The sequence below is a fragment of the Diadema antillarum genome, unplaced genomic scaffold (assembly GCF_040938485.1).
Source record: "Diadema antillarum isolate AM-2024a unplaced genomic scaffold, OU_Dant_1.0 seq00000039_RagTag, whole genome shotgun sequence".
Taxonomy (NCBI): Eukaryota; Metazoa; Echinodermata; class Echinoidea; order Diadematoida; family Diadematidae; genus Diadema; species Diadema antillarum.
The window spans coordinates 138,204-210,292 of record NW_027271151.1 but is presented as its reverse complement, the minus strand read 5'-3'; the positions used below and the strand labels follow the sequence as shown (position 1 = coordinate 210,292).

The 72,089-nt window shown below is 37.7% G+C and overlaps 1 protein-coding gene across 1 annotated transcript; it reads right to left on the bottom strand.

The window, feature by feature from the left end:
* Positions 1–12,849: 12,849 nt before the first annotated feature.
* Positions 12,850–65,220, bottom strand: LOC139725402 (ATPase family AAA domain-containing protein 2-like). Its single transcript, XM_071636479.1, has 23 exons — positions 65,090–65,220; positions 56,265–56,383; positions 46,180–46,496; positions 42,352–42,494; positions 40,117–40,297; positions 39,433–39,513; positions 35,306–35,429; positions 33,976–34,083; positions 32,083–32,194; positions 31,252–31,542; positions 30,647–30,895; positions 30,360–30,450; positions 29,260–29,583; positions 27,035–27,179; positions 26,152–26,338; positions 25,153–25,338; positions 23,896–24,031; positions 21,401–21,597; positions 19,450–19,609; positions 17,710–18,687; positions 16,137–16,261; positions 15,083–15,211; positions 12,850–13,714 (listed from the first exon to the last, which is right to left on the bottom strand). Exons 1-23 carry the CDS (start codon positions 65,192–65,194, stop codon positions 13,667–13,669), a joined length of 4,536 nt encoding a protein of 1,511 aa, XP_071492580.1. The 5' UTR covers positions 65,195–65,220; the 3' UTR covers positions 12,850–13,666.
* Positions 65,221–72,089: the final 6,869 nt, after the last annotated feature.

Below are 72,089 nucleotides of genomic sequence, written 5' to 3'. Positions count from 1 at the left end.
TCCTCATGAAACTTTGTACATGCAATTGCCATGCGTCATTTTGTTTGGGGGCGTAAGTTCAAGGGTGAGTGTCAAAGGTGAGAACTATAAATTCAGTTTTCTAATTGCCTCATATCTGTGAAATTGCTCAAGCTTTTGGAGATGTAGCATGGCGTATCAGCTAATGGCTCCTGTGATGAAAATGGTCATGTAGTTATGAGGTGAAATGTCAACAAAATTGGACCTTAACATTGCACAGCAAGTTCAATCTTGGAACTTGCTCAAATTCCCAAATAATTACTCCCTGAAACAATTTTGACATCCAAAATAAATTTGTTTCTTGCAATTTATTTGAAACTGTCATCTCACATTATGAAGATGTTTGTAGGGGGCCTACTCTAGACCTACTGGGAGAATAATGTGACATAGCCAAGGCATACCAGTCGCCATAGCGACATTACTAGTTCTTGTTAAAGGGAGATACTGTCTGTGATTTCATAATCAATGGCTTCTGCTAACAAAACAGTCCCAAATCTTCTTTGGCAATATTAATTATGTCAGTACATGTATTGTAATAAAGATGATAAGAACTTTTTAGTTTTGATTGTGGGTACACTGGAACCTCATATACCAAGGATGGATATAGCAAGATACTAAGTACCTGATATAATGAGGTCATTTTGCAGAACCCACTCCCTTTTTACCCTTGTTTTTATCCCTGATAAAACAAGATACATGTATCTGATATCACAAGGAAATTTTAATTGTCCAAAGCAGCTTGTTTAAATGAGATTGCCCTGTATATGAGACATATGAGTTTTGCCCTGGCCAAAAATGAGTATTCCTGTGATCTGATTGACTTGGAGTTCTAAGCCATTGGCCTTTTATTAAGTATATGGAGAGTGGAAGGTTTTTGTGTGGGGATGTGCAGGCTATGTCCTACTTATCATGTCAGGAAAAAGGACATGTATATACTTTTACATGTTTATTGACTAATTGTCTTACAGCAAAATGTATTCACTTTCATATGAACCACCATGTATTGTGTTTTCCACCCACCAAAAATATTACATGTCAGTGCATACGACTTTTCATTTTCATTGGTTTGTATGTTGTTTTTTTCAGAACTTTTTTTTCCCCCTGTGATGTTAATGTTTTCCTATTTTTATTGCAAACTATCGCAGAGTTAATTTGACTGACTGAAGATACTTTGTATTCTTCAATTTTGTGCTGCACCTGTAGTACAAATGTGCTACTCAATAAACATGGTTTGCCAAGCAGAATATGACATTCAAAAGGGCTCCAATTCCTGTCTAACATTGAGTGTGTGTTTCCATGTTATAATCAACACCCTTTCCCATTCCAAAATGCGTTTCTGTCACAGGTGAGAGACTATGAATCAAACCACACACACTCTCTCTCAATACTGTATTTCAATGATGTATAACAGTCAACTGACCCACACAAAATATGCACATACACTACATCACATTTGTAAGGCAAAACATTTTATTCACTTGTCAAAAAGTTTGTATCACACATACTATACTTTTGTACAGAATTCAAAATAAAATGCAAACAAGATCAAGAGAAACTAACAGAAATAAAATAAAGGTAATGATGCATATAAAGGAAAATGCAATTGGTCTTCATTTCAATTTTACAGGACAAAGTGTTTCACGTCTTGTTTCCACAAAATATCACAGATTAAATTCACATATTTCCCAACATACTTCATACACATACTGCATACGCCATATATTTAGGGGTCTAATCGTGAATTGGGACTTCCCGACGATGTAGCGAATGATTAAATTCACAATTATGGAGTACAGTACTGAATGGAGGAATCCATATTCATATCATTCATATCAGGATCAGAGTAAATATTTTTGCCTGTCTTTAAATTCACTAATAGCACCCAACTCGCCAAATTCGTGAAAATAAATACCTCGCATAATATTCAGCATATACAGTAACAAAACTGTGTTCACAAAATTCCAGTGCTAGTCACTCTCCAAACACAGTCTATTCATCATGTACTCTGATGCCTTTGGAGAAAAGGAGAAGAGAGAGAGGGAGAAAGAAAAAACTTTCGAAATACATGTAACACAAAACCAATGCAGTTACAACGCAGTAGCATACTAGATAAACCCAGAGAAAATCTATTGCTGTTGATCATTGCAAAACTCAAGCACTGCAACTTTTTTCTAATTATCCTAAATTAATTTCCCCCTAAACCCAGCTAATCTATCATCCAACAACCCCCCCTCCCCCCACAAACACACACTGTAAACCACAGCTTAGGTCAGAAGTAAACCACATAAAACTACATAATGAGAAACATGAATATTTTGGGTGGATCTGTCAATTTGGAATTGTTGCTTATGCAAATTCTCATTTACATGCAGTACCAGTATGGATGACACTGATGATCGATGATCAAGAATTGAAAAACACATTCACTACCAACATAACACACTGTGTCCCGGGGCACACATATACATGTACACACATAGTCAAACAAGCAGACCACAACACGGACCATAATCTACAAGCCTGTATACTACAGGCATACAGAGTGCTCAGCTGTTACAACAAACACACTTGTAAAAAATTCTTATTATTCTTCTTCTAAAAATTCAGGTTCCAATGTTATTAACCATTTAAGTCTAAGGGGCAAAAACCCCTTTACAATGAACAAGTTACAGCGAAATTCTTGCGATGACGAAATTATTTCTGAGTGCCACTGATAAAGAAAAACACAAGAAGAAATGTGCTTTAGTATAACAAAATGTGGATTACCCATAAAAATTATATAGCAAAACAAACATTTGCTGAGCATCTCTGCATGGGCAAATGTTTTACATTTCAGTATGCTCAATTCATTCCCTGTGCCACACAACGTTTCAAAGAACTCGTTATAATGCGAGTATAGGGTGTACCGTAAATGTAGCATGTGCAATACATGCAGTGTGTGCAGTCTATAATCTAATCCTGAAGAGCCGAGAGTCTGGGGAAAGACAAGTGGAATGGTGACAGCATGCATGCGTTGGTAGCATAGTGCCTGAGATTGGGAATATTAAGTGCACCCAAAATAGTGTCATGATTCACTTGCCTTTCAAAATCATCATCAATGAAATTCATTTTTGTCCACACTCTTTTTCATATCTTTTCCTACATGCTTTTTCAATTTTTTGCCCACCAGTGATAGAGCGCATAACTTCTCAGCGGCACGGAGCATGGGTACAAAGGAGAGATTCTTGTTTCTTCTTCTCTTATACCTCCCTGTTTTCACTAAACATTTCATTTGTTTAGATGTAATGAAATTTCAATCTAAGGAAGGAAAACTGCTGGTCCTGAAGACTTCATTATAATGAGAGTCAACTGTAAAGTACCTTTGATTGCCTCAATCAGTAAAATATCACATTGTGTTTCGATCATTATCAAATGATCCAAGCTCCTACTTGATAAAACAAATAATGCAAATCATACAATGATGCTTTCTAGTATTCATTAACTTTGGTACCTTTTCTATGGTCTGAAACACAAGTTGTAATACAACATTTTACAAACTTCCTTTCTGGATAACCCTACGAACACCCCGAACTGCCAAGACTTAAGTACATACATGTATGTCTTGGATGCCATCAAACAGAAAATTTTACAAGTTAAACCACAGTACAAAAATTATAAGAGGACAAAACAGCACATAAATATAAAGGGCCTATCTCACTGGAGGAGACGTTACTGTGCTGTGTATGACAATAAGAAAAAAAAAAAATGGGTTGTGCTCTCATAGAGAAAGTGAGCAACTCCAGAGACATCTCTTAACAAGGTGACAACTCATATTCGCCCAAAAGTCACAGGGATATTGTCACATTTTCTCAACTACGCAGATATTTTTTTTGGTGACTCTGTATCATCGCCAGTAGGTCACCATTGGTCTCCGCAAGGTCGTACATACGTTGCAGACAAAATAAGTCTCGAAGTACTCTCTGTTACATGGCTGCAACTAAGGAGACGTTGTGGAGACATCTCTGACTCCGAGACCAGCTGGGGACAAAAAGGTCTGAAAAAATTTAGCATGTTTGATTTTCTCGCAACTAACCGAAAACCTGCCTAGGTTCCAGATGTCATCGAGATGTCACAGAGACATCTCTGTGACCAGCTAGACTCACTTAAGTCACATGTACGAAACATTCTTCGCATAAAAACACATTCTATGAACGCTTAAAGATCTTTATCATGCAAAGCACAATTAAGGAATGTTTTTACAAACCACACTTAACATTCTTGGCATGGCTACAGTACACTGGGAATGAAGGTGCTCCAGGGGAAGGGGGTTCTAGATACACCAGTATTACCATATCCAAGGAACCCCACACATCATAAAATGCACTGAATTATATATGTCAAATCAGTTTGCATATTTCATCGCAGCAAATATGACAATTCTGTTGTTTCAAATTGCATAAATTGCAGCATTATATTTGTTTTCATGTGCCCTCCAACTGCATTCCACGTACTCCATGAAAATGTGATGCATAGAGAGAAAAAGAAACCCTTCAGTTACAGTACGAATGCTACGTTAATACAATGTTCCCGGAAGCCATGTCAGTCCCGTTGCCCAGAATGTAGCTCTTTGTGGGTAGGTGGGATATTCTCCTTTTTCCCTCCCAATCTGTATTCTAGTCTTATTCATTCCTGTCCACGCTCCAGTGAACAGACAGCCTTTAGACACCATTCTCACGACATCTGGTCAGGCTAAACTACACATATTTCACATCACATCCAACTTACAGACCACCTCCAAGTTTTGTTACGGCATTTTACATGCTGTCACGTTTGTTGTATTCACCCCCATTTTACTACGGTCCAATAAGTTTCTCATCAGCACTGGGACTACCGTGGCAAATCTTTTTGATGGTTTAAAAATCTGACAAGGCGTCCATTGCAATCACAGCCTGTCACTTTTGCCCATTCCGTCCCCCCATTATCCCAAACCCATCCCGTTTTGTCCACCGTGGCCACTGGCAACATGGTGTAAACTCAGCAAAACTGGTTTTCAGCAGAGTATGCCCTAGTTACAGTAGTTTTCAGGTAAACCATCACAAAGATTGTTTTTGTTTGGATAGCGTGGGAATTGTGGAACTTCTCAAAGAATAAACAGTCCAGGGCTCTGTTGCATGGAAGTTGAGATCAAACATAAGCTTAATAAGTTGAAAAATCAAACATTAAGTCACTAAATACTCAATTGTGATTGGCTGATGCCCAACTCATGTTTGATTTTCTGACTTAGGTTGGATTTAATCTTTTTATGAAACAGGTCCCAAGAATCATTGATTTGCATAAAATATCCAGTACCCATTGCTATGAAGGATAAAAACCATCAGTAGTCAAGTGGATATGATGTCTGTCTAGTAATGATATTGTGGGACTCAGGTCCTATCCAAGTATGTATGCCTAGGATTCTCATCATAGCTTTACCCAAAACCCTCAATGCTTACTTAGGTCAATGAAGGGCAATTTGTCATTCATTTGCATAAAACACCAGAACTAAAAAATGCCATGAATTTTACCTTTATCATTTTTTACCGATTTGTATTTGGTGATTAAATTTGATGTACAGTTTTCAAGAGTTCTACCATTCCCCCACCCCTTGCAAAAAGTATGGCAAGGCAACCCAAGGCAAGGCTAGTTTGAGATGCTGCCTCTCATTTCAGCTTTCCAGATGACAATTAGCAATCACACGACTTCTGCATGCAATGTAATACATGGGATCGAGTTCTGTTACAGCCAGGTTGGATACAATTCACTTTTGATTCAAAAGGTAAATTATCACGCCCCAACTAACCTTTACATAAACCTATACGAAATCAAAGTTTCTTTTATTGTGAGATAAATTTTGTAAATAAAAGAAACTTCAAATTCTCAGTCTGTTAGTTTGTCTATCTCTCTCTCATATACCGGTGTTGTATAGTATGATCCAAACACTCTTGATAGTTATTGTACGTTCTGACAGGCCTCTTCAACAAGATTAATTTGACCACTTTAATTTTGCAGCTTGTTAAACAAGGTAACATAATACATTGGAAGACATAGGGTCTAACCATTTGCCCCCCCCCCCTTTTTTTTAACCCTGGAAGTGGCACCAGAAAAATGTGGTTATTAGCTTTTGCTGGTTTTGTTTTCAAGCCATCAACTGTGAAAGTTGTACCAGAAAACTGCTGCTGAAGCCCTTTTTTTCTTTTTTGCTTGTCAGGTGATGAAACCCAAAAGTAGTATAAAAAAAGTGCAGGTAAGGTCGTTTTTTTTTTTGTTGCTTGTCAGCTGATGAAACCCGGAAATGGCACCAGAAATATAAACATATATATATATAATGAAGAATCAAACTGGTAATGCATTTTTGGCCAATAAAGAATGAGTTTGACTCGAATTTTCGGCGTCTTACGCCTTTTTCAGAACGCTGCAAATTTGAGTCGAATAAACTCATTCCTTATTGGCCAAAATGAATTACCAGTTTGTTTCTTCATTTATTTGTGGAGCCATTACATGGAATCTCAACAAATATATATATATATATATATATATATATATATATATATATATATATATATATATATATATATATATGTGTGTCCAGCATCTTGTCAACAATTCTTAAAGCCAAAACATAGCTTGTTCGCCTGAAGAACTGTCGATTATTGCTCCCAAATGTACACACACGCATAAAAAATGAGTGAAATAACTCCGTAATAACACAAGTTGTGTAACGAAGAAAATGTGAAATATCAGACAAAAGGGTCCACCAGAATTCCACAATTTTAGAGCTTACTCGATCATGGCTGCTACATAATTTTTAATATTCGATTGTATATCAACAAATCAGGCCACAGCAATATTCATCTATCTTCTGCGCTAGAGAGAATCACGTGCAGATTATGATAACAAGGACACCATCGATCACAATATTCTAACCCCCCCCCCTCAAAAAAAAAAAAAAAAAAAAAAATGCTGTACGGGGAGGGTGATTCTCTAATAGTAGTCGGTATACCAACTTTTTGATTTCATACTGAAAATACTGTACCTAAATATAAAAAAAAACAAGCCCAAAACAGCCTGGCAAATCGCGTCAGCCAGAGAAGTTTTTAGGTAGAGCTTTCTGAAATATTGCAAACACATTTGAAATGGCTACTTTTTAGCCCCTTCGAGTACTATGTTTCAGCTTTAAGAACAAACCCAGCAAAGAACAATCTCGTAAACATCTCTGCAATACAGCTGTAGAGGATGTTGAAAAGGCACTCGAGATGTGGTTCAGTGATGTTTGCTGAAGGAAAAATAGAAAAACTTCACTGCCCGCCACATCGGTTATGATGGCTTCCATGCTTCAACAGCATGGCTAACCCACTTTAAAAAGAGAAATCACAAACAGCAACTTGTGCAGTGATAAAGATTACATTAAAGTATTATGAACAATTATTCAAGTACAGTAGTTAGTTTAGACATGGCGTATGATTTTGCATGCTGTTTCATTCAGGACCAGACATTTTCCTTGTTTACCTGCACAAATTGTTCTTTGTTTTTGCTTATTTCCAAAATCTCTATCTCACAATAAAAGAAGCTTCAAATTCCAAAAGGTTAACACATTAAGGTTAGTTGGGACCCGACACTTTTACCTTGTTAAAAGAGGATTCCTGTTGCATTCACACTATGACGGGATTCCCCTGTATGTATAGATGTGTGTTTATTTATATGTATGTATGTACGTACATACGTACGTGCGTACAAACATGTAGGTGTGCATATTCATGTGTATATATGTGTGTGTGTCTGTGTCTGTGGAAGTTGCCATACCTCAATGCATTAAGTTACATACAAGAAACACTATGCAAATGTATAAAGTATCATGTAAACAAACTATTTTCTATTGCAAGAACAAAAATGTGTGCATCATTGTACAACCCAAGTCAATAATGGGCCTTACAATACACTGTACAGTATCACAACTCTGGCAGAATGAGCCGCATCCCACACACTGCCCACTGCCCACTGGTCAGAACACCACTAATCTCTCATTTGACCAGGGGCAATATCTCCATGGTGATTTCTACACTACTCAACATAAATTTGTTGCTTCGGAGACTCGTGTATAAAGAAAGTATTGAAATGGCAGACATGTTATTTGACAAACCATGGCTACAGATCAACATGCCTGCCTGCAGCACCAATGGTTGAGAGGTAAAGCATTGTCATGCAAGCGATTTAAATGATTTTCTGGAAGCTTCCATAACTCCTTGCTAAGCACTGTTTATTGAAATAATAATAATAAAATAAAATGAAATAAATATAAATCTCTTGTGAAAAAGATGACAGACAAGCAAACTAACAAATAAACAGAGGTAGCTTTGTGCATCACTTATCAGCAAGCATCATCTCAAGCAAAGATACATACTGGACAATGGAAAAAGAATTATGATACCATTCAGATTGGTATGAGGTGCTGAAATGGAAAGAAAATGTCTGATAAGACCACAGGAAAGAATATTCTTGTAGGTTAGTAAGCTGTGAAAGTGCAATATTAACCCATATCCGCCAATCTACAGAATATCCCATAGTTCGCGCAAACGCTGTAGCAGAAATGGCTTGGATGATGACGTCATTTACATACAGTAGCTTATTATAGCCTGTGAATTCTAATCTGATATCCCACAATCCTTTGCACCACTTCCTGTTACCAATATTTTCATTTGGATTTGTATTCACTTCCGAGGTTTACAGCAGGCTGCTGACAGAATAGGTCTACATCTATGTGAGATCGAACACTGCGGTGCACGTACATATCGTCGCTGGGGCGACAATACCTTGTATCTGCAATTTTGGTGAAAATGACTTTTTTGGATTAATGGTCAGATAATCAGTTGAGGGATGTCCTGTCCAAATCCTAGCCATCTTACCCCCAAAATGAAGCCACAATGGCATGTCAAAGGGAAGGCTCTCCCATTTGATATAGCGCTCTGGCTGCCATGTTTTTTGGCTCTCCTGAACATTTGACATTTTGTAGATACGAGGTCTTGTCACCCCAGCGACGATATAGACCTACTTTACTGTAGTTCCACCTATAGAGTCTATGAGTTTATAGACCACACTGATCCGCAGAGCACAGACCTTTGAGTTATTATTTGATATTTCTTCATATTTGTAAGCATTATATCGGAAAGCTTACATTGTGAAGATTTCAAACTTGATAAAGTTGTTTTTCTGTATGAAGGCTACGGATATTCATTAGTGGTTTCTTTTGAATAAGCGATGTGATTATTCATAAATGTGTAAATCATACGAAAATACTAAAATCATACGACGTCACATAATTTATGACATGACGATGATTTACATCTTATATAGTTTAGTGAATGTACATGAAACAGCCTCCAGCAGCAACAGCCTTTAAACTGCATTACACGACCGGCGGATATGGGTTAAGCCAATAAATGATTCATCTTCTAGGCCTTTTTTCAGCCCCTAATCCTCTAAAAATTCAAGTATATGTATTCAAATTCATTACCATCCAGTCCTACACACAAACAAACACTTGTGAGAGCCTTGAAGCATAGGCCTGTTCATGTGCAAGTTTATTCCCATTGAACATGTGACCCATGGACTACATTACACAAGAGACCAAAGATCATCTTGAGCATTTTTGCCAACAGCTGTGCTTTCAAACTGCAGGCAATGCTACATCCCTCCAAATACACATCCATCACAAATGAATGTTCATTGCATCAACAGCCTATTACATGTACATGTACCTATGAATTCCGCACATAGACAAACCACTGCAAATGTGTGTGTTTTCATAGTCAGCGTGTACATGTTCCTGGGATGGTCCACATCTGGGGGGCATTTCATGAAGCATTTTGGTCGGATATTTTTCTGACAAACTGTTACAAGCTACTGAAATCCTTGCATGTGATTGGCTGAGAGCAAATTTGTCCAACAACTTTGTCTGACAAAATGCTTCATAACATGCCCCCCTGAAGGCCTTGTCACATGTACCCTACACTCACAGACACACACACATAGAGAAAGGAGTGCAGCAAATACAGGTATGTAAAACTGCTGACAAACTCAGGAAAATCAGGAAGTCCACAGACAAGGCTGTTGGCAGACATGGCTGGTGCACACTACAAAATACCTTGCTATCTAATCACCATGACATTAATGTTCCCCTTTTTCACAACTGAACATATTTATGAACAAGCAAGTAATCAATCAGTTTCACTCTGGTACAGGGACCATGTAACTACAAACTAACTGAGAAGCAAATGTAGTAAAGAGCCTGGAATTTTGAATGCAGCTTGTGAGGTAGATGTTTCAAAGAGTCTGACTTTCATATCTCCCGATCAGCATCTGAGCACTTATTGTGTGTATTAGATTATACGTATCATGTACTAAGTATACATACAAGTATCACAAAGTGTATCTCTTTCAAAATCTAGCACAAGTAGAAATGAGGCTTGATCCATATAGCCTGTACTAATCAGAAATGCCATTGGTACTATCATGTCCGCCAATAGTGATGTGGTATGAAGTACAGTGTATATTAAGAAATCCTTGGTATTCTTGAATGCACCCTCCAAGTGTCCTTACTCTACACTACCTCATGAAAAAGAACAATCAGACTACACAAAACAAACAAACAAAAAATCACATCCACTACAAATAAGCATATCTATATATTCCCACAGTTGCACAGTAGTTTGATATTTTAAATCACCACATTAGCCTGTGCATGTATCCTCAATTAAAAAAAAAAAAAAGATTCTTCTGTCACACATCAAAATGTTGTGTCAGCTGGCATGCTGTGTTATAAATACAAAGTCATGAAGAAATATACTACCCTGTAGCAAATCAATTCACTTCCTTTTCACTAAGCAGACTCAATGAACAATGATTATACAAGGAGCAAGACCACTGTCTCAAATCAATGACAAGTAAGTCATCATCAGGTACTTACATAGGATTACTCTCGCTGAGTGAGTAAACAGCCATGAAACCAATATCTGATATGCTATACATTTGACAGACTGACACATGGGCTGACAGACATTCAGATCATTCCCTTGAGTGACATCTCATCTACCACAGTGGCTTGAGCTATATCATACACAATGTCTCACTGCATACCCATCATACTGCTCATTTCTTCTATGCATCTTGCAGCATTCACATTTCAGAAATGAGCACTAAATATGATGTTTATTGGTTCTAATCTGCAGTATTTGTCATATGTGAAGAATATTTTAACCACCAAAAAAAAAAAAAAAAAAAACCCCAAAAAAACCCCAAAAAAACCCCAAACAAACAGCAATCATGTAGTTGCATACATCCAATTCATTTAGTGGAATCATTTTCAGAACAGAGATACTACTGAATCAGTCCACACCGCTATCAAATGCATCAATATATTTGTACTGCACTTGCTTAAAAACAAAAACAAACTAGAAATGTCGCTTTGGCGACTGGTATGCCTCCGCCATAATGCATGATTTTCCCAATAGGTCTAGATAGTACATGTGGACAATGTGTGATTACATTTTCACAAATTGGCAAAATATTGAAATGACAAGTTTGTCACAAATGTGTTGAATGTTCATCTTCCTTGACCTAGGTTTAATTGGATGAATAGGAGAGCATGTATCTAGGGATTTAAGGACTTTAACTCGACTTTGACCCATTCATACATTTAGGCATTGAGTAATTTTCAAGGTACAGGTGTGGAGAAAAAGTGCAATTTCTGAATTGAATAGTAAATTGTTACCATTTTCATCTGTTCCTTGACCCTAAAATTCATAAGATAATCACTTTCAGGTAGAACATGCATAATATGTACTATGTTTCAAGATAACTTGAGCCACTTCCGAGATATGGAGGAAAAAGTAAGTTCAGCACTTTCACTTGATCTTTGACCTTTTGACCTTTGAGGCAAAAAAAGAAGAAAAAAAAAACTTTCCAGAAAATTTCTATGAGGTTACACATGTATGCATACACCAAGTGTAAAAAAAAAAATAACCCTGCTGGCATTGCATGATAGGAGGGAAATAGTAAAATTTTGAAGTGTTGCACTTGACCTTTGACCCCTGACCTTTGACCCCATGAACCCTACATTCTCTAGATAATCACTTCCAGTCAGTATATGTATATACTATGTTCCATGAAGATACCTTGAACAATTTTCCAAGGTATAGAGAAAAAAAAAGAAGTTTTAATATTTTTACTTGACCTTTTCACCTTTGACCTTTGACCTCATGACCCAAACTTTCACCAGAGAATCTTAATTGGGTAATACATGTATACACTAAGTTTCAAGAAAATATCTTCAGGCATTCAATAGATATGGTGGAAATAGTGAAATTTTATGTATTTGACCCTGACCTTTTGACCTTTGACCTTTGACCTCATGACCCAAACTTTCACCAGAGAATCTTAATTGGGTAATACATGTATACACTAAGTTTCAAGAAAATATCTTCAGGCATTCAATAGATATGGTGGAAATAGTGAAATTTTATGTATTTGACCTTGACCTTTTGACCTTTGACCTTGAGCATGTGCACCCAAAAGTTGATAGGCACAACTTCACCCCCTAATACACATACATGCCAAGTTTCATTAGGATACCTCAACAGGTTTTGATAGTTACCTTGTCCACAAAATTCATTACGGACGGACGGAAGGACGGACGGAAGGACGGACGGAAGGACGGACGGACGGACGGACGGAAGGACGGACGGACGGACGGACAACCCGAAAACATAATGCCTCCGGCACCACTTCGTGGCGGAGGCATAAAAATAGAAGAAACACACACACATACTGATCATGTTGCACTTTTTATGTTCAATTCACAATCAAATGTTGCTACTGACCTTAAAACTTGGGTCATGGCTTTCATGGCAACTGTTCCTGCTCATGAATATATCAGTGACATACAATACAACCGTGACTCAGCAGATATTAAATTCTTGGTAGAAAAAAAAAGCTAGGAAAAAAAAAATACACACACAATTCATCGACAGCACAGCATATTCAACAAAACAAAAACTCATGAATATGAAAGAATGCAATACCTTCACAGAAAACTTGCTTCCACATAAAGCAAGTAAATAAGTTCTTCATGGGAAATACTGTCAATGGTTCTACAAACTGGTAAATTCCTATCACAGAATCACTACTAAATCAATCTACCATTGTCTACACATCATACTTGGCAGTCTTCTTTATTTTTGCAAAATCATTGTATAAAACCTCCAAGGTAGGTAATATCTTACTTTTCTCTAGAAAAGAAATAATAATTCTTTCTTATTCCCATAATGTGGTTCTTGATCACTAAGTCCCATGTTGTGAAATATATGGCAATGTATCTACAATAATTCATGTAGCCACATTATATTGAAGATATTTGTTACGAAATCCTTGCTGAATTTGCAAAGAAATAAATAATTGAAATACATATTGACATTGTGAAATCCATACTATGCTACCAGTTACATATGTATGCCAGCTGTGTTGATGAAGAGGTCTTGATGCATGACTCAAACACAGAATCCAAGAAAAGAAGCAAAGTACCACACAGGGATGCTGAATTCAGGTCATAGAAGAGAACTGTTCCAACTTCCACTTGCTTTCAGACCAGAGAATGTACAGTGATCTTGGCTACTTCTCCCTCCATCTCCTGTAAGAGCATTTAATAATTGCCATAATAAAACCACTGTCACAATCAAAGTAGACTGATTGCGTCAAATCACTTGCTATTCCATAAGAAGATGATGAATTGGCGCTACCAACAAGACATTGCAGAGCGACTAATTTTTGTGTCAGAATTTCTCAAGACACATCGAACAATTTTCTTGCCAAAAAAAAAAAAAAAAAAAATAGCAAAATAAAAAATCATTGCTTTTGTTTTTTGTTTGCTTCATCTTCTTATGTATTTTGTTGCATTTTTAACCTTTTGTACTTTGTTTTTTGCCGAAATTTGTCACAGATACTTTTTCAAGCTTATCTACATCAGAATTAATTAATTCAAATGATTAAAACTTGAAATAATCTAATTTATATCAATTTAACAAAAAAACAAAACAAAACACAATTTGCATTGAATTTGCACGCAATACCACAAATATGAGCTGTTTTCGAGCTGCTACGTATGTACTAAACATTACGTAACTTCAGAACGGCGTATCTGGATGTCGGGTATTTGGTCTCATAATATACAGGAGATTTCAAAGGAAAAAGTGATGAAATGGCACAGCAAAGTTTTTGTGCATTGTGGAATCATCACATGAAATGTTGAGGGGGGTCAATCTGAACCTTTACCCAATCCCCCCCCCCCCAAACCCCAGTTCAGATAGGGTTAATGGACATTTTATTTTGTGTCACATGACAGGCCTGTTTTCCAAGCAAGCAGACTGCCTGAACATCTCTGGCAGGGACCTTGGTGACCTGAACTACTGTAAGGGGAATCAAATTTGGCTTTTTGCTGTTTTTTAACACATTCCTCTCCATCTGACATTTAGAGGGCATATAGTCAACAGTATCAATGGTCTGCCCATGTGGATTTGTTGCAAATCATTCAGGGTCATTTTACATAGTAATTTAAATAGTACATGTTAAGATATACAGTGTTCTTTCCTCAGTGTTTACCACGATGCTAAATTACTTCTGTTAATTTTACAGAAATGGGCAGAGCATAACAGAGAGCCTGTTAATATTTCAAAAGATAAATGCAATTCATTGGCCTACTTCACATATTTTCTGAACTTATTTCTCATGAATACAGACTTGCCCAAAGGTGTGGTTACAGAACTAATGTTGTTAGCAAAAAAAAAAAATTGACAAGGAAATAAACATCTGCATAACTATCGCCTCTGAAACAGTTAAACAGATGAGGCAGAAGATTTTTTCCACGAGAAGAAATGACGCCCTCCAATTCAAAATGAATTCACTACGTCTAGCATTTGTATCATGTCCAGCATTTGTTACTAAGCCATGGCTTGCACAGAATATGCCATACTCATACAATGTTTAATGATCCTATCCTCACCTGAATCAGCTCTGTCTTGTCATAGGCCAGGCGGTGGACATACACACATTGACTTAAAACGCTGTACAGGCGCTCAAGCTTCTCTATAGTAAAGCTTGCTGTTGCTATGGTAACATCCTCCAGCAGACGCTGCAAGATATACAAATATGAGGACATGACCGCATGAGTGAGGGGTACGACAGCTAAGATATGCATAAAGTTGAAGATCAGGGTGCCAATCTTGTGACAAAGATTGCCTGTGCACAGAAGTAGAATCCTCATGAAGCTTACCGGTATGTAATAAAAAATGTTAATAGTTCTACCATATTGCCTGAATACATGTTTTACGTAAAATTTGCTTGCAAATCTCACATACATTTAACATGCTACATCAAATATCAAAGTGTCCAGATTTATGATTGCCCTACATGTGCAGTAAGACACTGACTAGAGCACCAGCATGAGGTGCAAAGGTACAATATAGAACACATGGAATTATGTGTGCATGGCTCTGTTAATCCATGCAGTGTGATTACTACATAAGGGATGCCAAATGCAATATTCTGAAGCTGAAAAGGCATATTTTTGTTAAAAACAGGATTTCTGCATTTCCTGCAATGGACATATAGATATGTAAGTAATACAACTAATAGGGAAAACATTATTTTCTCTAAAACCTGTATTTCATTTTGGTAAGAATAGACAAAATATTGGCAAAGATAACAGTTGGCATCTGTTACTTCCCTTGAGTAATTGTATTATCAAACTTGAAGTCACTTCTCCTTCAACCTATGTGAAACAGACATGTGAGAGGATGGCCAGCAAACAAAGTATTCTTTCCATTTGGCATCAATCATTCTACTATCTTTCCATACTTTTCTGAACATAAATATTGACTTCAACAGCATTTTTTTTTTTTTTTATTTCAGCAACATGATTTATGCTGGGTAGAAATATAAGTGTGGAGAGAGCATCATGGTGTAACTCAAAATCATCAAAGCATAAAAGTTTGATAAATAGTTTGTACTGGTAAGAGTCATTCATACGAGAACTCTTCGCTGACAAAACATCCTACCTCAAGCTTTCCTCTGTCGACAATCATTGGTGGTGTCACTTCTTCCACAGTTTGACCGGTCACCACCGTCACAGGTTTGGTTTGCAGGCCTTTGGCCAACTGTCTACTTGACCGTCTCAGGGATGCTACATGGAGACAGTAATGATAACATGCTTTGTTTCTTAGATATTCTTTAAGCTACTAAGCTTTATAGTCAGAGATTAGTACACAAATAATGTTTATGATTGCAATAGACAGAACATTTCATGAGGTGAAAGATGAAATGACCATTCAACTCAGCTGCAACTGTCAAGTCTGCCATTCAACTACTGACATGACAGGCAACTGTCATGTAGCTACACACAAATTTCATTTTTCATCGAAAGCATAGTTTGAAACACAGACATAAACACACACAAACAAAAGCTCCGAAGATTTTTCCAACACCCCCCCCCCCCCCAAAAAAAAAACAAGCCTAGTAAGTCAGCATCTCAAGACCACCATGTGTATCAAATTTCACTTGAATGTAGCTTACAATATAGCAGTGTTCTCTGCTAAGTTTTACCTGACTTTATTTTTGTCATAATTTGCTCTAACTAAACTGTATAGCATTATTTTCTGCCACTTTTCAAGAAATACATTGTACATCAATACTTCAAAATCCACGTGCCAAAGTTCACCTGAATTTGTAAAATTGGGAAGCTGTTCAATGCAAAGATTTTGACAGTTTACTATAAAACAAAATTACTATGGCAACACACTCCCTGCCGCTTACAATCAATGTGTCTTGCACATTTACATATCAAGGCCAGTATGTGTGCCAAATTTATTTTGATCCTTTATATCTATGGGAGTCTGCCTTGCCGATTCAAATAATGTACACAACCTTTCAAACTTGATTTCAGCAGAGAAGACAGAAAAAAGAAGATAAGCTGGCATATAAACAAGGATAAACCAGCATCCACAAAAAATGGCTTGTCTCACATCACTCACACACTGTAAATGTGGAACATTTTGCAGCGTGGAAATATTTACACGTTATGCAATTTAATAGCAAGAGAGTAATACGTACAACTGTAATTTTATTCATTTTACCTGTCTGCACAAAATCATACTACCACACGCACCATATTGTCAATGAAATCAAAACCATGCAAAATACAAGGCAAAGAATTAAATAAAAGGCATATATTGCAACCCCACCCATAAGTTATAGCAGCTGTACAGCACTTTCCACTGTCAATGTGAAGTATTCACCTGGTCTACCACAGATTTCTAGATACTTATGAGGCCAAAATTATCTGAATCCCACCCCTTCATAGAATTTCATGATGTTAAAATGTCTGTCCTGAATGTTTTCACTTTATATTTTACTATTTTGACTGACATGAAATACATGAAATTCACCTGTGTGTAGTATCTCTCTCATGCACATGACTCCTGCTAAAGTCACACATATTATATACATTCGTGCAAGTTCTCCATACATGAAGCCTACGGCAGAACTGCAAAAAATAATAACAATAATTATGATAATAATGAAAAAAAAAAATAATAGGGTTAATAATAGAAATGGTTATGGAAATATGCTTACCCATTCCATTCATATCTTTGTCTTTGATGGAATCTGCTGAGGTAGGTGTTGGCTCTGTGCCTGATGCAGTACTATTTTTTGCTTTTTCATCACCTCCTGCCAACCTTGACCCTTCATTCTGGATTTGTGAGAATGGTTCAACCTTCTCCAAGGTTGGTGGCTCAACCTCTGAAGATTCTGCACTGCTGAAGCCATTCTGGATCTCACAGTGGTCAACAAGGCGATGAGGTGACCGTTGCCCACCACAGTCTGAACGATGGGAGCTGTGACGTGTGCGTGGCCCACTCTTCACACTCTCTGCATCACTGCGCTGTTCAGTGGTATAATTGGTGGTATGCTCACTGGATACTCCTGTTGCAAGGCGTGTCAGCCGTGTAGTAATCATGCTAGAGGGATGTGGTGCATCATCAGTGATCTGGGAGAGCGTACTAGGAGCATTTGTGGAATCGTTGCTGGTCTCATGAAATATGTCTCCATTGGTCAGTGGTCTGTTGTGCATCTCTTCCTCTTCATCTTCTACAGTTGTCTTGTCAGTCTCTCCATTTTCTTTCTCTTCTTCCTCTTCTTCACCACTGTCTTCATCTTCATTATCATCAGCAACAGCTTGTGGCTTCTTTTTTTTCTTTTTGGACAGGAATCCTCGAGACCAGGCACTTCGTCTCTTTGAGGGTTTCTTCTTGGGTTTCTTTGTGCTCTCAGTGTCACTGAGCTCCCCTCTCTGTCGAGAGTCAACAGCCAGCTGGTGAGGTTTCAGATTTTGGTTGGCTAACTCTCTGGCCTGTTGCTGCGCTAGGGCCACAGTATGTTGGTGAACGGTCTTGTAGAATGACGGTGCTGTTTTAGTTGGAGTGGTGCAGCGACGTGACCTGGAGTCCTCAATCTCCTCGCAATCTTTCTCAAAGTCAGAGTCCATCTCGGCATCAATGATGGCATATGCCATGTCCTTCAGTTCACAAGCTCGATTCCTTATCATTCGATCTGAAATCAATTAAATATCCACTTAAGTTTGCATTTCAAACTTTCTGTGAAAATTGATAAGAGAACGCAGATATTTAAGTGGGATAGGAGACCATTGCATTAAAGGAATTGTGTAGTATTGGTGGAGATGAGGATTGGGCTTTTAACTTTTTGTGAGATACAAAAAAAAACACTTTATGAAATAGTACAGAGCATACCATGAAAAAGATAAATTCAAAGTGTTCGATGAAAAATGGTTTTGGAATGGCTGAGACATCAAAAACAAAGTAAAACAAAGCGATCATAATAAAAGATGGGTCCAATCTTTTATTATAATTGCTCTGTTTTGGATATCTCAGCCATTTTAAAACTAATTTTTCATCAAATAAACGATGAATTCCTCTTAGAATTACATGGGCTTTCATTTATTTTCATAAGAAGTTTTTCATTATCTCACAAGAACTGCTAGAAAAGAGAAGTTAGGTCTCAACCAAAACTGCGCAATCCCTTTAACATCCACTGATGAATGCACACATAAATCTTTGAAACTTTCTGGGGCGCTTCAAGGCTATATTCATTCATATATATTCAATTAATACAGCTTAAAGTAAATTGAATGTTGAACCAACTGTTACCTACAATAGATACAGAACAGAAAATAGGGTCGGTCAGACGTACGGACGGACGGACAGACAACCCGAAAACATAATGCTTCCGGCACCCTTGAGGCAGAGGCATAAAAAACAATGAGGTATTGGGGAAATTTGAAATGATGGGACTGACCACTAGGCTCTCTGTCTGGGTTATACTCCAAGGCATTGCTGGTGATGAGGTCAATGTCACTCAGGAACTGCCTAGCACTTGTGTACTGGTGGAGGTTGATCTTGTTGTTCATAGTGAATAAGTCCATTGGGTTCTTGATCACTTCAGCATAATCTGGCACCTGGTGAGAAAAGCAGTATCATAGTTATTCAAAGGATTACACGTCTGCATTTTTCATACTGTGAAACGAGGAATGTCCGCGTGCAGTTTAATTTTGCAAATTTTGCAAAATTAAAATGCACTTGAAAGTTCTTGTCTACGCTATACACAATGAATTTTAGAGGCAACTGGCGGAAATTTCATGCCGCGAAAATATTGTGTTTTACAGTAACTTTCTTGAATCAGATATATGCAGACTGACATATAGATGGAAGAATAATCAGTATTTTTTTTTTCATAACTTGGTGAGGCATTTGACTTCTCATTGTGATGATGTACTAGATAATATTGTAAGAACATGATTTAAAACTGGTGAATATGGCAGGCAAAAACTAACTAACCCATCAGCACATATATCCAGCGAGACATGGGCTGCAATTCTACACTCACATTTTTTTCTTTTTTCTTTTGTATTTCTTCAGATTCAAACAGAATGTAAACCAGCGGAGCTGCTAGGTCAAGACCTCTTAGAATTGGAAAAGCAATAAACACTGACTAGAAATTGGTCTCAAGTAAAGAATTCTCGATAGCAACACAAACATATCATTAATGAAGTGCCAAGACCTGGCATCTCAATTAGCATGTATTAAAAAACCTCATGACTCAAATTTGAACATCAAAATACTAATTTTAGTTTTATATTTAACAATCATTAATGTTATCCCAAAAAAATGTTTATGCATTATTTGAAAGTAATATTTGATGTCAGTTTGCAAAAAATAAAAAAACAAAATTCCTCCCCTGAAATGTCATGATTTTTAGATGTCCCCTAAGGGACAATTTATGGAAATTAACTGTTTGGGGAGCCTTTCATTCAGTACTATCTTATGGCAGTAAGAATGTTCCTGTTTGTGACAATTATGAGTATAGTGCTCACCCATTAATCAGGAACCTATATAGCGGGAACTCCGCTTAAGTGCAACAAAACTTGGTGTAACAAAATTTTCATGTGTTATTTCCTATGCTCAACAGGAACCATAAACCGTTATATCAGGACAAATTCTAGCTGAAACACTTCCATTACCAGTCATAAGTGTCTAAAAATAATAAGTAAATCCTTAGAAACAATCGCAAAGATTTCATTCCCTTACCAGAGATAATTTTCTAACAAATTCCTAATAGATTTTGCCGACTGAACAGTCTAAACATTTGCTGTTAACGCAGTAGGGGGTAGTGCAGGCGGTTATATCGAGCACTATCAGCTTCTACTCCTGCACTTACAACCCTTTCAGTGTGATATGGAGTCACCTTCCCTACGTGCAGCCCATACTCTCCCTGTGTGTGCATAGTACACTTGTGTGTGTCAGTATGTGTTTTGTGTGGCTGACAGCTTAAGATCGTATACATGCAATCAGTGTCATCATGTAATGTCCAAGCTGTTAACACATTAGAGTTAGCAGTGCTGCCTCTTTCTCTGCATAGAAAGGGTCATAGGCATCATGGTTTGATATGTTATTTTGTAGATCAAATATATGAAGATTTGTTTCCATGATGGATTTGCAGAATTGTGAGACTTGTGAGACTGTTGTCTTTTTTTATCGCCATTTTGTGTCTGTATGTTGTAGCATGTGTGTACTCGTTGCTGTGGTTATCAGTGGGTTTAAGAACTGTGCATGGTTTACTGTAATGCCCACATGCCTGGGCTTCATGTTGAGTGGTTTGCACGGGCCAATACCAGCCACCGCTTGAGTGGGAGCACCGTTTTAACAGGATGAAAACGTGTTCTTGCAAGGCCACAGTAGGCAAAATTCACCTCTTCAGGGTCAACAGGACTAGTGAAGACCCTGAACTTCCTCTCGGAAGCAAGGCGCGTCAGGACATCTCGCAGAAAGATGCGGAGCTCCCTGAGTTTCCTTTCTTCCTCATCCATAAGTTTCTGGGTCTCAGCCTGTGACAGGACACGAGGCTCTGCTGGGGCTGCCACTGGTAACACCTCCAGCTCCCCTGTCGCTACAATAAATAACAAGAAAAAAAAACCAGGAAAAATAGTTAACAGTGACACAGTGACTTCTGTGCATGCTTCATGACAAGTTACAGCATGTGGGCAGTCTTATGCTGCGTTTACACACACCATGTTCCCGGCGGCCACATTTCGGGCCACTGTGGACAAAACAAGATGGACATGAGACAACTTGGTGGGATGGGACAGGGTGGGATGGGACAGGCCATGATTGCCATGGATGCCATGTCAGATTTTTAAACTGTCAAAAAATTTGCCACGGCAGTCCCAGTGCTAATGAGAAACTTTCTATGGGGTGAACGCACCAAAATATAAGGGCATGTAATATGCCATAACAAAACTTGGAGGCGGTCTGAAGCAGGACACAATAGAAAGCACTGATAGTCTTGACTGATCAGATGTCAGAATATGAAGAGGGGAGAATAGGAGAATGTCTCATCTACCCACAGCGCATTATGCTTTGGGCAATTGGGGCTGCTGTGACTACGGGGAACATGGTGTAAATGCAGCATTAAGCAAATAAAGATCAAAATACCACTCTCATCAAAGCAGAATAGTACATATGACAATGCTGTACTGGTTCTTGCCCGATCTACATACTCTGCATATTAAAACACTCACTTTCAAAAATGGGAAAAACCACAACATTCAAGTTTGTAACTGTGTCAAGTTACATAGATGTGTGTGGCATATGTGTGTATGTGTGAGCATGTGTGCAAAAGTGTTTGCTTGCTTAAGCCAGATAAATTTGGTGAACTGGTGGATGTGTCATGATCCAAGGTTGGCAAGCGACATTAGAGGGTAAGGGAAGATAGGATATCAACAAATGATATTCATAAATCCATGTAAACTCAAAAGGTTCATTTACAACCACGACTTTACAATTAAAACCAAGATTTTTTTTTTTTCAACCCAGCCATGTGTGTTTAACAAGCACTCACTTTTCCAAAAAGCGTACATCCTTTTCAGGCAAGAAAGCTGTGCCAAAGGAGATAAAAAAATGCTATAAAAACAGAAAAACAATGGAACTGAGAATTCAAAAAAAAAAAACCCCACATCTATTTCAGTTTCACAGCAGCCAAAACATTTTGAGGCTATACTGCTCCATGGCTAGTGGCCAATGAAGGATCTAGAAATGTCTCTACGACTACTGGTATGCCTCCGCCTCACATGGTTCTCACAAAAGATCTTGAGTACATCTTGACGTGAGATGACAGTTTCACATAATTTGCGGGAAAAAAAACCATGAAAAGACATGTTTGTCAAACCATGCTGAGTGTTTACTTTCCTTGAACTAGGTTTCATTTGGATGGATGGATGGCTAAATTGTTTACGAGAGCACATTCATACAGTATTCACAATATTTACAATATTCACTTGACCTTTGACCCTTGCCTTTTGTCCCCATGGCAAACAATACCCCCATGGCTAACATCTTTCCCTAAAGAATCATTGTGCAGTAATGCATGTATATGCCTGGTTTAAGTTTATGCACCGGGTAATCTCCATGGTATGGGGGGAAAAAAAAATGTAATTTCAGCAATGAATATCAGAATTTTTAGCATTCTAAGCTGACCTCTAACCCTTGATCCCAAAATTCCAAAGATAATCATTGTTAGGCAGTATATGCATATTTCATGAAGATACCCTGAGCAATTCCTGAGATAATGTTTGAAGAAAAAAGTGAAACTTTAGGTCTTTCACTTGACCCCCTACCTTAAGGCCAAAACTTTTCCAAGAGAATCTTTATCTGGTAAACCATGTATGCACTAATTTTAAATAAAATACCTTCAGGCATGGCAGAGATATGGGGGAAATAGTGAAATTTTAAGAATTTGACCTTGACCTTTTGACTTTGAGCATGTCCACCCAAAACTTGATTGGCACAATTTTGTCCACTCATACAGACATCTATGCCACGTTTTATAAGGATATCTCAAACGGTTTTTTAAGTTACAAAGAATTGATCACTGATGGAAGGACGGACGAATGGACAACACAAAAACATAATGCCTCTGACGACGCTTCAACAGAAAAAAAGAAGAATAATAACTAGCAAAAAAGCTATCATGCCATTGTGTACCAGTGCTGTCAGTTAGCTATACCTCCCCCTATTGTGCTATCCCGTAGCATATCCCATCATCAGTGCACGCACGACAGGGACAGTACGTAAACACACACATAAATCCACACCAGTGACAACTGCAAGGCGCTGTCTCTGATATGTTTTTGGTTTTAAATCACACATACTCCACAAGCACACCATGAAAGCAAGGGGATCCACTTACAAGCCTGTTTCCTCCTGGGTGGTGCCTGGGCAGCCTGAGAGAGGATGAGGTCCCGGAAGAATGTGCGTCTTTCTTCCATTCGAGGATATTGCATATTCATAACCTCCCCGTGGCCTGTTGCAAAGAGTGACTTCACCTTGAAGCAGAGTGAACCAGACAGAGCATAAATGTAGATGGAAAGGAATTCGCTGTTGTGGGTAAACCACTGTTCTTTACATGCACAATTATTCAATACATGATATTATTCATGCAGAGCTATCCAGCCTGGAAAAAAAAATGTATTTTAGGTAAAAAAAACATAATTAGCCAGTTCTGAATTTTTTTCTCATTATTTAATGCTAATATTGATATTGGAACAATGTTGTTGTTTTTTTCAGGAAAAACGTGTTCAGTGTAACAATGTGGCAGATTTTTATTGTACAGATAGAGCGAACTATTGCAAACGTACACTGTACAATGTAGTCTACAACTATGCATGTAAACTAAAACTTTACCAGTAGATTTCAACTTGGATGCCATGGTTATTCCTCCATGATCATCCATGTCTATAATTAAAATCCAAGAAAAAATGTAAGAAGACATCAACAGTAAACACCACCATCCATCTCTGATTACACATTGCACATCAAATAATTGGTATGCAGTATTGTAAGATTCAAATAGACATACATGTACGTGCAGCTCTTGGCAAGCGAGGATCACACCATCACATCACTAGTACACTACAGAGCTCGAGTGTGCATTGGACTCATACCTGTCCTGTACGCACAGGGGTACAGTGTGCATCCGATCCCCCAAATCGTCTCTGTACAATACACATTATTGTGGGATATAGAAGCATGCATGCCCTGTGCGCACTGAACTCAGTGCACCACAATGGTACAATGTATTCTCGATCTCTCACACATGCCTGCCACACGCACAGTGCATGTTTGTCCATCGTTCGCTCAGTATCACACAGCTAAGCCAGGGCTCAGGCTAGGGATATTTGCACAGCCTTGCCACGATGTCATATTATGTACCGAGTACTCGGAACTTTCAAGAGACATATTTGAGCACAAGGAACGTGGCATGCAACCAAGTAGTTAAAGCAGAGGTTTGAATTGTGTAGTATTTCTAGAAGTGAAAGTGAGTTTAAGAGTTCCAAAATTCTTTTTCATGCAAATATTGTTTTATCTTAAACCTGAATGATAGTCCATGCTGTACATTTATTATTCATGTTTAATGCCATTTTAATCACATTTTTCCCACACTCACTTCTGGTGTAGTATCTTGAAAGGGACGATTTGAGGTAGCAAGGATGAGAATGGGGGCTGAAGGAGGTAGATCTTGCAGCAAGGTGAGGAATGTTGCTTGTAGCGTGGCAGTGCAGGCCTCCCACCACTGATTGACATGAGGGATATAAATGATACTTGGACTTGTGCGACGCGCTTCACGGAATACCTGGTAGGATACGGGATCATATATTTTAAAAGTGTTATATAAAGTGTGTGAGAAAACCAAAAACAAAAGACACAGGGGGTCTCGTGCTCACCTGAGTAATACAAGTTCACCTTCCACACGTTTTTGCAGAGTATTACCTGAGAACATTTGCAAACTTAGGGGCAGCTTTGAGGGCCTCCACAGGGGCTCGGTGTTCCTTTGTATATTCTATCACACTGGTAAAAATACCTGTCAAGTACACTGTATTTAGAAAAGTTTGACTATAGATGAAGTTTTATATGAAAATAACGTCATGCCCTGCTGTCATTCGCAAACTCAGCCTTTTTTTAAAGAGTCTTCGTATCTCAATGTAAAATTTTGTACAGAAGCACGGACAAGTGGAAGCACATCCAAAACTTTTATACTTTATAAATCTCATATTCAATGTCAGGTAAATATTCTCCAAACTATGAGTTACATTCACACACTAATTATCACTGAAAGCCAACGACTAGCTGCTCTTGATGTCATGATGACAACATCATCTTGCAGTGCACCAGATGCAGTGACCCCAATTTTCATACAAACTGATCATATGCAACTGGATGACGCCCCTTTGTCTTTTCAGAGAAATGCTAAAGGAATACAGAAGATTTCTGCATCAGTATCAGTTATATGCACGATCTAAGTTTTGCTTTGTAGGATCAGAGTCCATGCATTTAAAGTACACAAGTGTGATCTCCCTCTTTCAACTCCTGTCAACCTATGCTGTTCCATTCCGGGTATAAAATGGGAGAGATCGAGGAAAAGAAAGAGGAGTGCAATATGACACACCTGAGCACAAGATTCTTCTGGGGTCTTGGCACTGCATGCATACAGAGCTGGAAGATCAAGGCAGTGGACAGGCAACCTCTCCATGTGATGCAGCAGAGCTGGAGCCAAATGAGAACTCTGCCCCATTCCGGTCTTGCCTGTGATCAGGAAGCGGGGCCGATGTGCATAAGGCTGGGAGAGGGAAGTACTGTAACAAAATGACAGCAAGCAGTCTGTCAAACTACAATCTATACATCACTTCTAACACTGCATGAGAACTTGGTAATGTCAAAGGATGTTGGTAAAAAATCTAAGACTTCATTGTAAGATTTAGATCAAAAGACATGGGCCTGCTTATTTGCAGACAAATCTTAGGCTATGAGGTAGAATGCCCAAAATATAATTGGCACATCTATATCTCATGAAACATATCTAGGCCAGGTTCCAAAACTAGAATGTCGCTATGGCGACTGGTATGCTTCTGCATGCCCCCCCCCCATATTATCGTTAAATTATGCTGTCAACAAAATTGATTATGCATGGACAGACAGACAACCCGAAAATACAATGCCTCTGGTGACACTTCATGGAGGAGGCATAAAAATATACAGAATAGTTTGCCTTAAATCATAACGAAATCTGGAAAGGATTGAAACACAGACAGGCAGACAAAACAAATGGATTTTCAACTCCAGCACCCTTCAGGATAGAGATACATAAAAAAAAGGAAAAATTTGTACACATCACATATCATGACAATCTCCTTGATATCATCAAACATCAGAAGCTATAACTCTCACAGTTAAATTTACAGCACATCCAGAAAAGTTTCCTCCTCCCTGCACCTCTATTTTCATACTAAAGCTATGACATCTAAGGCTGCCATGACATTTTTGATACCAACCTCATGAAATTGAAGAATGATCTGGCACCTGTATCTGATGAACTGTGCTTCTTGGAAGCGCAGGTTGAGAGGGGGCCGTTGAATATACTTGGCCCAACCCCATCATCAGCTTGCTCATCAGAGTTTAGCAGGTCAGCAGGAGGATCTCTGGGCTCTGCTGTTGTGATGGGGAAAAGAAGTATATAGCATCAAGTGACACAGCATAAATCAGTTGCATGACATGCAATATATTAAAAATTCTACATATTGAGAAAAAAATAGAGGAATTGCAGTTAGGACAATGAAAAATAACCATTGAACACAATATTTTCATTGTTACATTTGATGATCATGGCAGAAATTGAGGTAGGTTTTTGTTTTTCCCATTTTGCTGGCACATATAGAGTATATTTACACAAATAAAGCACCTCTAGTTTAGGACTTGCACAATAAAAGCAACATAGTGTATCAGGCCTAATGTATGAGTCCAATGTGACAATGGAGCAAGAGCTGTGAAAATGGCAATGCAGAGCTCTCTATTAACTCTGAGATAGAAAAATGCCTCCTGCTGGGTGTAAAGGCCTGTTTTCATTCCCCCCCCCCCCCCACACACACACAGGAACAAACAAACCCAAACCTCTTTAGCATAATTTTAAAATGATAACTCCAGTAAACCTCGCTTACCTCGACGTCGGATTAGCCAAATATCACTTACCTCTGAGGCAAAATGAAAGTCCTGATTGTTCCTATGGAGTTTCCGTGTGTTTAAACTCGCATAGCTCGAAAAACTAACTCAAAGTTTGGTTACCTCAAAGGGAAATCTAATGTCCCGATCTTATTTAACTTATTGTTTTTCCCAGCATGTTGCTCGAATGGAAATTGCAATCATCACTCAGCATTTCCAATTAAGAGCGCATGGACAACAAAGATATGTCACAAATCTTTTCACACTCGATTGTAAATATTCTGAGACCAGAACGATCGTGCGCCCAAAGCAATACACGGCTGGCAAGAAAAATCCCCCATTTTCTTCAGTACCGACGACTTCGAGGTATGCGAGGTTGACTGTACAACATTCACCATGGTAATAATGATTATGATAATAACAATAATACACGATTATCATGAACATCCAATCAAAATCCAACGTTAAAAGAAAAATTTGAAATGTCCCTATGGCAACTGGTATGCTTCCACTGTAGCATATTTTACTCCCAATAGGTCTACAGAACATCTTGCCAATGTAAGACAATGGTTTCACATGATTGGCAAATAATCACTTTATGGAAATAAACTAATCATTATGACAATTCTTTGAGTCATTCCCAAAATAAGGACAAAAATATTGATATTAAGCATTTTCATTCACCCTCTGACCCCACCAAATTCTTCTCCTACAGAATCTTTGTGCAGCAAGGCATACATGCATGTACCAAATTCAATTAAGCATAATCATTGAGTCATTTAAAGGTACATTAAGCTGTATGGAGAAATAATGCCTCCGGCACCACTTCGTGGCGGAGGCATAAATATTATAATTACAAAAGGAGTGTCAATTTGACCTTTGACCCTTGACCTTAGATCTCATGACCCAATTCTTCCTACGAGAATCATTGCCAGGCAATACATGTCCATGTGCCAAGGTTCATGAAGATACCTTGAGCCATTTTTGAGATACTGAGAAAAACATGAAAATTTAGCATTTTCCCTTGACCTTTGATATTTGACACCATGGTCTAAAATTTTCTATTCAGAATCTTTACCTGGTAATACATACATACATTCATACATGCACAATGACTTCATGAAAATACCTTCAGGCATTGCAGAGATTTTTTTTTTTTTTTTTTTTGGGGGGGGGGGGGGAAATAGTCAAATTTTGGAATTTGACCTTGACCTGTGATCTTTGGCCTTGAGCTTGTATGCCACAAAGTTGATTAGGTGCAGCTTTGTCCATTCATATGTACATACATATGCCAAGTTTTATTTGGATATATCTCAAATAGTACTCAAGTTATGCTGTTCACAAAATGGATTACAGATGAAAAGGCGGATGGACAAACAGACGAAGGGACGGACAGACAACCCCAAAACATAATGCTTCCGGTGACGCTTTCTGGCAGATACGTAAAAAGCAAATTCTGCACTTTTCACTGTCAGAGCTGCAAAATACCAATCCTTTTTTCCACACAAAGCTGACAACTGGAGGCAATAATATCACATACATGTATGTCAAAGCACGTAACTAGAGTTCTTTACCTGATGAAGAAGTCTTGCTTCGTACAAGGCCTCTGGGAAGACACGGTGTAGAACATTAAGTGCAGCATTAAACTGGCTGAGGAGCAATGGGCGGACACGGGCACTCAGGCTGCGACCAGGACTGACCACAGAGCGTTGGGAGGCAGGCACAATGTGACCCATGGCTCGCTGGAAGTCGCCTGCACTGACCTGAATCTCATTCACATCTAGTTGAAGTTTCTCCTTAGAAGTATAGATCTGGGGATAACGACGCCTCAGGGCAAACAATGCGGCCTCAGTGCACAAAGCCTTTAGGTCAGCACCACAATAACCTGCAGTTTGTCCAATACAACAGAACAGTGAGTAACTGCTCCCAAAGTTATATTATGTGCTTTGGTCTCATACATATAAAATAAGTACAAACCTCAACTTTTCATCTGGAATCAAGTATTACTTCGTGAAAAGAAAGAACATTCCCTCAACATGGAAAAGGAAGAGCAGTCCAAAGCTGCATACATTTGTGGAAGAGACAGGTTAAACTATAAATGTCACTATGGTAAACTGGTATGCCTCCATCACATCGCATTATTCTCCCATAGGTCTGTTGTATATTTTGACAGTGCAAGACAAGTTTCACATGATTGGTAACATGTGACAGGTATTACATGTATACATTAAGTTTCATGAAAATACATTCTGGCATTGCAGAGATATAGGGAATATCATGCAATTTTAAGAATTTGACCTTGAACATGTGCACCCAAAACTTGATAGGCACAGCTTTATCCCTCATACATACATATGCTGAGTTTCATTTGGATACATGATTATCCTCAAAATCGATCACAGAAAGACAGACAATCCGAAAACATATTTCTGCTGACAGTTCGTGACAGACGCATAAAAACAGACAAAATTCCATAATTTAATTTGTACATGATGACATTAACAGAAGCTCATAAAACATGCAAGTCTGACACAGAATGTGCCCAAATGTTCTTGCAACTGGAACTCTAGAGGAAGTATTTGAGATTATAACAAAAGTAGATTGTGTCTATGAAGTATGTGCTCTTCTGTAATGTTGTGAAAGGTTATTCATGACTCTTACCAACACATCTCTCTGCCACTTCAACCAGGAACGGCTGAGCCAACTGCGGGTTCCACTGACTGGTGTGGATAGTTAGGATGCTGGACCTTGCCTGTGGAAGAAATTCAGACAAATCTGTCAGGAATGCTATAACCTTAGAGATCCATGCAAGAATACACCAAAGCAGACTAAATGGAGGTGGAGGGATAGGGGAAAAAGCTACATAATGTTCATGCCACATGCCAATCTTTCAAGAAATTGTGCAAGAATTCTATCAAAACTATTCAATTCTTCACTTTGAAGCTTACCTCTAATGAGGGCAATGGGAAAAGGAACTCCCTGTCAAAACGACCAGGTCTCCTGAGTGCAGGGTCAATGGCATCAATTCGGTTAGTGGCCCCAATGACCACAACTTCTCCTCGGCTGTCGAGGCCGTCCATCAAAGCGAGAAGGGTTGACACAATGGAACTGTGGATCTGATCCTGGCGGCTAGACCGAACTGGTGCAAGTCCATCAATTTCATCGAAGAAAATGATGGATGGTCGCATGGTAAAAGCCTGATGCAGAGCAGAAAATATAACTGGCAAAGTGAAATAGCTCTCTGCACAAAGCACATATCTTTAAAGTTGGAAAATATTAGTCCAGCTACTTTGACTCCAAATCCATCTGGACCTGATTATAATCATGTTATCGCTGAGATTTATGGTTTTGCCACGTGCCTAATGCCTCTATAGTCTTAACACATTCGTAGACATACATCTGGCAAACCTTTCAAATGAAACATGGCTATAAAATAATCCAAAATCCAAAATCTTAAGTCTTCAATAACACTTGTCAGAGCAATACAGTGTCACACCATCTGTTTACAATGGAAGAAAAAGAGGACACATCACTGGCTTTCAGCATTCCTCACCTGGTCAAACAGAAGCCTCAGCTGACGTTCTGACTCCCCTACCCATTTGCTGAGACAGTCTGCACCTTTCCTCATGAAGAATGCCACTCTCTTGTTCCCCTGTCTGCACTCATTGGCCAGTGCCCTTGCCACAAGAGTTTTCCCTGTACCTGGAGGCCCATGAAATAAGACACCCCTTGGCGGAGATATCTTGAAGCGCTCAAAAACCTCTGGATACAAGAGTGGGAAGACGACCATTTCTTTAAGGGCTTGGACGTGTGAGCCTAAGCCACCGACTGAGTCAAAGGTCACCTACAGAATAAAGAAAATGTAAACTTGAGCAACACTAAATCTTTAAATGAATAAATCTTTAAATTCTTAAAATCTTTTAATTTTTTGTGAGATACCAAGAAACCACTTATGAAATAGTACAGAGCATACAATTATAAGAGGAATTCAAAGTTTATTTGATGAAAATCGGTTTTGGAATGGCTGAGACATCGAAAACTAAGTAAAACAAAGCAATCTTAATGGAAGGTGGGTCCCACCTTTTATTCTAATTGCTCTCAGCAATTTAGAAAACAATTTTCATCAAATAAACACTGAATTCCTCTTGGAATTACATGCTCTTTAATATTTCATCAGAGGTTTCTCATTATCTCACTCAAAAATGTGAAAAACCTAAAGTTTGGTCTCAACCAAAACTATACAATCCCCTAAGGGTAAACAGTAACCAGATGGTGTATAAAATTCCTCATAAATGCACAGTATTTTGGCTAGAGAAATGAAGAAAACATGTATAATTAATATTGAAATATTGAAAAGATTTTTTGCCAACAATCTTTGTCTTACCGATGTGTCAATATTCATGGGATCCACATCTGCAAGACTACTGCCAATTCGCTGCCTGTCTTTTAGTACTCCACTCGCCAAATCCTCAGGATTCAGGTTCATGGGTAAACATCTTGAACACACACAAACAGCAAACAATACACAACATTTATCGCAAGCATAATTTCAAGTGAATTCTAGGAATGAACATGGTGTACAAGGGTTGATATTGCCAACTAAGACTATTACGCTGACAACAACAGGGTAGGTTCTACTGTAAGGGATGGCTACTCAAGGGCTCCAACAAGTGACATTCTTGCCACTGTATTTGATAAATTTAACATACATATATGAAAACACTCGTGTTTACTACATTTTGTTTTCATTTCACAATATTTGCATATCCCTGTTCATTGTCATTAATGGTCTTGTTCTTTTGGATGGGTTAGTATTTCCTGATGATAATTGCCTTTGCACCGATTAGGGGAGAAAAGAAATATGACTGCAATAACGTCTTAATAGGGAGCTTTAGATTTTAGACGCGCGGACGTTCAAAGGAAAAAAAACATGTTCTGAGCGTGCGCAGAAGCGCGCGTCAAGTCGATCTATTTTTAGCTTGCATCGCCTGAGTTTTTCACTACGCGTACTGGGCTATTTTTACGTCCGCACAGTTTGCAATGTAGAGAACTACTTCATGCACTGATCATATGGGGGCGCGATTCTATTTTTTTAACGTCGCGTCCCAGGGTAATCTAAAGTTACTTTTCAACGTGACGCAGGGGAGAGGAGAACGTCCAGCGCACTCGTCTCAAACGTCCGCGCGTCAAAATCTAAAGCTCCCTAATATAATAGGTAAAACTTCCTGCAGTCGTAAGAAATTTAGCCACAACAGAAGTTAGGCAGTTAGCTTTTATAAACAAGGACATCAATAAAAAAAAAAAGGTGTTGTGTAGTTAAAGGGGAATTCCATCCTGATATTCTTGCTTTGTATGAAAAGGAGATCAGTGATTTTGTTCTTTTTTTTTTAAAGGGGGGGGGGATTGACACACACAAGAAAGTTATGAACTGTTCAAAGTTTGGAGAGTAAGACAAATTGGCAACTGTGTGACAGATGTTGAGCAATTCTCCATTCCGTTTGTACACAAAAAGTCAAAAAAATTTTTTTTCCTCACAAGAATCTTTTTTTTTTTCCAGATCTGTTCTTGGTATATGACAAGAGAAATACATTTTTGTGTGTTCTCCTCAGTGGGTAAGTTCTGTCTGTGGCAAAATATTTGAGAAAAATGTAAATTTGTGAAGTTTTGGGTACACAACAAATGGAGAGCAGCTGAACACTTACGTACATCACAGGTTGTCGATTTGTCTTATGTTTTTTAAGTTTTATCAGTTCAAAACTTTTCTGTGTGTATTCTTTTGCAAGGTGCTACATAAGCGACTGCCTGGGGTAAGTGAAAATCCCGAGTTGGGCAAGTGTTTTGGAACAATAAAAAAAAAAATACTTCCCCAGTGATTTTTACTGTTTAGTGACCTTACGACCAGTGCCAGTGTGCAGCATTGTCTAATGAGTTTAAACAAAAATTCAATGTGTGCTATTTATTCAAATGACTGTGTTTCATTGAGTCTTTATGGCTCGACTTACAGATTTCTGTATCATTTTCTTATATTTTCCGACTTTCATTTTGGACAAGTAAAATTCAAGTACAAGCAAGTGTTCTGCAACAATCTGAAAATCTGCTTGCCTGACCATGCAAGGGGTAAAAAAAAAAAATACAAATATGTAGCACCCTGCTTTTGTTACCCAAATTTTCACTGATATTCACCTTTAATTTTTGTTTCATACAAAGCAACATAATATCAGGATGTACACTCCCTTTCAATGATTTTGCAGATTCAGTACAAATTTTATGCATCTACCTGTTTCTTGCTCGAGCCATACTCTTATTCTTCCTTCGCTCAAAACGACGCTCATCATCTGAATCATCAGAGCTTGTAGAAGAAAGATTGTGTGCAGCATGATGCTTCCTGCAATCCATAAAATTAGATGAATTTTGTATCACAACGTAAACAAGTTTATCTCTAATATTCTCAGACAATTTGATCAAATCCATCTTGACAACCCCCGTTACAGAATTCCACCTGATTTTCAGACTTTTACATTCGAACAACTATAAATTGGTTATACTGGGTACAGAGTTTCAGAATTTATAGTGATCAGAATTAAGGAATGAGAATGTTCTCAAAATTTATAACAAATCACAATGAACAAGGCTGATGATGTAGCAACTTCACATTAAGAATGGATAAGTGGGGGCTCAAGGAAGCAGAAAAAAAAGAAGAAAGCATGCATAAATTCTACACAGGTAACCTTTTTAAGCAAGCGATATTGTGATGGATTGCATTGCTACATATCTGAAACATGTGAACCTCCTATTCATGCATTCTTATGGTGAGCCCCCACTCATGCATTCTTATGGAGAAACTGCTACCTTGCTCAGTAGGCGTTTTCACATCAGCCCGATAAAAATCCAAGCTCAAGATATTTTTTAATTTCCCAAGTCAGAAAATAGCGCGCTATTTCGAAACATCGGGCTGATGTGAAAACGCCTAGTGTAACTTGTTTGGGGTTTTCAGAGAATTGAATTCTCTTCTCAAGGACAACAATTTATTCCACAATTTATCTAAACACGATTTGGCAAGCCGTACTCCGGGGTACTGTCGGAACCTGGGGTACGGCATTGTGTGGCACCATCTTATGTCCATTATCATATAGTCATGTAATATTGTCATTGCAACTATTTTCTCATCATCAGTGCTGGCATAAATCGGCACACTTTGTAATCGTTGAAATTTTGCCTTTTCTTTGTGTGAAAACCTTTTTGAAAAGGAGAAATACTCATCTTAATAAACAGTGTTATCTTTCATGTTATGTCATTCGTGCAATTTGTTCTGGTCTAAAGTTATAGTCCTAACAATAACATACTCCGGATCTAAAAGTATGATGCATTTCCTTGAAGAATCATCTATTCATCACATAAAAATTAGTCGCTCTTTTACAAGATCACTCTCCATAAAATCTACTCTCCAAACACATCAGCATTTGGCACTATCATATTGTATCCTAATGCACTTATGCTACTCACACTGCTAGACTCCATAAATTACATGCTGATGGTCTGATGTTGTTGTATTGAATGCATTGTAGGCAGTTATGAGTTGATAAACTGTTTAAACCACAAAGCCCTACCTTCTCTGGAGTTGAGGGCTTCTCACTGGTGTGAGGTGTTTCTTGTGCTTGAGTCTATGACGTCTTAGCGGGGAGTGAGGGTTGATGAACTCTTCGTAGTTCTTGGGCCTCCTCCTTTGAGACTCTGTAACAGAAAGATTAATATCATGTTTGCACCCTAAAGGCTTCTTTGTCCATTCCTTTTTTATTCTATCTTGTCAATCTATCAGGGCAATCATGAACTTACCACTATGTCTCCAAAATCATTTAGAACATGGGCCAAGTAGTGTGGGCTAGCTAGAATGGAAAAGCAGAGTGATACCAGAAGTTGGCATCACAACCACTGATAAAATCAAACTCACTGATAAAATCCAACTGACGCGAACCTGCAACAAGATGACGTCTGCTACCAGCTGAATAATTTTACTACCATTGATCCCTGACATTTTCCTGGCCCTGTTGCTAGGTACATATTGCCCACATAAATCTTTTCTTCAGGCATGTAATGTCTCAAGAGTTATATCACATTTTACTTCTGGAGTCTCCGAAAGAGACTACATTGAGAGACCTGCTTTGCACACGCTCAGTTATATCGCTTTTCTGTGCTAAGTTATTAGGAAGTAACTTCCCTATTGCAGTCGAATTATCTGCTTGTTTATCACGTTTTTTGCGGTACCAACGGATGTAGGATCTAGCAGTAGAGGAATTTATTTTTACACAATCTCCCTGGATCGTGCTACAATCTCCGTGGTGCTTAGCTAATGTGTAAGCAGAGCTTCTTTATACTTGTTGCATTCAACGTAGTCACGCGGTGTCTAAATCGTGATGGAGGCACAACAACTGCATCATACGGCTAAAGTGGAAATCAGCACTGTACACCAAGAACCACAGCATTCTACTCCCGCAACGGCAGCTACGACAGACAAAAAGACAAGCCGAGAAAGAAATCTACGAAATCGAATACATATGTACAAACAGGGCAGGTAAAGCGCCACAATCTGCTGTATTAAAGAACGGCCCAAAGATGGCCAATAAGTCCTAAGATGTTCAGGACAGACTTACTAAGATGGAAAATCCCCTCATCAAGTGATCAATGCGTGGAAACTGGCATCACGCCATTTTGTGGCATACGAAGAGGCGCAAAGCGCCGGGCCATGTGATGTTCCTATGGAAACAAATTTTCAGCAGTGCGGGGAGCCACACAAGCACGACATGGTCATAGACCAAGCTGGCAAGAAAGAAGGCAAATTTGCTACCAACAAGGCAGACATACTAGATATTCCTGTCCTCGCAGCAAAGTTTGCAAAGCAGAGTGACACTGGGCAGCCAGTCAATGAGGACATAGCTAGCTCTACTACCTACCTCATCAGCCATCTGCTAGAGGAAAAAGAGCTGGAACAGATTGCATATACAAGTATGTACCCAGCCCCAGCAATTGTGTCTACCTTGCTACTCCGAGGGTAAACTGCCTGATATGGGATAATCTACCGCAACACACTCACAGCAGAGATGCTAAATTACGACGCATGAAGAAGCCATTGATGAAGGGGCTTAGTTCCCTAATCCACTCCTTTCCATCAACTTGGCTGACTGACACACAGCACGATGCACTGGTGTTGCTGTGCAATGCTAATTTTGAACTCGGTTCGTTGAGAAAAGAGCTCATCAAGTTGGACATGGCCGCTACTTATTTTCACCTTTGCAAGCCGACCACACTAGTTACTAAATTCCTGTTCAGTGATGAACTGGGGAAAGCAGATGAAAGACCTGAAATAGGAACAGAAAGCCGCATCAGGTGTGATGAGAAATCCAATCAAAAGCATGTCACGTTCACAGACCTACCACCCTTACAGGGCAGCAGCTTTCTCTTTTTCTGGACTGCAAGTTCAGGGGCTTCAATATACAGACCAAGAGTTGGCGGTAGCAGCAGGCCTTTTAACCCTAACTAGGCCGACGTTCCGCGCGATGTATCGCCATCGCAAAAAGCTATCGCTGCGATGTTTAATGACTTTTTTCTTTCTCCCACATCTTTTGACACCAAATTTGCGATGCCCGGGTGCACGGTTCTGAAGTTACGCATAAATGTGTACATGCATGTCATATCCAAAATTGCTCAAAAACATGAATTTGTGTACAATTTCAATGCAAACTGTGCTTACAGGCATATTTCATAAAAGCATGATTATTTGGGGGTTTTATTGATTAAAATCAATTCATAACATATCTTCTTGTTCGGAACAATGTCGCAGACAAATTTAATACAAAAAAACAATGAAAAAATAAAGTAAAAAAAAAACCCCAAAGAAATACATAAGAAATTAAAAAACAATAAAATACTTAATAAATTTTTCCGATGGCAATTTTTTTCTCTTACAGTTGCTAAGGACACTAAAAAGAATATTTACACAAAAAAGTGCCTGTTTTGAGGTTTATTGAGTGATTTATACCAAACTGTCTGATTTAATGCATCATTATGCATAAATTAGCATAATTTAGCATAAATGACAATTTTCTGAAAAATTAACTTCATGGTGCTTTAGATGACGTCATCTAGGCAATGTGTGTGCCAATTTTTGTCACGATCACACCTTCGATTGCCAAGATCTGGAGGGGGGGCCTCCCAGGCCCCCAGCTCTATCATCTACCTACTATAGCCCGATCTAGTTAATTAAAGGCCAGCGCTTACAGGGGGACACAGCACGCAGCCACACAGCAAGTGGCCTCCCCCTGGATCTCGGCCGTCAACTGTGCGATCGTGGCAAAAATCAACATGCACATTGCCCTCTCTAGAAATGAATCATTTATTTTTCTAAAAACATGGTTGTTTCCTCTTAATTATGCAAATTATGCTAATTTATGCATGTTTTTGTGCATCAGATGTTACACTCAAAATTCTAATTCTAGCTTCAAATGGGTTACTTTTTTTTCCTCTCTCCACATGTTTTTGTAGTTCTACAAGAAAGTTCTGTAATAAACCTTTGCATGATGATGGGAGCAAGTATCTCACAACTGCTCTCTTAAAGAAATGACCGGACAAGGTACTGTAAAAGTGGTTTCTTTCGCGTACAGATACTTTCGCGGTTTCCATCGGTGCCGACTTTTTCGCGTGTGTTTAAATTCGCGGTCGGCAAAATCTGTGAATTCAGTCAGCAAAAACTGTTTTATTTTGCGCATGAAAACCCAAACTATAATCCAGTCATTCTTTTATTTATTAAATGGAAATTAAAATTAAATGTAGGCTTACCTGAAATCCCATCTCTCGAGTACTTTAGGCCTATAACATGCTTTTACCTACATTGTGCAGTATCGCTGAGTGTGTTGACCATAATCTTCGTGTGTGCATGTGCGCAATAGCGTTGTCATATAACAAGCAGCGAGTTCAAAACATTAACATGTTTAAACATGTTAAATTCGCGGTTCAACCTCAAAGCGCGAAAAGTGGGAAAATAAAACCACCGCGAAAGAAACCACTTTTACAGTAGACAACTTACCCAATTGGTAAATGACAAATCATAAGAGCCATTTCTTTCTTCTATTGTAGCAAATATGATTGCTGGGCTTCAAAATCTCAATGTAGTCTCTTTTTGAGACTCCAGAAGTAAAATACAAAGATTACATGACAACTTACCTGCTTGAATTTGATCTTTATTTTATGAGGGAGTTGTACAAATAGAATACATTCCCTCTTTCCCAAAGTTTTTAAACTTGATGTTACGTTCTCAACAATCTTTAAAATTATCAGCAGCCATACAGTTGTATTTGATGCTCTGAAAAATGATGGCATGTGTGAAAAGTGGGTCTCTCAATGTATGCTCTTCCTACAACTTCTTGTAAAATAAAGATCAAATTTTAAACAGGTAAGTTCTCATTTAATCTTTCTATGATATTTGAAGAAAAAGCTTCATTGTCATGTGAAAATGGCCAAAAAGAGGAAGTTATGGAATTCCTTTGCAATGTCTTGCTATTGTTAATTATAGCTGAGTATAGGCCAGGGTGCGGGAAAGCTACAAACAATACAAGCTGATAAACAGTATGGCAATTAAATACCTTTCTAAAATTGCCTTTCAAAAAAACTGTCAAAAGAACATCCCAATGTGTTGTTTGATACCTTTACAACAAATAATGGAACCATCTGCAGACTATCTCACCTGAAAGAGGTGCAGAATATCTGTCAGTAATAGTGCGATGTTGGCGAAGCGAATACTGTGGTGTGTGTTCTTCTTCCTCTCCTGTATATACAGGTATAAATAAACCACACATTTTGTATCAGACAATTTATCACATGTATCATAGAAATATGCTATGGAATCTCAAGGACTTCTTCTTAAGGGTATCATCATCCATTGCTCTGAATTGATAAAAATGGAGTACCACCAATCCCAACTAGAACATGCATTAGAATGATAGTAGATGGAGGTGACCTGGCAAAAATATCAGAAAACAATGCATACAAAATGGACACAACTGCAATAACCGGGGGAAAAAACACACGCACACACATAAACAAAAATCAAATGGAAACTGGCAACAGATCTTTATTGTGACTTCATATATTGTGACTTCATATAATAGATAATGCAAAAAAAAAAATATTGTAATAAATCTTGGACACCAACATTGTTTTTCTATCATTTCACTCCTAATTTTTTTTCGAAGTTAACTTCAATAGTGTAAATTCTCACACAAACAGAATAAGAACCACACATAAACTATGAAAATATGGGACATCTAAGGCTCACATATTTTCATGAAACAGAGACAGCAACCAACTAAGCAAGTTATATGTGGTGATGACATCATTAATATATCACTACCATCACCTACAGACTGACCTTCACTATCATCTTCATCAGAATCATCTTCATCAGAATCATCTTCATCGCTATCATCCTCTTCATCCTCATCATCTTCCTCTTCTCCTTCTTCCAGCTCCTTTGTCTTTTCTTGTTCTCGCTTCTTTTTACTGATATGACGATTCTTGATACGGGAATACATGTCAAGACCAGATTCACTCTGAAAACAAAGAAGGTTGGAACCTTATGAGAAATTTATATTTTGCATTCAAATAAGAACAAATGACATAATCTGGTATACAATATTCATCTTTTTACCTCATTACACTGTAAGTGAACATTACTGATGATGTAAGGAAAAGTAACTTTTTTTAAATAAAAAAACAATAACAGCTTGTGCAATGTCAAATGTAAACTAGAAATGTCCCTATGGTGACTGATATACCTCTCCCATATTGCATTATTTTCCCAATAGGTCTAACGTAAGTAATACTGACAATGTGAGACAACAATATTACATGATTGGCAAATAATCATTATCTGGTAATCATACATCAATTTTCATGTCCACTCATACACACATACTGTATGTCAAGTTTCGTTTGGATACCTCAACAATTCTTAAGTTATATCGTCCACAAATCAATTGTGGACGGTCAAACAACCTGAAAACATAATGCCTCTGGCACCAATGCTGGAGGCATTGAACATAATGCCCAACCACAGAAAAATAATCTGAAGATAAACTGACAGGCTATTAATAAAAAGTATAATTAAAAATATAAACAAATACATAAACTTGCTTACTGCCCAAACATTTATGGTCACAGACATTCAGGTACTGTACGAGCAGAAATTTCTACATGTACAAACAATTTTCTGAATTGCTATTGTACTTATCAGAAATCTTTTTGCATGTTGTTAATTGAGCAGGTCTAGTAGTTTGTTACTTCACCTTTCACAAAATAAGAATAAATAACAAGCGATATCAGTACTGAGTGTTTTTAGTAGGTAATTCCCTGTACATAAACATGTTAGGCCCACTCAGCATGCTAAACTGACAACAGTTACCAAATGGGCAAAAGCCAATGCTGGCATGGCTTGATACATTTTTTTTTTTTTTGGGGGGGGGGGGGAATGATATTTTCGCAGTTCAAAGGAGAATCTCGAAAATATAAAACTACTGCAAAACCAGAATTGTTCATGTGCATGTTAATTTCACAAATTTTATGAGCCAAAAATCTCAAAATTGAAATGTACGCATAAGTTTTTGTCTACACTATTATGCAATGAATGCCACACTATTATGCATTAAATGCCAGTGGCAATATGCGAAAATTTCATGCTACAAAAAGGTCCATCAGCTCCAACTCAAAAAATTTTGTACCACAAACATTTCTCGTTTTCCAGTTCAGACAAAATTTCAGCCCGTACAGTATATGCAGGGGAACATTTGTGACCCGCTACAACAAAAAGGTCCTACAGTCACGCACGGTCGAAGCCGTGAAAATCGAGTTTGAAGTCAGAGCATTAAAATTGGTCAAAACTTACGATTTCTGATTTTGATATATTATTGGAGTCTAACATGTCTTCTTTCATCTGTAGAAATTTTGAAGTAAAATGATCAAAGGAAAGATAAAAAAACAGCGTTTTTCTGAGCCATGTTTTATGGCGTTTCAACGAAGCAGAAATTGGTTCGAAAATTTGAATTGAGCGCCACAGATAGGTTCCGCCCCTAACAACGACCAGAGTGATCTCATTGGTCAGTTTGCTGTTTGCTGCTAACCGAAGCGTGAAGCTCGCACACTGCCCAGTCGACTGGTGTGCGCGGGCGGGGTGCGCTATGATCAGCCGCTTCTCACATCCTAGTCATCGATTGGTTGGTGAGGAGACCGCCGACTCTGATGTGCTTGAATGAACTCTTCGGGGGTTGCTAGGGCATACCTTCTATTGTCCAGAGGTGAAAACTGACTTGCGTGTCCCTTGATCGCGATTGCGTCGAAAGGAAGACTTTTAGGGCATTTTTCTCGAAACAGTGATTTTCCAGACGTCTCGACATGCTCTCTTTTAAACATCGATATCTCCGCAGCCGATTATTTTTATAAAATGTGTTATATATCAATTTAAAGCAGAGAGATTAGGGGATTATATCATGCAATTTTCAAATAATCGATCTCGCCCGACTTTAGGATCATTTTGTTGTAGCGGGTCACATTTGATTTGCTCCATGTCCACATATCAGCTGCTTTACTAAACATCACACAGGACACCTACCTCTTTTTCCTTTTCCTCATCTTCTTCTTCATCATCCTCATCATTGTCAGATTCTTGTTTCAGAGGCGGACGGATTTGCCTCTTTTTACCAACAATAACCTCCTCAGGACTTGGATTGGTACCACCCGCTAGCATCATTTCAGCTGAGAAGAGCAAAAAACATAGATCATATCATTAATAGAAGTATGTACTTAGTTCATGTGTAACAACTACACTATGTTAACACATAATCTCACAGCACGTAATCAATTACACAGCTTTAAAGAGAAACCATGAATGCTCATGTCGAATTTAACAGAGCACTATCATACATAAGATACTGTTTTTATGAAAGATAAACATAGAATAGCATACTTTACTTGAAATTTCACTTAATTTTTATGAAACAGTTCTATATGTCTCATAAAAATTACAAATCCAAATTAGACATTTTATTGTCTCACAATTCTTCTATTAGTGTCAACATTCAAAAAAGAAATCATAAAAGCAATGTTCTTGTCAACTAGAAATGTCCATTGCCGCGCAGTATGATTGTATCCCCTGGCACTAGCAGCAGCTTTTGCTTCATCTTCACGTCTGGCTGCAGGATAGCCGCAAATGCCCCAGTCACACAGTTGCTCAAACAATGCTCTGCATCCGGCGTTGCATAGCAAAAAGTGTAATTTTTAAATGGACTTTTTGGATGCAACGATGGACGAAGGGGATTGTTTGAGTGACTGTGTGACTGGGGCATAAAATGTGATATTTGACCATGTATAAGGAACGTCAGGAGGAGCATCAAAAACTGGAAGAGTAAATTATGATGTACACTATATATAATCTGCAAGAAGTCAGTCTTAAATGTGACTGTCGAGTGCATGCTAGACAGCAACCAATATGCCACATTTGACCTGTAAAAGTACATGTACAATGTGTATGGTACTCCTTACAAATCTGAATGGAATCAACTGAAAAAAAAAATAGGTGACTGCCGGAGAGGAAGCAAGACAAAAATTAATATCTGATATTTATCCCTGTAAAAAAACAGAAGTGGATCCATAAGAGCATTGCATTAAGAATAGACACATCCAAAATCTTTCGACTTGTAGCTCATATCATGGTAGACCTTCACACCAAATTTGATCAACATCCGCTAAGAAATGTAGCCTATAGAGTGCACACAAACCATCCAACAACGATATGTGACCATGCATCACAAAACCAACAAAAAGTCGCATGTACTGATTTTGTGTTAGGACTGAAAATAGGTGAAATGGGTCAACCCAGTTAATCTTGAGTTTTTCATGTTTCCTGAAAGAGCAAGTCTTCTTCTACGCTAAACTGAAGTTTGGGATCGTAAAACGAACAGGAACTTGTGATTTTAGCAGTTTTTCTCGAACAATTTTTGGTAGAATAGTGTGATCAAGTGTGTCCTGTACAGTCCTTTTTCATTTCTTAAGAATTCTGTCCATACTCTTCACTCTCAACTCAACTCAACGCAACTACAGTTGAACCTCTCGTATCCGGACAAGTCGGGACCGGGGCTCATCCGGATAAGGGATTTGGCCGGATACGGGAGACTCAATGCTTTATACATGTACATATACAGACACATGTACTGATGTAGCCCATTGTAGTACCACATGTAGTAATGTGTATACTGCAACCTTTTCATTGTTACATTTGGGGATGTTTGGGGATGTTGAAATATCTGGAGGTAAGCAATTTGGAAGGAAATTTGATGTAATGTATGTTAATCATGTTGGAAGTAATATGTAATTCATGTGTGTTTGGGTAGGAGTTGTCAAGGAGTTGGGAATCCCCCTTTCCTCCCGTAATTATTAAAAAAAAAAAAAAAAATCACCGCGAGATTGCGTCCGTATAATAGAGAGATCCGGATAAAGGGAGGCCGGATAAGAGAGGTTCAACTGTACTTTGAAAAGAATTATGCTATTGCTTTGAAAGTTGGCATTAATCATCTACAGGATGTGTTGAACCATGCTCAATTTCAACTTAATCTGATAATCCCTTCATTGTTGTTGGTTAAGAGGTTAACATCTCGTTTTTTGTTCCATTCATCGCCATCTAGCCTGGTTTGGTAAACATTAAGCGCTTCAATAGACGCTGTACTTCAGAGCCTCTTTTCTCAGTTCAAACTTTCCAAAGTACGTGCTTTCTTTCCAATATTAGGATTTGGTTAGGAGAGTCCATTTGAATTGAGTTATACAACATTTTAAAGCTTTAAGTGTGCTCTTTCAGAATCTGCTCTTAAGTAAATATCCATATCTGGCGACTTTTTGTTGGCTTTGTGATGCACGGTCACATATGACCTTTGACCCTATAAAAGATGGAGCACTGGGGGCAGCAGATCCAAAATCTATAGGCTTGTAGATTAAATCATGGTAGACCTTCATACCAAATTTGCACAAAATCCGTCATGAAAAGACAGCAGCAGCAGCGACGGCAGCGGCGGCGGCGGCGGCGTAACACTGCTGAATCCAAAGTATCCTCCGGCATACATGCAGGGGGTACAATGATTTAGCACCACTCCTAGCTTGTTAAACTCTGCAACTGTAAAATGTGATGGATTTAGCGCATACTTTTTTCATTTCAATTTCAGAAAGAAAACTTCAAGAAGGTCTGTGTGCATGGAATTAAGACTTGTGAGATGACTAGATCGAGCCCCCCCCCCCCCCCTGACAATTTTCACGATAAATCTGTAATGTAAAAATCTCTGGCCACAGCGTTTCATGACTTTTTCCTTTTAAGTCTTGCCCAACTTTTGAGACCAAATTTGTGACGCCCGGGTACGCATTTCCGAAGTTATGCAATATTTTGTAAGTGCACGTCAGACCCAAAATTACTCAAAAACATGATTTCATGTACAAATCCAATGCAAATTCTGTTCCTAGCCCAAATTCATAAATGTATCATTATTTTTACTTTTACTGTTTAAAATCAATTAATTTCATGTTATTTATGATCATAATAGTGTCGCCAATAATTTCCATCAAAAAAAGACAAGTCAAAAACAATGCAATACAAAAGAAATTTTAAAAACAATGAAATATGTAAGAAAATTTTTTTGATACCGTCATTTTTTTTTAATGTACATTCAATAAGAATCCTAAAAAGAGTACCTAGACCAAAATTTAGGAGTTTTGGGCCTTAATCTACAGATTTACAGCCAATTTGTTTATTTCATGCATAAATTAGCATAATTAATCAAAAAGAAATTTGAATAATCGCGGGATAATCACCTATTCAGTTTCGTAGATTACGTTGTTGGTGACACGCGTGCCAATTTTCCTCGCGATCACACGGTTAACGGGCACAATCTTGGGGGGCATCAAAATAGCCCAATCTTTTTAGGGTTAAGCCAAACGCTCATTCTGCAACTTGTATCTAGCGATCTAGAGAGATCTTGCCAGAGAAGGACCAATCTCCTCCAATCAGTGAAAAGTCACTTAATGGGCACCCGAATGGTTGTACCTGATCCCCACAACTCACATTCGCAGGGATGGTGTCAGGAGTGGTCACCAGGTTTTCAACATGATGTATAATTTCGCAACCTCTGACTTCGGTCGGGCACACTCGCAAGCAGAATCACATAGCATACCAAGATCGCCTCAATCGTATGATATCGGACTGATTTGAGGTTAACTGGTGCGATTCACACTGAGCTGAGCAGAGGTCGCTATCAATTCACAGAGGTATAAATCCCACACTATCACAGTGGGAATTTGGCTTTTAAGTTTTGAGACTTTCAAAAGGATAGTATCTTTGTATTATACATGTACATGTATGCTTTGAATTTAGCAATGGAATCAGTTAGGTCAAAGAACGTACTTAGTAAGTTCTGGTTCATTGTGCCATAGATCTGTTTACGGGCTCGCCTGCTGCGCCGGATTCCATCCTCATCCTCATTGTTCTCAATCACATCCACCAGGCCATCACTTGTCAGACTGCGGTACTCTCTGGATCGTGTTAATACAGCCTCTTTCCTCTCTTGGGATAAGACAGGTGTGGGAGGAGACTGATTCATAGAGGTGGAAGGTGCTTGTCCACGGCTCACTTTTGCTTCCATAGATGTTCTGCTCCTACTGCGTGTTGAGTAGTGTTCCTGTACCCTACTTTCTGGAGTTTCCTCCTCATCTTTACGATAGCTGCAAAAGGGAAAACAAACCAGGCAAGTGCCGATATGTGTCTCGCCCACAAATGCACCACAAAACATTTGTAAAAATCTAACTTTGATTGTTATAAAGTGTCACATAATTATCATTGCAGACTTACTTCTACATGTTACCACCTCATTTTTCCACACAACATGCTCTTGCATCACAACAAGGTCTCACAGATGTTGTAGAGAATATATTCAGCTTTCAGATGATATGATTTTTTCATCACAAGCATCAGTACTTTTCATTTTATGAACAAAAGTCTGTGGCAATTACAACCTAGATTTCACACATTTTGTGTAATTTCTGATTCTGTGAGTGATGTTGGCCTGAAAGTAGACAAAGCGTGTTTGTATCTTGTCAAGCTGAAAATACAAATTGAATTGTGCTTTTTCTTTTAAATCTATATTAATCTTGTCCTATGATAATGCTATAATGATAAGATAATCTAAGGATAAAAATTGTTATACAAAATATTCAGACTTTGGAGTGTCCATGCATTCCAGTTGATCATATGCTAGTCTACGACTTTCTGCACTTTCCTTACTGAAACAGAATTAACTTTCACAGCTGTCGCCCCGCTGGCCCCGGCTAACTAGAGACCCATTGCACTGCTGTTAGTGCTGAGTAAACAGTTACAACTGCTGCACTGAATGTGCAGTGTTCATCTATTCTTCAGGGGCCTGTTGCATAAAAGTTACGATTATGGTAACTTTGCCATCCAATGGTAACTACCATGGCAACAATACTCAACAGCCAATCAAAATCAAGAATTCCATGGAAGTTACCATTGGATGGCAAAGTTATCATAATTGTAACTTTTATGCAACGGGCCCCTGATCATTTATGAGGCCGATATTACTGAAACTATACCCCTTCACAGAATTCAGAGATGTTGAAATCCCTAATCTGAATGTTTTCACTTCATATTTTACTATTTTCACTTAGATGAAATAGATGAAAATTGACCCATGTGTACAATCTTTTCATCGCACGCGGTGATCGCTATTACAGTCCCACATATACAGATTCATGTAATTTCTCCACACAAGAAGCCTATGGCAAAACTGTACACAATACATTGCAGTCTGAATGCAAATAAACATGGGTGGGGCAACCACAATTTCTTGGACTTTGAGAAGGCTTTCCTGATTGGTTGAAGGTGGGGAAGCTTTTTTTCGCACTGGATATCGTTTCCTTACACTGTCAAGCAATCACAAATGAGTTTATAGAGTGGTGGTGTCATAGCCTTTGAAGTAATCTGTCAATCAAAATAGGGCTGATATCAGCCGAAGCATTTCTATGGCAGGCTTTGGGCCGATTTAATCGGCCCGTGACACAGATAGGGTTAAGTTTGTTGACCCCTGCCTATGACCTCTGACCCTAAGGTGACCTTCCTGTTTGGTAACATGTGTAACTTTGCATACACACTCTTCACTTCAAGTTTGATTGACAGTGAAGCTATCAGTAATCTAAATTTCTCTAGCGTTACAGCTGGACGACGGATGGACGGATGACGGACGGACAGATGCCGCAGGCTACCCCTTAGTCTCTCCTCACCTCTGGTTGGCTCAACAAAAATCCACAGGAATTTGTGGAAGACATGCACATATGTAAGAGGTATGAGAGTTAAGATCACATTCTCTGTGTCTGTATACCACATCAAAACCATCTAGCTTGTAGTCTTTACAACAACAAAAAAAAAAAAAAATAGAAATGTCGCTATGGGGACTGGTTTGCCTCCGCCATAATGCATGGTTCTCCTCATATGTCAATAGTACGTCTTGACAATGTGTGATGACAGTTTAACATACAGTGTAATTGGTAAAATATCAAAATGACAGGTTTGTCACCAATGTGTCAAATGTTTCACTTTCCTTGAACTAGATTTAATTGGATGAATGGCTATATTTTCTACTAGTGCAGGTACAGTATTTGGGGATTGGAGGATTTTTACTTGACTTTTGACCCTAAATTATAAGTTTATGCACAGAGTAATTTTCAAGTTATGGAGAAAAAAAGTGTAATTTCAGTATTAAATAGTAAAATAATAACATTTTAACTTGGCCTTTTACCCTATGGCCCTAGAATTCCCCGGAAAATCACTGTCAGGTAGAACATGCATAAATATGTACTAAGTTTCATGGTGGTACCCTAAGTCACTTTCGAGATATGGAGGAAGAAGCGAAATTTAGCACTTTTACTTGACCTTTTGGCAAGAAACTTCCCAGACAATCTCTGTTGGGTAATACATGTACACTGTATAAATATATTAAGTTTCAACAAAAATGCTGGAGGCAATTGCATAAATATTGGGGGGGGGGGGGGGGGGGGATAGTGAAATTTTGAAGAGTTGACCCTGACCTCTGACCCGTGACCTTTGACCCCTAAATTCCCTACATAATCATTGCCAGTCAGTACTTGCATATACAACGTAGACTACGTTCCATGAAAATACCTCAAACCATTTGCGAGATTTGGAGAAAAAAAGTGATATTCTAAAATTTTCACTTAACCTCTGACCTTTGACCTTTAACCTCATGACCTAAAAGTCTCTCTAGAGAATCTTCATTCAGTAGTACATAAACTAAGTTTCAAGAAAATACCTTCAGGCATTGCACAGATATGGGGGAAATCATGAAATTTTGAGCATTTGACCTCGACCTTTTGACCTGTGACCTTGAGCATGTGCACCCAATGTCTGATAGGCACAACTTCGCCCACTCATTATACATGCCAAGTTTCATTAGGATATCTGATACCTCAAACAGTTTTTTAGTTACGCTGTCCACAAAATTGATTAGACGGAAGGATGGACAGACGGACAACCTGAAAACATAATGCCTCCGGTGACACTTCGTGGCAGAGGTATAAAAACTGGAGTATTTGGAATTTCAGTACCTCACTCTGCTACAGCTACTGCTCATGCTTTAAAGAAGAAATCCTCCCCAAAAATAAACTTCTAAAGAAAGAGAGATATACAATGTATATTTCCTACAGAACGATACAAAAATGACAAATATGGGATGAGAAATAAAGAGGATACAATTGCATGACACTTTAAAATTTCAAGTTTTCTTTCTTAAAACATTTTTTGACCAGTCCTTATGAATATTCAAATGAGCAAGTTGACGATGTCATACCCTTACAATTTTTCATATAATATAATACATGAAATTTGGAAAAAAAGAATTTTTTAGCTAATAACAAGTAAAAGCATGCTCCCATAACAAGAAATATCAGAATTAACAGTTGTTCTTTTAAATCATTTTGGGTGGTTTTAGGTAAGTTTTATATCACTACTGAAATATTCGATTTTTGTACACAAAATGAATAAGAAATTGTGAGAGCATGACATCGTGTCATGTTTTCCTTATCCGATTTTGCCATTTTTAGTATCCTTTTGTACAGAATATTTTCTCTTTTTTTTTAAAGTTATTTTATCTTTGGGGTGGATTTACTCTTTAATCTCCTCTTGCTCAGATTTCAGTAACAACCTTCTCTTTGGTTTACCTCACAGCCAGCTGTCACAACTGTATAAAGTGCAAAACTCTGTAGCCAGAATTACTACTTTAAAATCCACATGTAAATACTTGTACTCCCAAATTACTCCCGTACTCAAGTCACTCCACTAGTTACCTGTTCAGTACTGCATTCATTCTAAACACTTACTTCTTGTTTTTCACTGCTGAAGTAAATCTGCTCCACAATAATACTTCCCTATTTCAACCATGCTTCCAGTAAGGTCACTTCACCCTTTAACCCCCGCCTCCTCATTACTCCCAAAACCATGTGGGGCGACGGGTCTTTTTTCACGCTGGATCCCCTCCCCGGAACAAGGTTCATTTAATAGTCATACTACTTCCTCAGTTAATCAGCACTGAAAACAAACCTTCAATTGCATGTGTATTTCCTTCGACAGATTAGTAAATAAATCCATTCTTTGCTTCTTGCATTTCTTGTCATGTTTTCTTTGTGCTGTGTGAGAAATTTTTTGTCCTCTTTGAGCAGAATGGTAAGGGACAAATGTTAACATTATCATCATTATTATTATTATTATTATTATTATTATTATTATTATTATTATTATCATTGTTATCATTAACTTAAATAACATTATCATTATTACTAATACTACTATTATTATTGTCATTGTTAGTACCATTATCATTACTATTTCATGTACCTCCGCCAAGGGAGGAGGTCATGTTTTCGTTACCGTTGGTTTGTTTGTTTGTTTGTCCGTGTGCAAAATAACTCAAAAAGTAGTTAACGGATTTGGATGAAACTTACAGGAAAGGTTGAGAATGACACAAGAAACAAATGATTGAATTTTGGGGGAATTTATGAAGGATTTTTGATATTTTGACAGGTAGAGTCGATGAACTTGGGAGTTCAAGCTGCGCATTTTTTAGGTTTTTAAACGCGCACTTAAGTGCATGCTCTAGTTCCCGCTAGGGCGAGGCGTGCCACGCAGCCAAGGGTTTATGACGTAACAAAGGCTTCTATATTTGTATATGGTCAGTTTCACAGTAAAGGGTGTAACTTTGATGTGGCAAGGGTCAAAAATTAGAGTTGTGTTTCCATTTCTATCTTTGCCTTAATTTTATGTAGGAATGTCTATATTTTCAATATTTTGTCATTCCAGAGCTTAATTCTTAGGCTAAATATGAAAAATGAAGTGACTATTATGGAATTTTAGATAAATTTAGATAAAAACAACAAGAATGTTTTGGTCACCCACAGCAACCAAATGAAGATAAATGGTGGATGTAATGCAACTTTTCATTTGCTGTGAACATATATTTGAAATATCAAAACACTTTTTCCCCAACAGATATTCGCTCTTGCAATTATTTGGATGTGAACTTCAAATTCCAAGGTAAAAATGGTACCTGACAAACTATTTTTAAGTTAAAAGAATGTTCTAGAAGCAAGAGCCACTCTAAACATAGCCCTAAATTATCTCTTGGTAACAAACATTTATCAACTCAAATCCCAAAGAAATTGGATTATTTTTGACAAAGTTGAAATTTTCAGACTTGTGAGTTTCGGAGGCTTCAGTTAACAAACTAGTGTGTTTCGGAGGCTTCAAAACTGCTAACACAAAGTTCTAGTCCTGTATTCACTTAAAATAATAAAACTACAGTAAGCAACTATCACTTCATGCTAGAATAACAACAGGGCATCAATAAAATGTGAATAACAGTATACAGATGTACATTTTATGGCAGTGCATAATGTTTACCCTTCATACAAATTGTACTTACGTGACACTGTATTATTATAAGGAAATTGGCCTCCACAAAAGTGAATAACAAACTGTGTACACTTTAAGCAATGCTCAGTTCGAATTTATGACATTACATGAGGCAATATGATTCTAAAGGAAACTGCAACAGTAGCAATAAAAGTATACTGATGAGGAACATCTTTTTTTTTGTGGCTTAAAGTTAGCAGCAACGTATGTTTCGGAGGCTTCATCATGACTGTTAACATGCAAAAATGGTCCATTTTAAGGTGATATGAAGTACATTAATGCAGCTGATTGTTTCCAAATAACTAACAATGTTGTAACACGTAAAATAGTATTTATTTGTATGCAGAAAAAAGACTTTCCAACATATGTTAAGAGACGAAGAAAATATTTAAATCTTTATGCTCAGTTGTATACATACACTGTATTTGCATATTATATCCATGACTTTGGCAATGCAGAACATGATTAGGCTACACACATGTACAGCTGTATGCATTTGTCAAACTTTTCATCATAAATGCAGTAAGAATTACTTTCAATGAGTTAGAACTGTAGCTATAGACTTAATGCAAAGATTATGTTTGCTTGCTTTATAAGTGCAGTTTGTGGGATGTATATTGACATAAACCACCCATCATAATTGTTTTATATACACGTGAAATCAATTTCAACTGTTGATGAGAAAGGGATAGAAAATAGACTATGTGATGGCATGACGGTTAGATTACAACATAGCATTGTAAAATATAGAAAGGGGAAAAAAGGCTTATAAACATTCTTTTGCATATGGACCATGCCTGATATCCCCTACTACAAATGTATAGCTATCAAATGCAGTGATCATGGTCATTGAACAGCAATCTTAAACACTGATCAGCCATCCCATGTAAGGGTCATCATCAAACTGTCATCGTCAAAATGGAGTTGGAATGATCAATATATTGGTGATATTATCATGGAGCTCAATAGAAATTGAAATGGTCAAGATCCCATTCATCTTTTTGAATCGCCTGTTGAAAAGATAAATGTACATACCCTACCCATGACTGTGTATGAATTTGAATTTAAAAAAAAAAGTTCACCAAATGTATAGTTCCCTATAATATATGATAGTTAGAATTTCACTTTCTTTTTCTGTGGTATACAAGTCACCCCTGTTTCATATCATTTTATTATTCTTTTTTAATTCTTCAAAGGCTTCTTTTTTATAGTTATTTTATAAAATTCCAGTATGTGTGACTCCTGTGACAGCTAGGAGGCCTGTTTTTGAAGGTACGCATTGAGAAATTGCTAACAGAACTTTTACTGTTTCTAAAAATGACAACCTTTTTAGCAAAAAATTAAAAAGCAGCAAATGTGTTTAAATAAGTTTGTTAGAAACCCACAAGTTTGTTTTAAATAGTATATAAACCCACAGACTACAGTTTTAACCCTTTGAATTTCAAAATAGTTAGGGGCTTGTAACTTTTTCCAGAAAAGCCAGGACTAAACAGATTATAAAGATTTCAATCATTTCAATATTGTTCTTCATGAACATAACTTCTCCAGTCACCCACCCATGTAAACTACATGTACCCCATGGCAACAGGCTATTTATAAGTAGAGGTCTATATGTCATTTATAAACAATCCTATCCCAACCATTACTGTCCATTTACTGCACTGAGAACTACATCCGCAAACATACAAGTCATAGAGTCTCACACATGTTTGCGAAGAGATGTTTCGTAACACAAGTTACATTTTGTTTAATCAAAAATAGTCAAGTGGTCACTGCCAGCATAATAAAGTATGGAAAATAGGGTATAGTATCAAGATTGTGTTGCACCTAGCATGCATCAAATCTGACATACAGATTGACATGAAAACCTGTCTGAATGAAGTAATCAAATGTCAAAATTCCAAAACAGTACCCTGTGATCCAAGTCACACCACAGAAATGATAATCTGCAAGATGTTAGCTATTTTCAAATCCAATCACAAATTTATTGATTAATTACTTTCCTCCAAATAAGTATTGGATATGAAAGCCAAAGAACTTGTTAAGAAATGGAAAGCTGAAAAAGTCAAGATTTTAGTATGGCAAAAACAAATGCCATGTGAGTATAAACAATGGAATGGATTTGTCAATGGATTATAAATGGACATGTAAAAGATTGTGTTTCGAAACTACAATGTATTACACTCAGATGATAGTGAGTCGAAAGTGTAAAAATCCAAAAAGTATATTACACCATTTGCTCGTGATCATGCATAAAAGATACAACCTTAAATTCAAAAGTAATATATTTCTTAGTTAAGTGTATGCTTCCCTCTTGAATAACCATCTATTAAAGTCCTGGAATCTTCAGGACAGGAATAGTGTTCAGTTCTTTAAAAAAAGTGTATTTATCACTAAATAATCAAGTAATTGTTTGGTCTTCAAAGTCTAACCAGTCAAAAGAGTGATACAAATATGGTCACAACACTTCAACTTCTCTCAAGAGTAAAAATGAGTTATCCAACTTAAGAACATTGATGTATCCACAACTACTTGATTTGTTGCACTACTGTTGCATGATGTGGGCATGCACGCAAGCTGGAAGTCACTTTCATTACTCACAATATCTAGCCTGTTCCATTGTTTCAAAAGGAAACCTACAAAATAAATGCTTTTCATACATTTAAACAACTATCTACACCTTGCTTGGGGAATCATTAAGTCTCATTCAGTCCAAACAGTTGTTTGATAGACTTAGAATAACAAAATTGTAATCAAAACATTCCATTTACATGCTGTTAACATAAAATGAAGCCTCCGAAACATCTGGAAAATTAATTTGGTATGCCATATGTTTTTATGAAAATCATGTATGTTATGTAGAAAGTGATGGGTAAATTGTGTCTTTTTTGGTTGATATACACTGTTTAAACATATTTGTGGGGCAACATCCTCATCTGCCAATATTTTATTGCTGAATGAAAAGGCGAGTTATGTGTGACACGTCTGCACTGTTTAAGAAAAATAGGTAAATCGTATAGTAAATCTATATTGGTGAGTAAACAAAGCCGCCAGAAAATTGAATGTGATTAAATATCTTTAGATATGTCATAAGCGATCATTGGGTGGGTGAACAATAAATCTAATTTGATTTTGTCCAGAGAAAATCACAAAAATGCAGTGTTAACATCCTTTTGAAGCCTCCGAAACCACTTTTTCTCTATAAAGTGTATTAGCTCAAAAAATTATTGCAGTATCATAATGTTTTTATTATTTTTGTTGTCTGTCCATGTCTGTTGATGATTTCATGGCATAATTTGGGGCAGACACTCAAAGAATTTATCAGAAATGTGAAATTAGATGTTTTTGCTGTTTCGGAGGCTTCAATGCGTCTCGGAGGCTTCACGTGTTAACGGAAAATTTGTATTGTCTCCTATTTTCAGAGAGTTTGGCGGATCTAAACTATTTTTAGTCTATTAGGTTAGGGCCCCATATCCTACATTTTGACATATAGATTAGGTCGCTTCTCTTATCTATATTCATATTATTTGACTAAACACTTTGTTTCGGAGGCTTCAAAACTGCTAACGGAAATTTCACTTGATGGAATCAAATTATCACAAAATTTCAAATAGCCCTAGAATCAAGTAAACTTTGATGTAAGTCTAAAGTTTAGATGTACCTTACTATTTTCAGCATAAAAGAAAGTAACCAAAACACACCCACTGATCATTACTGTCCATCAAAGTTTGTAAACAATTGTTAACGGAAAATGAAGCCTCCGAAACCTCAAATTTGAAGTCATAGTATTCTAAAACAAAGGGCCAGATACAAACCAAACTAATTTGGTCATTTCAATTGACCATACAACTATGCTTTTAACATAAAAAATTAGATCTCTGCAGTTGCTGTAGAAAATTATTAACATTTCAAAAATGTTATATAAATTTCAATGCAACAAAATAGTCATTTTTAGGGTACATATGTGACAGTCAAAACAAAACGCATCAATACCTGGACCTGATTATGCTACCCAAGGTGGCTACTCATAAGGTGACTCACATGGGGAAAAATCTTTGAGATCTGTAAATCTATGTGTTCAGGGTGGGCCAAAAGGCTAAAAATTGAAAGTTACACCCTTTACCGTGAAACTGACCATATTGGGAAATCGGGCGATTTTTCAGCATGTATACCTATGGGTGGATATTACTGATCTCTATGGAAGAGCCCAAAGATCTTTTCCCGAGTGGTGGAGAGGAGGAAAATCTCTTTAAGAATAGCTGTTTGGCAGAGGTCTGCACTCTCAGAGTGCTTTTCTAGTTAATGAATTTAGTGCTGTATAAAGGTAAATATTTCAGCAAAATGTCACATACATTGTAAATTAAGTTCTTTTACAAAACAGCATTCGTTTTTGTACGTGAAAAAAAAAAACACACACACACACACAAATCTCTCTAAGGAAAGTACAATAAGCTAAATTAGTATGACCAGTGTTGAGAAAAAAGTGGTATATGCACCTCCTGCGCGGTGTAGCTCTAGTGGGGGTATCTGAGCTCATCCCTGAAGCTCTGACTGACACCATTTTCTGCCGCTTACTCCTTGGAGTGTTCTCATCTCCACTGGACAGGAAATTCTCCTGTAAGAATATAAGCACACGAATCCAAGGAGTTAATGCATGGAGAATTTATGTATTATGCTGTACATTTAATACATTTTTTTTTCATAACTTTTCGAGACGACTTATATTCACAAAATTTACACCTTTCCATGGACTTTCACTTGCTTTTTGGATGTTGTCATATGTACCGGTATCTCCCAAACCTATATGTACATGTTGTACAGTATATGATTACTGTTTATGCTTTCTTCTTTTTCTTCTTCTGCTTAAGTCTGCCTTCTTCAATAAGCTGAAGATGTAATATTGCAGACTGTGTTATTTACATTACACAATAATACAGTTTATTTACATATATTTTCAAGCACATAGCAAATATGAAGAACAAAGACTAGCCACTGTGATCAACTGTTAGTCGGTTTCAAAATGCTCCCACAGATCATGCTGCACCAATTTCCAAGGACAGGGAATTCCAGCTTCTTACTGCTCTCGGAAAGAATGAATGGTGTTGCGATTAAGTCCTGTGAGTATGGTATGTACAATGTATGTAGTTGGGTGGCTCACGTCAACCTGTTTGATATCATAGTCCTGTGATGAAAGATGAGCAAGATTATTGTGTATTTTGTACATCATGGTGAGCCTGTCTCTCTGTTTTCTCTGCGCTGTTTGAGTGGTCCAATCAAGCTCTTGCAGCATCTTAGTGACACTAGAGGTATCATGATAGCGATTCAGAGTAAATCCCGAATCCCGATTGAGAGATATTTCGATAATAAATAAAAGCCGTGTCGTGTTCTGGCGAGAAAATGCGTAGACAGAAATCTTTTCTATTTCCGTTGTGGACAAAGTAGTCATGACCGATACGAATCCTTATCAAAGCGGTTTGCAAGAAATGTCCGATTGAGCAGTATTTTGATAATATTAAACGCAAGCCATGAAATGTGTTCTGGCGAGAAAATGCGCATACAACTCTGTCATGTTTTCCTTGTGGACGTTGTATTCTTACCTCATTTCATCAAAGCAATAATGTGAATATTCTCCTACTGAAAAAGATCTTAGAGATATAACAGAGATCTTTCTGTTTTAATATGTGCCTTGTTTAAAAAAGAAATGGGCACATTTTCCCCTTTCTTTTTTTCCGTGTTGTAAATACTTACCATAACAACCAGTAGGCGAGTGCATTACACATGCGTGGTCAAGCTGCATTGTTTTGCATACAAACTATATGCTCCCGTGCGTGCGTAAGGTCGCTCTGAAAATCTCACAGCTTGCGCGCTGTCAGCGCGCAAGCCGCGCTGGGACGATTGCAGGCAGAGCGCCAAAAGTCTGTGGACATGGGAATTCACGAAGAAAGTGAACCCGTAATACCTACAAAGTGATCAGTTTGCCGACAAATTCGAGTACCCACCTTCTCTATCGGTGTGGAATAGTAATTTGGAATATATGCACAAGATCAGGTTAGTTCTGATTTTATTTTTCTCGTTACGAATCTTTGTAAAATTATGTCAGACCTCAGCTTCATGGGACTGATTCGTGCATGGAGAGGTGAGAGCTGCAGAAAAAAGCACCGAAAATATTTAGTAATAGTCGGATCAGGCCGTTAGGTGCGGCAGCCTTGCATTGAGCAAACCCGCTGGCGCCCATGTTTCGATGGGTCGCTGTGCATCGGTTGACTAAAACTCGATTTTTGTAAAAAATAACAGAGAGAGTTTCTTCTTCTTTTCATCATGGATAGTGGACATGTGTGTGTGAAACAAAAAATCACCGTGCAAAGTTGCGACAATCTATATATGTCAGATGTGAGATGAATAAAAAGTGAAGAGGGAGCTTCATGAGTCTCTCTCCCCGGGGGCTTCATGAGGCTGTAGGCAGGTCTCATGAAGCGGAGGGGTGCTCGTACAGGGGAGCAGGCCTCATGAGCAGGTTTCCCGGACTGAGTTAGTGAGCTCCTAACTTCAACTTCAAGTTTAATGTTAGAGAGTCTAGTGTTAAAGGTGCATAGTCCCGGTGGTGTAGAGGGCACTGCTGATGATACTGCCGATCACCATTAGCATTGATACGAAGATTACCGAAGTTGAGCTGTCATCAAGAGTAAAGTGCGTAGGTGTTGCTAAGTAACGTTGCCTTCGTTGTCTTCTCTGCGCATCGCGCAGTCTGTAGTAATGCGAGGGCGCGTGCATGTGCTAATATTATGACGTCACAAAAGAAGTTTGCTAAAGCTATCATCCCCCTCAGCTGAATCATGAGCCGAACTGTGATCCGACCACCGACTACAGTAAATCGGACTTCTTCGGACTCCGGGAAGTGGGCCAAAGCGTAAGCGCTAAAGAGGAGTCGATAGCGTAGGTCTCTATAGGAAACTTGCGCCGTGCGCCCGCGTACGCATATGACTAAAACACTGGGACCGTGCACCTTTAAAAGACTGGTAGGCCTACTGTTCCTGGTGTTTAGGGTCTTTACTTACTCTAGCTAGGGCTTGTTACACATGAATAAGCCCTAAAACTAACGTTCGAAATTAAGAATCTTGTCTCGATCTAACGTTACTAAGTTAGCGTTTCCAGTTCTACTCCACTCTCCAGACCGCTCTCTCTTTTGTCTCGACAGAAAGATAGGTTGTGCAGGCCTATCATTGTATATTGTATGGAACCAATTGTATCAATTGCCTAACGTTAGATCTACGGTACTGATTACTAACTATACACAGCCCAGTTGCTGTAATTAGCGACAGGGCTGTACCAACATGACCCACAACATTCAGCGATCGCAACACAACCGCTTTGAATTTTGATACTTTAGATCATTTTTTGTCGCCTCAAACTCATCTAATGCGAATCTTCAACAATGAAACTTCATATCTATGCTATCAATATTGAAATTCACATTTTACAACTTACTGAAAATGATGATTATACGCAGCATGTGCGAACGGTACATCGTCTTTCACACCAGGCCATTTTGAACATCGGGAGGTCACATGATCTGAATGCCCTTTCAAAAGGTTGCGCTGTTGACCGTGCTGCTACACTCAAGCAGCGCACGCACGCAAAAGATCTCTCCGCAGCGCATGCGCATAATTTGCAGAGGTCAAGGCGCCACTTTGAATTCTGCAACGATGAACCCCGAAGGTCAGGGACTGCGCCAGAAAGTGTCAATAGTCATTCTTTTGTTCCAGCTGGGCCCTGTTGCATAAAACCCTTATCGCTGGACTTACCGCTCCTTTCTAGCGGTAAGTCTTCAAATTAGCGGTAAATTTTATAATCCTTGATGCTGATTGGCTGTGACGCCTAATTTTGACGGTAGTTACCATTGAAATTCAATGGCAAGTTTTATTACAACGGGCCAGGTACGGACTTATCGCGAGGGCTCTTAGTCTTATTCACCTGTATTCACCTGTCTTGTCGGGCTTCTGGCAAGACAGTAGTCTTGTAATGCCCTCCCACTTTCAGCAAGTTTCCACTGTATGTCAACCTGATGCTTGGTCTATATTGCAGTAATGACTGCTACTAATCAATGTTTTATGTTTTATGTTTTGTGTATGAACTTCGTTCTGTAATACTAGTATTACAAGCAGCGGCGCTAGTGTACTTTCGCACCTGTTCGTCAAATGACCTCCAAACATGCACACACTCACCCTAGTTATTCAGTAACCTAAATACTTGCATCTGAGTGAGATTCAAGTCCAGTAGAAATGGAATTTTCACTATTTTGACACTTTTCTACTTCTCAGAGTAATCTCAATCGCAGCTACCTCGCTCTGCGATAACTACGTTGCTGCACACAGGAGCAGACAGCGCAGCACGATATATTGTACACTGTATACACAACATGTTCACGGCAGCACAGCAGCAGCGAGCACCGCGATTGATCTGAATGTAGCTATCTTCCAGTGACCAGGGCAAGTTCTTCTATGGTGTCTTTAAAAAGATAATACTTTTTCCACCTTTCTCTTGGCTTCGAGTCGCGGTATAGCGATTTAGGATTGTGGTAACTGCCACCAGCCCCAACGCGCAGCATGACTGTGTACAAGGAGTGTCCCGGGGTTAGGATTGTGGTTGGTCATACTGTTTGTGTGTGTGTGTGTGTGTGTGTGTGTGTGTGTATTTTGTTGTAGAAACCCTATATATAAAATTCTTGATTTACCTTAATTTACCTTGATATTAAATCAAGGTAAATTAAGAATTTTGTATTTGATATTGACAATGTAGAATTTTATGTTGTTATATGAAATGTGCATCATTTTGCAATGAAACGATTTGTATATTATTGTTTATATGAAAAAGAAAGAAAAATAAAAGATTGACAAACACAAATTAGACTCGGAATTTGTCAAGACTGACAAATTAGGTGATCCGATTTTTTTTAAATCAATGATTCGAGTCTTGATCGCAATAGGCATGACCATATAGGTTTCATCTGTGTTTAGAGACATTGGCCGTGTGATATTTGGATTCTCATTTAGAAAAGAGAGTCAGGTCTGCCATCTTTGGTACCAAATTCGGTATACACTATAACGAAGATACAGAATGAAGTATATTTGACCATTGACCCAACTTTGCACAGCCAAGATGGCATCTGAGCAAAAAGTGGTTATTTTGTGAAATGATTCTTGTAACATGGTCTTTGCGTGTGCAAAATATTGGAAAGATAGGACATGTATTCACCAAGATACAGGTTGAAACATTTATGACCTTTGACCCTAATTTACATACCCAAGATGGTGTCTGATCAAGTAGTTGTTGTTTTATGAAATAATGTATGTGACATGAACTAAACATTTGCAAAATATGGGGATGATAGGGGCTGTTTTTCTTGAGTTATTGCAAAGAAAGTTGCAGAAAGAAAGAAATATCTCAATACATCAAAGATAAGTTTGATTTCAACCAAGTTTTTTGACGTGATTTCGGCATCGTATGAAAAAATGGAGAAACATTGACGATAGCCCAAAGTCTCAGCTACAACATATTAAAATCTGGGAGAAATTCACCGAAAAGTAAGTGAGGTAGTGCTCGATAAAGACCGTCATGTCAATTTTCATTTCCAGAAAAATTCCCTCCCATAGAGATAACACATAAACTGGTTAAATTTGATAAGGTTACATTACATCCATTTTCACGAGGTGAAGACATCATCCGATTAAATTTTTGATACAACAAAACTTAAAGGACAAGTTCACCTTCATAAACATAAGGATCGAGAGAATGCAACAATATTAGTAGAACACATCAGTGAAAGTTTGAGGAAAATTGGACAATCGATGCAAAAGTTATGAATTTTTAAAATTTTTGTGTTGGAACCGCTGGATGAGGAGACTACTACAGCTTGTGAGTCATATGCGTACAACAGTATAAAGAAAATATAAAGAAAATTCAACATATTTTCACTTTTTTCGCGTAATAAAAGAGCACTTGACTTGCCTCTTTCTAAAGGCAGGGGGAATAATATTACCCATAACATTTGTCGGTAACGAGTCGGGGGAATGTGTACTTTTTTCATAAGATGAAATTTTGTGAAATTCTCTTTATATTTTCCTTATATTGTTGTACGCATGTGACATCTAAGTTTTTCACACACTGCAGTAGTCTTCTCATCCAGCGGTTACTGCACAAAAACTTCAAAAATTCATAACTTTTGAACGGATTGTCCGATTTTCCTCAAACTTTCAATGATGTGTTCTACTAATATTGCTACATTCTCTCAATCCTTATGTTTATGAAGGTGAACTTGTCCTTTAAAGAGTATTAAATTGGCTACAACATACTAAAATCTGGAAGAAATTCACCGAAGGGTAAGTGAGCTAGTCGTCGATAAAGACAATCATGTCAATTTTCACATCTAGAAAAATTCCCTCCCATAGAGATAACACGTCATAACGAAGATACAGGAAGAAATACATATGACCTTTGACCCCACTTTGCACAGACAAGATGGCCTCTGAGCCAAAAATGATTATTTTGTGAAATGATCCTTGTAACATGGTCTTTACGTGTGCAAAATATGGGAAAGATAGGACATGTATTCACCAAGATACAGGATGAAACATTTATGACCTTTGACCCTAATTTACATACCGTACCCAAGATGGTGTCTGATCAAGTAGTTGTTATTTTGTGAAATAATGTACGTGACATGAACTAAATATGTGGGAAATATGATGGTAATAGGGTATGTTTTTCTTGAGTTATTGCAAAGAAAGTTGCAGAAAGAAAGAAATATTTCAATACATCGAAGATAAGCTTTGATTTCAACCAAGTTTTTGGACGTGATGCCGACTCCGTATGAAAAAAACGAAGGGCACATTCACGATAGCCCAAAGTCTCAGCTACAACATACTAAAATCTGGGAGAAATTCACCGAAGCAGAAGTGAGCTAGTGCTCGATAAAGATAGTCATGTCAGTTTTCATTTCCAGAAAAACTGCACTCCCATAGAGATAACATGTGAACTGGTCAAATTTGACGTTACTTTCAATCCCTTTTTACGAGGTGATGCCGTCATCCAATCAAAATGTTGTTATCTTGTGACTGAAAGACCATCTAATAAGCTACAACATATTGAAATTTGGACGAAAATTAACAAAAGAATAAGTGAGATACGCTTGAGTGAACTTGAAATTTGATGACGTCATTTTGAAAATTTACTTTTTTTACTTTATTAAGAAATTTGATATCTTATAATCATTTTTTCAGCATTGCCAACCCATGAAAAGCCATGTAAAACTCATCAGCTTTCAGAATATAAAGAAAATGGGGGGTCACCGTCCATCCTGACGAGTAAAATCGGATTTAAAATTGGCGATTTTTTGGCATAGTTGCACTGTATATCGCCATTGACGCGCGCGCGGAATTTCAACTTTGACTGGTCCGTATGACGTCATATTGAGTTGGATTGACTTGAAACTTGGTAGAAATATTCCCTGACATTTCAGAAATTAGATATAAGTGAAAAAATGGGAAATTTCTATTGCATATGAGCTGTGCGTGCGTATATGTGCGCGCGCGTACGCGTCCGTCCAATTTTTTCAAATTTTCAAAAAATGCTGCAAATGGTCTGAAACGTGTGCAAAAAAATTTTTAGCTCGATTTGAGCATACAAATATTTCAACGCGCACGTACGCGCATGTTTTAAGAGTAGATATGAATTTTGAGAATATGAGTAGAATGCGCATAACTTGAAATATATGTGACGTAAATTTCATTGAAAAATTCCATTCCATTAATGAGATATGATTGAGAATGTGTTTTCATATAATGACGTCATAGTGACGTCACGGTCCACTGATCACATTGATACATTAGATTTGTTGTCCTTGGGACATGATACATACATGGTATAAGTTTGAAATTGATAATTGATAATTGATAAATAAAAGAAAAGATACACTGTATCAAAAAGTTAAACCCACGTAAAAGGAAACAAAAGGTTTATAAAATAGAGAGTTCACTAAAAGATGATGGAAGGAAAGAAAGAAGAGAAACTTTACCTATAAAGGAAAGCAAGGGAGAGATGGACATGTTTGAAAAGAAAAGAGGAAAGCAATTGCTATAGAGAAATTGTAGTTGGAGGGAAAAACAACCCATGAAGGAAACTAAAAACAGGCAAAAGGTAGATCTATACAGTAAACTGTCAGTTAAATAGGAAATTGAGAAAGATAGAGAAGAGGAAAATCACCAAGAAATAATTGCTAAGAAGGAAGGGGAAATTTGGGAATAGATTCTACCCTAAAATAAAAGAAGAAAAGAAAGAGAAAGATATAGGTGGCAGCATACACTCGCGCACGCGCTCAACTGCTGCCATGAAGCTACAACCGCTAATGGAAGACTTGGCCAAGGACAAGGAAAAAACAAATTTTAGCTTTTCAACGACACCATAGAAAAAGTCACTGTGTCGCTACATCCAGACCAATTCGTAACTGTGCTTGTGTACAGTCAGATTAGCAATTCCAGCAATCAAGATTTTCCAATGATTTTCCGACACTTGTATTTAACGTAAAACTCAACGTACTTCTACTAGATCTAGTATTTGACTTTGGAGACTCAGGTGGAAGTATTTTAGGTTACTGAATAACCAGGGTGAGTTTGTGCATGTTTGGAGGTCGTTTGACAAACAGGTGCAAAAGTACACTAGCGCCCAAGCAGCCACAAGCATGCACTTACCGTGAGTAACGTAGTAGGTAGGGTCTAACGTTATACATTTTTTTATAAGAAACGTATAAATTTTCATAAGTTTTGTAGTTGTGTTGTGGTTCCCCACTTTGAAGGTGCATGCCTATTTAATGCCTCGTCTGTGTCACTGTCAGACGCTGTCGCTGTATTCGCACAGCGTATAAATAAGTTTAAGTGTCTGGTCGGGCTGATTACAAACGTCTTTGCGTTATACTGTACAGATCTAACACTAACAGCAACACATAGACATAGTGGCTTTAACGTTACGGTTACGAACGGTTAGGCTACACGAGTTTTGCAAAGACTATCCTATTCCTATCGCGCCCAACAGCAGAATGAATGGACAGTATCTGCCCGGAACCTAGCCGGCTTTATCATGTGGGCTACGTTGTCGTCGATTTTCAGTGTCCACATACTTCGGCAGACAATCTCTTGTCCCTTCTCGCTGACAATACTATTTCGGTCATAATCAATGTACGCTGCGACGCATGTAAAATACACGCAAAATGGTAATCATCCTTGTATGTGTACTTGGTGGTACACATGCTTAATTATTCATTTCACATTACCTCAGCATCACTTCTAGATTGTCGTTTGGAGCTCCTGGTTCGAAGAGAGAGAAATTCACTACCAGGACTTGCGTCCATGTCCACCTCATGACGGGTTTTTACCATTTTCTGGTCCTTTCAGACGAGGCAACTCCGAGTCTGATATTACGCTCATTTGTACTGTTGGGCGCACGAGAAACGTAACCTTTCGCGCGCTGTCTTACGTTAGCTTGCAAGGGCTCGCGATCGCGTGCATGATCCGAGCGCGCGCACGTATCGGCCGGTTTACTTTGAGTTCACACGGTCAAAAGTTAACCTTGCGCTAAGGCAGAGAAAAAAAGTACACCAATCTGTTCTTTCATACTGTTTACATGCTTTTCTCTGCATCATCAATTTAACATTGTTTGGCCTATCTCATCATTTTCATGTTTTGCTATCAGACTGTATGAGATTTATTAGAATTGCTTGTTACTGGAATAGTCAGGTGCAGGTGGAAAGGCGCTTTGATACTTCGCTAAGGCTGGGGTGATAGAGACTGTACATGTCCAGCACCTTGCATGGACTGGTGGTAGGCCTACTTTGGCGCGAAAGACAAATTTGAGTTCGCGCCTTCGTTTCGCGTCTCAATTGTTCTCACTAAGATCCGATATCCAAGTACTAAGTAAGAGTTCAGGGCGAAGATACACAAGTATAGGTTATTAAGCAGTAAATGTATATGGTTCAGGTGCAATCAAGGCGTCTGTTTTGAATTAATGAGTTTGCCGGAAATAGATTCATCACGGTCGCGAACATTTTGTTTGTTTTGGTAGATCAGCTGGGCAGAAAATAGTACAGTTCCGTCCTGATGCGGTACGTATACACTGTGCACACAGTCGAGTCGTTTTGTCGGGGACACGAGAACTGGCTCTCTCTCTCCCTCTCTCTGACCTGACACCACGAGGGTACAACAGAACTAGTGTATACAGCAGTACAATATTGTGTGACACAGTACTTTCCCAGCAAACACATAACGTTTTCAGAACGTTTTTTTAAGGTTCCCATGGGCGTCACCGGGGGGGGGGGGGGGGGGGGGGGGGGGGGTGCGTTGGGTGCGAACGCACCATAGAGACTTTAGTATACATCTCTATGGAACGCACCCCCTTCAGATCCTTAAAAAAAAAAAAACAAAAAAAAAAAAAAAACTTCAGTCTGCGAGCGACCTCAACGCCAGACGCTAAATAATTATTCTTTTCTATTTTTTTTTTAATATTTTGCACCAGGTACGAAAAAAAAAAAATCGTCGGCAAAAACAATTCGCACCCCTGGTTCTGGCAGCACTGATTTTATACATAATCTACAGGTATTCTATACATCTAGTCGAGTAGAAACTGTGTTCTAGAAGGGTATTGGAGTAAATTTAGCTTTATAGTTGCCACCTGGGCAACCTTGGGCAACTTTTTTTATTAGCCTAATTAGCATAATTACGTAATTAGCATGTATAAAATATTGTGATTTTACTAATTTTGATACAGGAAACCAGAAATCATGGGAAATAAAACTTTGTAAGGGTTTTCTATATTGAGGAATCCATTCATAACATTAATTTTCAATTTCAAACTATGTAAGTGTCTTAAATACCGTAATTAGCATAATAAGCGTATTTGCATAAGTATAATAGTGAAGTATATGGTAATATATATCATTAATATGACCGGAAAATGCTGTTAAGCCCAAGGTTTTGTTGGTGTTGTGGTTGAAGCTATCTGAACTTGCTTGGTACCTTGGCAGCCTTGAACAATCGTTTTTATTAGTCTCATTAGCATATTCAGCTAATTAGCACAATATATGTCATAATTTCATTGCAGAAAGCCCGAAAACACTTGTATAATACGATTTTTAAAGGTTTTTTAATACCAGGAATTCATCTGTAACACTGGTTTGTATTTCCAAACTATGAAATCGGTCTTAAATATTATAATTAGCATATTATATATGTACAGTGTACAATAGTCCAGCAAATGGTGTCATTATGCTATGTACTGTATATGACCTGGAAAAGTTGGTATGTACAAGGTCTTTGTAGACTGGGGTTTTAGATATGTTAGATGGGAACTAACAATGTATAGTAAACTAGCTAAGCTTGGTTGCCACTCTCTGAACCTTGGGTAATTATCTTTGATTAGGCTAATTAGCATGATGTTAGCTAATTAGAATATGCAATGAGCATGTTGCTAATTTATTATATTTTTTTTTTATTATATTTAGGAAATGATAATGCAGAGGGCCGCCATTGTAAGCATTGCTTGAAAAGATGGCCGGCCCGAGGAAAAGGTAGGTATAGGTAAATTGGTAAACAATACAAATTCTGCTGCGAGGATAGCAGGGGAAAATAAACTCTGATGTGTGAAGGTGGTGAATGTGCGTGCGAGTGCTTGAGAGTGCACAGGGGCAGATAGGCTGGGATTTGGAATGATAAAATTGGTTTGCTGGAAGAGGGAATGACTTACGATGTTGCTACTATCGGGAGACCAACATAAGTCATATAAATTATTCGGGCTTAATTCGTATTTGAAGTATACTGTGATAAAATATGCTTCTTTAAGTTTGCTTTGAATGAAAACAAGGAGGCACACTGTTTCAACTCTTCGGGAAGAGTGTTCCATGTATCCGGACCGTGATGTCTAATCGACTTTTGAGCAAGTAAAAGCTTTGGATTACTTAAATGAAAATCATGGGAACGACGGGTAGGGTATGAGTGAATATGATCATTAGTAACTAGGGCATTATGGAAAAATGGTAATAAATTTCGAATGTGTTTGTACATAAATATAGCAGTTAAATATGAATGTATATCATGGGCCTTTAGGGTTTTTAGGCGATAAAATATGGGATCAGTGTGAGCCAAAAAATTTGAATGTGTGCATATACGAAGAGCCTTTTTCTGAAGAAGAAAAATTGTGTTCAATTTGGTTTTGCTACAGTTGCCCCATACAATATTACAGTACATTACATATGGTAGAAATAAAGTGTTGTATAACATCATTAAAGTTTGATCATTAATTAAGTATTTTATTCTCCTTAACACACCAGTTGCCTTAGATATTGCTGTTATAATATTCTGAACATGAGTATTCCAAGTTAGATTGTTATCTAGGGTCACTCCTAGGAACTTGGTTGAATGTTTCTCAGCAATGTTTATATCATCAATAGAAATACTTTGAGGAAGGGTGGGTTGAGATTGAAGCGTATGAAAATGTATAAAACATGTTTTATCAATATTCAATGAAAGCTTATTACTTCTAAACCATTTCGAAATATTACTTAATTCCATGTTAAATGTATCCACCAATGTTACAATATCCTTGTGGGAATAAAAAACATTGGTGTCGTCTGCAAATAAAATGAAGTTTAAACGAGGAGAGGAATTAATGATATCATTAATATAAATCAAAAAAAGTAGAGGCCCGAGGATAGATCCCTGAGGGACACCACATGACACGTTCAAATGGAACGAATGACTGGATTTAAATGCAACATATTGTTTTCGATGACTTAGATAACTTCTAAACCATGACAAAGTAATCCCTCTCACACCATAATTATGTAATTTTTCAAATAAAATGTCATGATCAATAGTGTCGAATGCTTTACTAAGATCCATAAAAACTCCAATTATGTGCTCCTTTTTAATAAGCGCATCAATAATATTATCAACAGATTTAATTATAGCATAATCGGTAGAAAATCCTTTCCTAAAGCCAAACTGATTCACATTTAATATTTCATTTTCAATCATAAACGAGGAGAGACGCTTATAAACTAATTTTTCTAAAATTTTCGATATTGCAGGTAACAATGAGATGGGTCTATAATTTTTCACCAGTGATGGATCTTCTCTTTTATAAATGGGGATAACTTTGGCGATTTTAAAAGAGTCTGGAAACTCACCGTTAAGTAAGGATAAATTAAATATATGGGTGAGAGGGGCTGCTAAGGGGTAGATTATTTTTTTCAAAAAATTCACCCTTAATTTGTCAGGCCCACAGGAATTACTACATTTCAGAGATCGAACAATATCAATAATTTCTGATTCATTTATTGGAGTAAAAAACAATGAGTTTTGATTACTTTCAGGTAAGTAATCTTTATAATTTTTGATATCATTTATGGGAATAGATGCAGCTAAAGAAGGACCAACATTAACAAAAAAATTGTTAAAAATATTTACAATTTGATCAGAATTAGTAATAACTTTATCATTATGGGTAATGCTATCAGGACATTCCGTAGGTTTCTTTTTGAGTATTTCATTAACAATCCGCCAAAGAGCATTTTTATCATCCTTATTAGATTCGAGTTTATTTGAAATATATGATTTACGTGAAACTCGAATCAAAGAAGTTAATCTATTTCTATATGTTTTATACCTTTTCACGTTTTCTTGCAGGAGTAGGTTTCCTCAGAGATATTTTATAAAGACGGTTTCGAGTAAGAATGGAATGTATAAGACCTTGAGTAATCCACGGTTGCCGGGCTCTTTTCCTTCCATTTACTTTGGGAGTTAAAGGAATATGTTTATCATAATAATCTAATAGTTTTTGTAAAAAAATTTCGTAGGAAGAATTAACATCTTGGAGTTCAAAGACGTCATTCCATTGTTCTTCGAATAAATCTTGATTCAATGACTCAATATTTTGTGGCGTTTCATTTCGATACATTTTCAAATATTGTTTGGGTTGGCGACGTATTGGAGTTATTACAGATTTATCATTAATCATAAAAATCGGTAAATGATCAGATATATCTGAATAAAGGATACCGTTGATACAGGTTTCAGTTATAACATTAGACAGTATATTATCTATTAATGTTTTACTGTTGGTGGTGTTATTTATTCTGGTAGGTTTATTGATGTGGGGATGCAGTGAATTGGAAAGTAATATGTCATGGAAATGGGTAGGTTGTAATAAATCTATATTGTAATCTCCCATCAAAAAAATGGATTTTCTTTCTCCAAAAATTTCGTTAGCACATTGGTCGAAGTTGTCAATAAAAGATTGAACGTCATTTTGTGGAGGACGGTAAATAGTACCAACTATAATATTTTTCTCATTATCATTTAAGATTTCAATAAATAAACTTTCTGCTCCCTGAATACCCAAATCAGTTCGAATTTTCTGGAATCTGAATACTCATATTCCTGGAATCTGAATACTCATATAAGATATGACTTTTCGAGGTTTTGAGATTTGTATTCAAGGATAAATAATACTTCGTTGCCACTTTGGTAATGCCAGGCAATTGCAGTTTAGTAGCCTAATAGCATAAAGATCTAATTAGTTTGACAATAGAATATGTTGTTTACGCTTTATAATAAAGAAAGTTTGAAGAAATAACACATTTTCAAAAGTTTTCTATGACCAGGAATCCATTTGTGATGGCAGATTTTATGGGCAATGGCTGGGTTGGGAGGGCAAGGACATCCCCCTATAAAACGAAATAAAGTTTTTCATTGTTGTATGATTAATATATATATTACATACATTATTACGAAAGGGAGGGAAATACTGGTGGCACAACATCATGTCACACATTCTGAAAACAAAACAAATCGCCACCACCAATGATATCAGACTTAAAGCAACAAAACCTTCATTCTTCCCTCTCCTCAAGCGGCATCATCGTAGTCTCGATCTATCTTTTTTCCAACGTTGGCCGAACAGACCACACTCACTTTGTACAAATACATATTCATGACAATTATATATATATATATATATATATATATATATATACCAACATCTCAAGGTCACATAAAACAGTATCTAATAAATTATCGTAAAATGGACTATGGGAAATATGCATTTTATCTCATTATCCCAATTACGATATTTAAGACAGTTTGCACCATTTGCAAACATGTGAAAACCAATGTTATAATGAATTCCTCTTCATCCAAAACCTTGAAAAACATTTTTTTGATATACTTTCTGTATTGAAATTAAATACATAAACATTGTACTAATTTGCTGAATATGCTAATTAGGCTAATAGATGATAATCGCACTTAGGTTGCTAACGTGGTAACCAAGCTTATCTTACTTCAATACTCGTCTAAAACAAATAAAGCAATAAAAAGGATTGTACTTAACAACTTTTCGAGATCATTTTTATGGTGTATTTATTTATCTAAGTATACTTTACTTCTATTTACTTTTGTACACATGCAAATTAGGTTGATATGCTAATCATGATATTTTAGACACTTGCATCATTTGAAATTGGGAACTGCATGGTGTTGCAAATGGATTCCTCGTAACAAGCTATAATATGTTTTCAGGCTTCCTGTATATTAAAATTCAATATCCAGGCATCCTGGATTAAGATTACTAGTAGCAGGATACATATTACGCTAATTATGTATAAATTATCATGCTTTATACTTATCAAAGATATCTACCCAAGGCTGAAAGGATGGCAACCAGCTTAATTAGTTTACTGCGTCGTTAGTACCCATCTAAAACACCAATCTACAAAGACCTTGTACATACCAACTTTTCCATATAATATGCAGGTCATAATATTATACAGTACAAGGCATGAGACACCATATATTTGCTGGACTATATTGTACACTGTGCATACATAATATGCTAATTTTGTAATTATGCTAATTATGATATTTAAGACCAGCTTCATAGTTTGGAAATACAAACCAGTGTTACGGATGAATTCCTGGTCTTAAAAAACCTTTGAAAATCGTGTTATACGAGTGTTTTCGGGCTTTCTGCAGTGAAATTAAGAACAGTAAAATTATTATGACATGTTGCGCTAATTAGCTGAATATGCTAATGAGACTAATAAAAATGATTGATGAAGGTTGCCAAGGTACCAAGCAAGTTCAGATGAACTTCAGTACCCATCTTAAGAATGACTCAACTATACAACACCAACAAAACCTTGGGCTTAACAGCATTTTCCGGTCATATCAATGGTATATTACCATATAACTTCACTATTACACGTATGCAAATACGCTTAT

Bases quoted from the DNA above. Each gene is read 5' to 3' on its own strand.
- LOC139725402 (XM_071636479.1), bottom strand. From the start codon at position 65,194: ATGGTAAAAACCCGTCATGAGGTGGACATGGACGCAAGTCCTGGTAGT. The intron at 35,430-39,432 runs GTGAGATAGTCT...TTTCTGTTACAG, and splicing joins ATATTCTGCACCTCTTTCAG to AGTCTCAAAGGAGGAGGCCC. The intron at 19,610-21,400 runs GTGAATTTTGCC...TTTTCTCACCAG, and splicing joins GTCCTGTTGACCCTGAAGAG to GTGCCAGATTATGCTGAAGT.